This window comes from Zootoca vivipara, chromosome 8 (genome assembly GCF_963506605.1).
Source record: "Zootoca vivipara chromosome 8, rZooViv1.1, whole genome shotgun sequence".
Taxonomy (NCBI): domain Eukaryota; kingdom Metazoa; phylum Chordata; class Lepidosauria; order Squamata; family Lacertidae; genus Zootoca; species Zootoca vivipara.
Genome location: NC_083283.1, coordinates 34881222 through 34942169, shown reverse-complemented (window position 1 = coordinate 34942169; position 60948 = coordinate 34881222). Strand labels below are relative to the sequence as shown.

Genomic DNA, 60948 nt, shown 5'->3' with positions numbered 1-60948 from the left:
TTGTGCAAAGTAAGAGGCAAGCTGTGCTTGTGTTCAACAGCTATACCTTTAAACAGGCATAGACAACCTTGGCTCTCCATCTGTTTTGGAACTACAACTCCCATGATCCCTAGCTAACAGGGGCAGTGGTCAGGGATTATGGGAGTTGTAGTTCCAAAACATCTGGAGAGCCAAGGTTGCCTATGCCTGCCTTTAAACATCCAAGTTTCTCCCCCTGCCAATTTCGAAGAGAAAAACCTTTATTTTCAACTGCAGTTAAAATTTATTTGCCTAGATTTTATTTGCCAAATTAAGATTCCAAAAAGCAAAGCTGATATACACACAGGAATACATTTAAATAAGAAAAAATATACAAATTTACAAATGGAAAAAGAGAGGCAACAGAGAATTGAATATTCGTTCTTAAATCCATGCATCTTCAGCCAGTATCACTTGCCCTGAAACCAAAATGGTTTTTGACAATGCAGACAGAATGGCCTTGTTCAGACACAACACTGAACTATGATTCAGTGTTACATGCACATGCCTCAGGCTTTTGTGCTCCCTTCCCCACTCTTTCAGTGAAGAGGGTAATAGAAGATGTCAGTTCAATTATAAATCAACCACAGTGATTTATGTCCAAACACTAAACTCTGGGTAATCTCAACTATGGATTAATGAAACAATTCAACTTTGTGGTGGAACTTGGGTTGTTTTAGTATAGTACAGTGGAACCTTGGTTGTCAAACACTTTGGAAGTTGAACGTTTTGCCTTTCAAACGCCGACAACCCAGAAGTAAATGCTTCTGTTTTCTAACGCGCCTCGGAAGCTGAATAGCTTCAGAGGCGGGTTTCCACATTTTTTCAATGGATTTTGCCAACCGGCAATTGCACCTTGGCTGTTGAACATTTTGGAAGTCAAACGGTCTTCCAGAACAAATTACTTTCAACAACTGAGGTTCCACCGTACAGTGAAGACTAAACACTTTTCTATGTTTGGACATAATGCTGAACTGTTGCTAATTAAAAATGAAAGTGAAAGCTTCCTCACTGTCACACAGACAAGGGGAAGGAGCAATTGATGAGCCCAAGGCTTATTCAGGTAACATTAAACTATAGTTTAAAGCCAGAACCAGGTGGACCTACAGTGTGCTAAATTTAAAGTTAGTGCTGAGAACTGTGTACTCTGTAGCTAGAACATTCAAACTTAGCACCCTTTTTTGTTAATCAAATATTCAGGTAGAGGTATACCATATGAAACAATATACTACTAAAGCATGAATATAACTGCACACCCTCTTAAGACTAGGGAAATAGGTTTATTAAATAATTTATAACTCCTGATGTAATCCAACACATTAGATGAAAAATAAGCCTCATTCAGGCTTCCATTCAGTTCCACTCAATGGAACTTACAAGTAACTCTCTGTAAAACTGCATCATTACTTCCTCAAAATTCCTGTCTTGCCTCTGACAAGATGGATACCTATTTTGCCATGGACTTTAGAGTGTACAGTATTAAGATTTAATGGCTGATGTTTGAATTGATACATTTCCAGATGCCTGCTGAAATGGCTTTTACCAGTTACTAGAAGATTGCAAACTTGAACTTTTTATAAATTATGAAGAACCAAAGCATCCCCAATATGTGAGAGATATTTTGCTAAGCTGGTAAAAGATGAAACATTTCTCAAACTCCATTATACAATTATTGTGGCCTTAAAAATTCTCAGTGGTGCAGGAGCTGCAATCTGAAAGCAACACATGCTGCATCTAAAGTGCTCAGCTACACTGGTAGCATAATCACATGGTTTGGTCATTTAGATGCAGCCCTGAGTCAAATGCCTAAAGCACCTATGATGAGGCCAGCACCTCTGAAGGATACCTATATCAGTGAAAGCTAAAAATCGTGACCCTTTAACTGTACAATTTTCTGCATATTTAAACTTCTTAACATGAACTTAGCTTTTCTATCATAACCCAGGAGGTTAGAAGGCATCTAAAATTTTCTCTACAGCTCCAACAATGAGCAAATATTCTATTTTAAATGCTTGCTAATATTTGTACACTTCTGATCTTATACTATTACATTTTGTATACTTTAATTGACTTATTGCATATTAGTGTAGGTAAGGACCCATCGTTCCTGTTTTTTCAGTATGTTCCTGACAGAGCCTGTGTTTGTGCAGCTTGCACAGCTCTTTTCTCCCTGCTGATGGAGGTACTGGGTTCATGTTGTTGTTTTGGGGTGGGGCAATTTCCAGTGCTTCCCTTACAGAAGAAATAATCTGAAGCTCAGAAAATGGACTTGCGGACAGACTCCAAGCTGCACTGTAACGAATATGAGAAACTTATCAGTGATACAGAAATCCCATGAACCTAATATGCCACAGCTTTACACATGAAAATAGAAAGTCATCAGAAAATGCTTAGTTCTGAACTTAGTAAAGTAACTAAATTCCATATAGCATGAGCTGTCCCCTACCTAGTGCCCTTCAGATGCTTCAGACTACTACTACTTTCATCAGTCCCAGCCAGAACAACTGTGCTAACTGGGGATGATGGGAGTTGCAGTCCAAAACATTTGGTGGGCACCAGATCTGAGAAAGCTGCACAACATTCTGAATACTGTCAAATGGCAAGCAGGCCATGATGTGAGAGTTTTCAAAACACTGAAGATTGAATCACTTACGATTAAGCATGTCCGCAACAGAAGATTCTTAAAATGTTAACTAATTAGTACATCATTAAGGTTTTTTGTGTTTTGTTTGATATAAAGATGTTTAGCATTATATCATGAGTATCTAACAGGGCCAAGATAAGTAACCACACCTCCTCCCCCTCTCCAGATGTAAGGTGTGCACATACAATATTTGCTTATAGGTATGGCTGTAACAGCCAAGTATTTCTTACAGATAGTCTTTGTCTTCTGTGTTGCTTAAAAAATGCATCCAAATACAGTATTTACACATCTGATATTGCAAGTGTGTTGCAGTATGATTATAAAGTCGTGTCCCATATGAAATTCTGAAGTTTCCACAAAAGGAGGCTCATCATGGGTAAAGAGATAACATTTGGTATCAATTCTTAAAGAGTGAACAGCACAAAAGTCGTTTGCCACTTTTACTTGTACTATCATGATCATAATGACTCCAAAGTCCTGAACAAAATGCATTCACACTGTCCCCCAAAGTGGTCAATACATTTTGCAAACGTTTCAGGCAAGTTCTTTGAAAGTAACACAGCAACACTAGTTGCTTCTCACACACTGTTCTTCAGCAAATGCGTTGGTACGAGTATCAAAGCAAAACAAAGCCCATGAGTAGGACTGGCCAATAAAAAGGCCAACTAGAAAAGTTCACAAATCAACTTCACAAGTGGGCACATATGTGATCTATAACCCTTTGTTTGCAGAGGTATAAGTTTATGCAGGATCCATAGAAGTTCAAGTTAGAGTCTTCAGAGAAGAATTTAAAGCTTCATATATAAATTGGATGATATTGTTTGTAACCAAGCTTCTTCCTACAAGTTGGGCAAGAATTAGCATTTTTAAGCGAATCACGGAGGCACTGACTACAAAAGACATGACCACACTTTGTTGATACAATGAGCCGCCCACTCTGCACAATTTCAGAGTAGCCATCCATGCAAATTGGACAACTCACGGTACCTGAACGCCGTGAATTTGAAATTCCATCATCAAGCAATTCTAATTCTCTGGGCAATGTACCAGTCAGCACCACATCATTATCTCTTGCGTCATCATCGTCACTACTTAGTACACAGCTGTCAGGCAGTTGTTGCCTTAACTCTTGATTTCTTCGTCGAACATTTTCTTCAACTATCACAACAGAATCGTTGTGTGTCAGATCAACGACTACTGGTTCTGAAGATTCACAAGTAAGGTCTACGACTTCTTCACAAGCACCTTCTTCGAGGTCAATTGGCTCTGCCTGTGAAGCGGCCTGTGAAGCTGCTTCAGCAGCTGAAGCAGCAATTCTACTTTGCTTGCGTGTTTGTCTAGAATTAATTGTCCCTCCACAGCGCTTTTTGGGCAGCTCGGTCTTCCCCATCCTTTCACTGGAAATCATAGGAGTGGCTACCAGATCATTTCCAGTGCTAGAAACTGTTGCTGCAGCAGCAGCCATTTGCAAGGAGGCCACAAAGGAGGTTGATGGGGATGAAGAGGGAGAAGCAGGGGTTGAAGCAGCAGACCCTGCAGGCTTGATCTCCAGGGCACCAGCGATACACGCTAAGCCTAGGCCACTGCCCTTCTTATTCTTCTTGCGCTTGGCACAACGCTTGGCATCAGTTGGGCTCATGGTACATAGAGGCAGAAGAGGCCAAACTCCCAATTAAACTAGTATTCTAGGAACAAAAGAAATGCATGATAAATCCTGATACATGACACAGATTGCCCATATACATATTTCAAAGTGACTAGCCACAAAACACAAGACTGTACCCACCCACATTGTGGTATGTGAATGTATTTTTTAAAAAAACCAAATGCTCTGTTCCTCTAGAGTATGATTTTATCACATTGTTCAACTCTCCCTTAGTCAACTGGGCTGTGCTGCAGCTGGAATGGAGGTTGGTGGTTCTTGGTGTCTCTGCTCCAATTCCTGGCTCAAAGATCAGATTGAGAACTGAACCAAGTCAGTATGCATCCCCTTTCAATGCACAAATAAGCATCAAGTCTACCCAACGATCACCAAGGCCTCAGCATGAAGGAATTAAAATTGCCTACAATCTATTATTAGCAATAGGGCAATGGAAAATAAATAATATCTATGCAGATACTACAAATCAAACCCTTGCAAATGCCTTAAAAGCATTGAAATATTGAATCAAGAAAACATTCTGATTTTGAGAGGTATCAATCTTAGCAGCTCAACCTTGATGAGGGATAAGGAATATTCTAAAAGAGTTAAGACAAGAAGCAAGAGACTGCATTTTGAACTGGCCAAGAACTCATCCTTAGAGACAAGATTGTGTTTAGTTTATCAGAGGGCATGTTTAAAGGAAAGGTTCCCTGAAAATTCCAAACTAGGCTGTTGATATTAATAGGTCTAGACTTGCAAAAGCCCAGGCATGAGCAATGGCTACTGATCCATAACAGAAAAATGTACAAAGAGTTTAAACATAAAGCCAAAAGATGGCAATGTAGCACAGAAATTAGTTGCACAAGTTGTCGACATTTTCCAAGCTCAGAGTATGCCCAGCATAAAGGTCTACATGCTATAACCTTTTTGGAACCAACCATTTTGCCCAGCCTGGCTTTCTGCTACTCAGGGGCGCCACCTTGTAACAAAGTTGAGATTTCCAGTAACGTGGTTTGCAATCGAAACAAGGGTAAAGTGATGCATGTTGGGGTAAAACACCCTAACACTGTGTATATGCCACTGAGGTTTGAGTTGACAGTGGCTGACCAAGAACAGAGATGTTAGGGTCATAGTGGATAGCTCCACTAAGATGTTGATCCAGGTTGTGCCAGCAGTAAAAAACAGGATTTATATTTTAGGGGAAATAGGAAAGGGACTTAAAGCATAAGTCCATTTGTTGCCATGTTGGCAACAGACATCTCCATTTGGCTGGCCTCTCCGGCTTTCTTTAGCAGCTAAGCAGAAGAGCTTATTCACTGCATTTATATGCCACCTTTTTCTCCAAAGAGTACATGCTTCACCCCCTCCCCAGTTAATAAGCTTGTGAGGTAGGTTAAGAGGCTGTGACTGACTCCAAAGTCACCCAGTGCACTTCATGACTGAGTGGGGATTTTAACCCTGATCTCTAATCACTACATCTCACTGACTTGCTAGAGTACTTCTGCTCCCGGGCAGCTATAAATTAAGTAGATAAATAAATATGGGGAAAGCCAAATGTCACTTAAGAGAAGGATCTGAAATATTTTCCTTGAAGCTTGAATTTGTTCTAGATTTTTACTTGAGGTTTTAATGTGTTGTAAACAGCTTTGAGATTTTTCTGTAAAATATAAAGCAGTACATAAATGAAATTAATAATAATAGTAAACTCCCCTGGGGAAAAATGGCACCTAGACATTCTGTGGTGACCATAATCCAAGTTTATGGTGCCATTTGGTGATTAGTTTATACACCTGAGTGTTATAACACACTGGATAGAGCTCATCAGAAAGACGAGAAGTTCAACATCTGTCTATTAAATATATTAGCCACGTAACCTCCAGGAATGCAATAAAACCAGATTATCTGCAAGGAAACTTCACCCGAGGATTTTTGGTACCATTTGGTACATAACACAGTGGACATCTATTGAGTCAAGCCTGTTGTGTGCCACTTTGGGTGGGCTATACTGAAAAGGGTTACATACAATCTCATATTTAAGATGATAAATGTCTTATCTCCATAACAGCGACTAGATACAGGGGTCAGCAACCTTTTTCAGCCAGGGACTGGTCCACTGTCCCTCAGACCTTGTGGGGGGGGGGGCGGACCATACTTTGAAAAATAATAATGAACGAATTCCTATGCCCCACAAATAACCCAGAGATGCATTTTAAATAAAAGGACACATTTAATCATGTAAAAACATGTTGATTCTCGGACTGCCCGCGGGCCGGATTTAGTTTGCCTACCCATGGACTAGACCACCAGGCACTTGCTGCCACTTTCCCAGCTCCAAAGCTAGGAGAAAGGCTAGAGGCTGGTTTGGCAGCTGAACCCAGGGCAGAGGAAGCCGGGTGGTGGTGGGGGGAGCACCGCACTTCTTTGTCGGGATGAGGTACTGACAAAGAGGCTGGCAACTCCGATGTTTGGCTTGGTCAGCAACTAGCCAGAGGCCTGCTTCCAACCTTTGAGCTGGGGAGATGTGAATTGTTGGCACAAACCTTCCAGGGCCGTCTCCGTTCACAGTTCGAAGGTCGCGGGGTGGGGAGGAGGGGAGAGGCTGGGGCTCCTCAGAGCGGCGAATGTTGCCCGAGAACAGCCCTCAGGTCCGCCAAAGAACGAGATTGTGCGCACTTCCTGTTCCCTGGCTAGACCACCATGATTCCAAAAAGCCTCCCATCGCTGTCCCCTTGCGCAGAGCTCGAACCACACCCAAATACATTCGTTGCAGTTTCGATTTTGAGGAATTGCCTCCTTCCCGCCCCAGCCCCACGGAACCCTTAGCCTTCAAAGCAGCCCCACTGAAGGGAAAGGCCCTGCCGAGGAGCGGCCTTTCTGAAGACGACAGCCAGGGCCTACCAGTCACGAACATCCGGCGTATAATGGCAGTCTTCCGAGAAACGCTTCCCCGACCCTCCTCTGTACGGGACGAAACTACCTCAGAACAACCTCTAGCGGCCGCTCCTGCTACCCAGAGGCCCCAAAAGGGGAACAAATCCTGTTTTAAACCCACCACAGAAATGTACGACGCTGCAGAAATCCACACGGCAACACTTTCTCGAGCAGCCTCCCTCCGAAGACTCGCGCGCACCTTCCTCTCCGAGGCTCCCACACAGCTCTACACCCGACCGCTCAGAACGTTAAAACGTCACTTCCTCCTCCTCCACTCCACCCCTCCGCAATTCGACAAATGCCGCGCATGCGAGACGTCGCTATTTGCGCGGGCTGTTAACATACGGGATATTTAAGGAGAGCGCGCGCGAGCGCCGACGACGGCCGTTTTCCCCGCCCTCGTCTTCGGAACCACGTGATAGGAGACGGGGACGGAAAGGGAAAAGTCGGCTGCAATGTCGTCAGTGGCAGAGGGAGGAGGGAGAGCGGAAGGTCAGGGCGCCGCGGAGCGGAAGTAGGATCCGGAGCGCGTCCGCCATTGTGGGAAAGCGGAGCCCGGAGCAGGGGAGGGAAGCCGAGCTGTGTCCAGCTGGTTGCTTTCGGAGGCGCCGACCAGACTAGAAGTGCCCGGGCTGCGGAGACAGTCAGGCGGCGGCGGGGAGAGCGGCGGCGGTGGGGAATTGAGGAAGAGCGGGAGGAGGAGGCCCAAGCGGAGCGGGGTGAGGGGATTGCGGCTCCCCGTGAAGAATGTCAGCCACCAGCGTCGACCAGGTACGGTCTCGGCCCGGCCCGGCCCGGCCCGGCCTGGTCGGGAGGATGGCTCGGCCTCCCCTTCCTAACCGCGTCCCGCCCTCCTTCCTCTGGGGATAGCGGGGATCCGCGCCCGCTACATCCGAGGCCGTGCGGCTCCTCCCCTGTTCCCAGGCCCGCCCCCTCCGCAGGCCTGGAGCCGCTCGGCCTGGGGCCTCCCCGCGGAGGCCGTGAGGCAAACCCGTTGCTTCTCTTCACGAACAGGCCTTTGCCTCTCCGGGGGCGCCTTCGCTTTCCGCGCCAGCTTCGCTCTCTGTCCGCTTTCCTGTGCCGCCTTCGGTTTTCCCTCGCAAGTGGACTTGGAGGGATCCTTACGGCCACCGTTAAACCACCTTCGTAGTGCAGCCGCCTCTTGTAACGTTCTCGCGGTTCTGTTTTTTTGCGTTTCATTTATTGATGGCATGTCTTCATGCCTGTTTCCGTATCTGCTTATTTGTTTTCATGCAGCTATTCCATGTACACTTTTTTTCTTTCTTTCGCCCTTTTCTGATCTCCTTACCCCCCCCCCCAAAAAATCCTTCACCAATTCTCCCCATGATTGTTTTTCTAGTCTTGATCCTCTTAGTCTCACCCTTCTGGGTTTCTCCCCTCTCTCCCTCTGTGTACACATTATTTTTGCAGCTGATAGCAGATAATGGATGTCTCTGGTGAACGTTAACTTGGGGAAGGAATCTTGCAAACCAGAATCCATGTCTGCACAAGTTTCATTTTAAAACCTGGAGTGTCACTTGTGAAAATACTTGCTTTTAGTATTGGCTCTTCAGCTAGTACAGGTTTTTCTTCATTCTGTTCAGGATTGAGTAATTTGCGAAAGTCATTGCAGGGTCAGAGTCATAAAGTATGTGAAAATAGAGGGAAACAGGAATAGTTGGTAATGGGAGGTTTATTTGGGGGCAGGGAAATGCACTTAATGAAGTAAAAATATTTTAACATGGTATGTACTAAATAGTATAGTCCGCAATATAGCTAGCTGATGTAACAATTCTGATTTTATTCAGCATTGAAGTGTAGCATTCTTAAAGTACAGGACTAGGGCCATGCAAAAGTACAGGCAACACCCCATTTGTGTGGGGGTTGTGTTCCAGGTCATTATGCGGAAACTAATTGAAAAAGTCTACAAACACCTGTTCTACCCATTTGGTGACATTTCAATGACGCCTTTATAACGTTTCTGGGTTCAGCACATGTGCGCGATTGTGCACATATTGGTTGCGCCTAAAATGGGAGTGGCCTGTACCTCACCGGAACATGCTAATTGGTCCTTGTTGCATATTTTTTTGCATTTTACGGGCACCTTTTTATAACTGATTTGATAATAGCAATACATGCTTAGCTTTAAGAAATAAAAGAGGGCATAGTACAGTCAAGCGTTCAGCTTCTACAAAATCATCTGATTATACTTTTTATACTGCTACACATAAATATTGGATGACTGTTCCATTTTGTTTCTGAATGGTAAACTGTAGCTAGTTATCTTAATGTGTACAGTAATATTGGGAGTCTACCAGTAATCCCAATAAACAGAATTTAGAATGCATCAGGCTTGCAGCACTTGTCATAGTTCTTTCTTTTTAATAAAATGGCTTGTATTTCACCATCTTGGGATATCTTAAAATCTCCAAAATTATTTGAGCTTTGTGATAACTTTAATGTTTGATTCCTCTAATTTTTGTTTGTTTGTTTTTCTTGTTTTATGACTTACAGAGACCTAAAGGACAGGGAAATAAAGGTAAGTTGATTCTTCTGTGTTAGGTTCTCTGACATGAATAGAGAAATTCAATGATTTCTCTGTAGTAGACAGTTAAGTGTAGCAGATGCATTCAACTGACAGTTTATATAGTAGTAGTAGTAATCATGAGACTGCACCAGACAGTGAACCATTTTTTTTCATAAAGTGGATTTTCCCAACAGCTTTTTGTGTTAAATCATTCTTAATATGTTGATCCTGCAACAGTTTATTCCCACTTACGTTTAACTCAGTGGAACATCTGAGTAGTCATGTGTAGATAGAATTGTGCTGTCAGAATGCTTTATACTCAGCCAAGTGTATGGAGTCATATATGAATCATACTCTGAGTAGTACGACCTATTGAAATCAGTTAAAAATTAAATCAGAAAGCAAAACGTAAAGCCATTAAAATTCCAATAAAAGCAGATAAGCAACAGTGCACTTTATGAGCTTATAAGAAGACCATAAAACAAGAAGACAGTTAAATACTTGCCAGAACAAAAAGGTAGTGAAAAACCATCAAAAATGTTTCTGTATATGAAGGGTTAATAATTGTGCTTATGTGCATAATATTGTAGGAATGGTTCTTCATTTAGCCTAGTAGCAAGTGTGCTAAACTGATGATGAGTGGTGAGCATATGTGCATGAGAATTTTGATAAACTGTGATACATACTGGCAAATGAAACAAAAATTGAATGTAGTATTATCAGCATGTCATTTATCTCTGCATACAGGATAGCATGGTATGCTTTAATCTTTAGTGTATTCTTTATCCCAAGCTTTTGGCAGCTCTTTAAAAAATTGAGCATTTGCATATAGCCATACTGCTAAAATATATACATGGGAGAGTTAAGGACTCCATTTTGTTAGAAGTGAGAGGCAAAGATTGCTAAACATTATATGGTCATAGGCAGGTACCTAGTCATAGGTATCCATAGGATCAATCAAATTGTATTGGTATCCATAGGATCAATCTTTCTCAAATATTGAGAACTGTTCAGTTATTGAACTCCTAAAATCTTAGCTGTTGCACATGTGCACTTTACATCACATCTTCATTGGGATACTTTAGTGTACTTAATTTTCCATAGAGTAAAGACAAGCAAAGAAGTAAACTTGCCAGTGGATAGGGTTACTTGCCAACATTGTATGAATAAATTTCCAATCGCAAAAGGGAATTCCCCTTTAAATCCCCCAGATATGGTCCAAATCTGCTTTGTCAATCAATGTAAAGTTTTTTTTTGTTTCCATTATATCACGTTAATATCTACAAGAGAACCTAGACTGAATCTTGTCTCGGCAGGAAAGATCTCTAACCAGCAGTTCAGCTACTCCCCTACTCTGGTTCTCTTCTCCCCCCCCATCCTGTGCTTGAAGGCTTGTATTTTAGGTATGCATATTTACTTAGAATCAACTCCTGTTTGGTTTAGTGGTCTTTAATATTAATGACTTTTGTATGCTGATCCATAACAAAGTTCTCAGGACTTATGGTAAAGATAAAAACAACTTAAATAAAGAATAAGGCATACCATCAAAAGCATAATGAATACAAGAAAACAAAACTCACCACAACGCCAAAGTTAAAAGCATTGATTTTTTTTTAAAAGGCCCAGATAACACAAGTTATTTAAAAGGCCTGATCTTTACCCTGGGACGTAAGCAGCCTTAGTAGGCTATTCTGTAACTGGAGTGCCCCTAATTGAGATGCCTGTCCTGATTGTTACTCACCTTATTTCGTTTGTTGGGGTTTCTCAGGGCAACATGTTAGCCGCCAGCATCCAAAAAAAATCCCATGGTTTAGGCACTTATAGATGAGAAGAGCCTTGTGCTAAAGATTAAGCACTTTCAATTGTGCCTTGTCACAAGACAAGCCATACTATTTCTAAGGTATCTCCAGTAGCTGTTTTTCCCTACTTTTTTTTTAAAAAAAAACTTTTCAGAGAATGAGAATCTATAATCTTATTAAGGAACATATTGAAAGTCTGTGCAGTACAGCAGCTAGAGCATTGGACTTACATGTGAGGTTGAAATCACTGCTGATCTACGAAGCTAACTGGCATTGTGTCTCAGCCTAACTTACCTCAAAGGGTTGTGGTAATGGCAAAATATCACTAAGCTTCATACAGCAAAATAGGGTGCAAATATTTTATTTTTTATAAACTGACAAATTTATTATTCCCATTTGAGTGTGCATAGAATTGTGGTCTTAGTTGTACATACGTCACTGAATAAGACATTCATTTGCTGGTAGTGACACCTTGGGTTTAGTGGTGTATTCCCCATTCCAAAGAGGAGAGACACGAAACATAAAACTGTACTTGAAATACACTGTTGGTAACTGGATATAGCATGTATTTTCCTGTAAATCAAATGATGTAATTATTAAGATTCAACTTGCAATTCAAGAATTCAGTTAGAGAAGGACACAAATTTATTTTGCAGCAGAAATTGTTTGTACCTTAATACATACAGAACTTCACTATACTGTACTGGCTGATAACTGTTTCTGAGTTCATAATTCCTTTTAAAGCACATTTTACTATTTGAGGAGAATTGCTAGTACCGTGTTTCCCCTTTTTTAATACGTAGTCATTAAGTAAGCCATGGCAGGATTTCTAGGCATGTGCGAAACGTAAGACATACCCCGAAAATAAGACATACCTCGGAGAGGTTTGAGACCATGTGGGAGGGGGTGCATGAATTGAGCGCGTTGCCAGGCGAGCCGCGCTGGGAGCCTCCCCACTCTTCCCAGGACTTTTTTCCACTCGGGCCGAGCGCCCGGACAGGGAAACCCCCCGGCGTCGGGAGCGCTGCTGGCCCCTTCCGCGCCTCTGGAGCATTGTGGGCTGCATGGCCCAAGGCTGAGCGGCGACGGGAGGCCCGCTGGCCCTTCCGTGCCGCCAGGGCAACGGATGGAGGCGGGAGCGCTGCTGGCCCCTTCCACTCCTCTAGAGCGTCGTGGGATGCATGGCCCAAGGCTGAGCGGCAACGGGAGGCGTGCGGGCCCTTCCGTGCCGCCGGGGCAATGGGTGGCGGCGGGAGCGCTGTTTGCCCCTTCCGTGCCTCTGGAGTGTCGTGGGCTGCATGGCCCAAGGCTGAGCGGCAACGGGAGGCGTGCGGGCCCTTCCGTGCCGCCGGGGCAATGGGTGGCGGCGGGAGCGCTGCTTGCCCCTTCCGCGCCTCTGGAGCAACGGACGGCTTTTTTTTCTAGCCGCTTTTAAAAACAAGGTGCTGGACTGGAGGGACCTTTGGTTTGGTCCGCCTGAGCTCTTTCTGTTTAAGCGCGGGAGAACAGTTCTTCGGAGAGGCTCTCCCAGCTCCCGCCTTGGGCTCTGCAGCACCACCTTCCACACAGAGGAAGCGTGAGAAGCGCAGCTGCCGAGGGCCCCGCTGACCCCCGCGGAAGCCATCACGCCCCTCCCTCAAAGCCATGTTGTGCCGGAGCAGCCCAGCAGCTTAGCCGGCAACGTCTCGCCCCGCTCCCAATCCGCCTTGCCACCCACGACTGGGCCATTTCAGATTCCACCCCACTCCCGCCCTGCCTCCTCAGCCGCTGTGCGATCGAGCCCCCGCCAGCCAGCCGCCCAAGCCTGGCTCCTTGAAGGCTTCGCCTTAGCAAAATCCCTGCCTAGGCTGGAGCTGGGGGAGCCTCGCGCCATCGCTTCACACACCCGCTCACGGCGCGTCCCAAGCACCAAGCTACCCTGGCGCGGGACCTGCCCGGTTCCCGCGTGCGCAGGTTCAGGCCGCGGCTTCGGCACCGAACGGACGGTGACGGGAGCGCTGCTGGCCCCCTTCTGCCCCGCCGGAATGTTGTGGGCTGCATGGCCTTGGCACCCGGAACCGGCAGCTGCTGCAGCGCCAAGCAGCGCCCCGAGCCAGCGGCCTGTCATAAGGTACCGACTACACTTTCCTCCCTTCCTGTGTTCCGAGAGCCAGTCTCTGCAAATTCCACCCTTCCTGTCTGCCTTATAAGACCAACGAGCAACAGAAGGTACCGTAATAAAATAAAATAAAAACCTAATAAAAAATTAAGACATCCCCTGAAAATAAGACACCTTGTGTTTTTTTGAGGAAAAAAAGTTATAAGACGGTGTCTTAAAAAAGGGGAAACACGGTATGTGACTCCCTCTTTTCCAAGACAGGGTTGGTCTCCTTTCAAACATGTTATCACTTTAGTCACAGGAGAAATGGCTGTCTTTTTTCTGATGAGACATTGGAGAAGGTTTTGAGTTTTTCTGCATCTGTTTATTTAGATATTTAAATACTACATGTTATCCGGGCAACTCAATGCAGCAATATCATAAAATCCATAGCCGCTGGAATCCATATCCACCAAAAGCTATATAAAACAAACAAAAAAGCAGTGGAATTGCACCACTATTGGCACATTTCTTATGGGGGGGGCGGTATTCCAGAGTGTGGACTCTTGTCACAGAAAAGGCCCATGTCCCGGTTAATGTTATCTGCAGGCTGTGGCACAATCAGAAGGGCCTCTGCAGATGTTCTTACTGGCAGGGCATGCTTATCTAGAGAAAAGCGTTCTCTCAGATAACCTGGTTCCAAATGGTTTAAGGACTGGCAGTTTAATAACAAATCCTGAAATATGGCTTGATAGCAAATTGGCAGTCAGTGCAGTTCCTTTAACGGTGGAGTTGCATTCTCATGGCCAGTAACTTAGCAACTACATTTTGTGCTAACTGCAGCTTCCAGACCAGTTTTGAGGGTAGACCCACAGAGAGCACATTACCACACTCTATTCCAGTGCATGGGTCACTGTAGTCAGGCTGTCCTTGGCCAGGATTGGCTATAAACTGGAGTAATGACTGAAGCTGGTAAAAGGTGGTCCCTGCTGCTGTAGTCACATGGGACTCCAGTAACAACTATAGGTACAGGAGCACCCCCATACTTTGTTCCGGCTCCTTCGGATGGAATGCAGCAGACAAATACAGAACAGACGAAGTGCCTACATTCTGGATTTGGAAACCAGTCACCTACAGGATCTCCATCTTGCTACAATTCAGCTTCATTGACTGTTATCCAGCCCATTGCTGTTTCCAGGGCTGCAGAGCCCCAATTGAACAAAAGTAAAGGCCCTTCTTTCTCCCTCACCACATTCCTCTTGCTTCTGCAGTCACATTTGGAATGTATTGTACTAATGAACTAAAATGTCACATTTCCTTATTTTGCATATATTTGGGGATAAAATTAGTGTTTTCAAAACATTTAAATCTTTGCAACAGGAATTGCGGGGGTGGGGCACATCATCTGCTGTGAATGTGGATTTCCGGCTTGCTGGCTTACTGTCTTCTCTGTTCACTTCCTTCTTGAGGTATTCTATAACTTTGTCTGCTTCATGTGAAAGTGGCACTTTCAAAAACAAACAAAAAAGACAAATGCTCAGAGAATCTAGTAGCATTAAGGGAATGTTTTGGGCATGGACAAAAGTTTCACCTTTTCTAATGAACACAGAAGTAAATGAGGAAAGAATGTGGAGTTTAGTTTAGACCACGATTTACCCCAGTATAAAACAGCTGGCAGTGATCTACTTATTGTCATTGGAAGGGGGGGGAGGCCAAAGTTGTTGAGCTTTTTTTTGTTATGTAACATTGAATAGGGTTTCAAAAGTGGAAGACGGTAGACTTACTGAATGGCACTGTTTTTTCAGAGGATCTGATGAAGCTACTTCATCTTTCCTTCCCCTAGAGCAGGGGTGGCCAACTTCCAAGCGACTGCGATCTACTCACAGAGTTCAAAACTGGCAGTGATCTACCCCCTTTTGGGGGGTTCAGGTCAAAGTTGAGCTTTTTTTTTTTAGGAAGGAAAGCCCTGTTTTGGGGGTTCACGTAAAAGTTGTTGAGCTTCTTTAGGAAGGAGGAAAGCGACATTGAGCTTTTCTTTTAGGAAGGAAAGCCCTATTTTTGGTGGTTCAGGTCATTTTAGGGGTGTAGGGCAAAGGTGTTGAGATTTTTTTTAGGGGAGCCAAAGTTTTTTTTGGGGGGAGCCACTGATCTACTGGTGATCTACCACAGATGTCCAGTGATCTACCGGTAGATCACGATCTACCTGTTGGACATGCCTGCCCTAGAGTATGGGAGACAAATGAGGGAGATGCAGGAAAGAATGGACTCTTAAAAGATAGATTGATGGAAATTTGTTTGTGGCAGGAAAGGTTTTGGATGTGGAATAACTCCTGTTGCTTTTAGGTGTGACTATCTCATCCACAGGAAGCGGTGTTTTGCTGTTGTCTAGTTTGAGGTTTTTTTACTCTGCAGTTAAGTGAAATAGCTGTCTAAAGGATACTAGTTTTCAGCTGCAGTCTTCAGTTCTGCAGAACCTATGTTCTTTATACAAATATGAATAACAATGTAACTAGCCAAAGTACAAATTTTATTAGGTGCATTGGCTCCTTGAAAAATCTGTGTGAAATGCATAGGGCAGATGGTTGTTTTTCTTCTAAGCAAAATTAAAAACACCACGAAGCTCTGAACACACAGTGAATACAAATTACATTTCACAAGTTACTTTGCATATGATGTGAAGGACCTGAAGGTAAGAGGGGGTTTTTAATGCAAGGAAATCCTGAGGGTCTTTAAGTGCCCTTGTCGTCGTCGTCCCAAAAAATTATTGCACTGTTTCCCACCCTGTGTGTGTGCAGGGCATAATTTTCCCCCAGAAAAAAAACTAAGCTGCCATATTCTTACTAATATATATCTATATGTAGTTGTTTTGACCTCATGATGAGCTGCTACACAATACAGCTGGGCTTTGTGTTTCTGCAATGTGAAATTGGAAACCTAAGTTCTCATGAGTCCATCATACCGTAGTTACTGAGTTTGTTTTAAATGCTCAGAACATCTCTCGGTCTTGTTTACTGTCAAGCACAAAACCTGCTTTTATTGTGACTGCTTATGTGGCAGGCTTACTGCAGTGCACCTGTAGAGGTCCTGGGTTGTCAGCTCACATGTAAAGAAGTATTACCATTGCTCTTTGCAAATACGTTATTTGTACTTGGTATTAGGAATTGCTCTGTGGGGTGGGGTGAGAACCCTGTTGCTGACAATGTAAACAAAACCAGATTCATGTTGCATTATTGGAAAAGTAGGTCATGCCAAGCAAAGTTCTAGCTTGTGTGTGCATGTCTACCTTGAAAGCTGTGCCTGTGCTCTAATTCTGTTGCACAGAACAGTAGGAACATACAAGCAGGAAATAGGATGGGGATATATATATGAGGGGACACAGGTGGCGCTGTGGGTTAAACCACTGAGCCTAGGGCTTGCTGATCAGAAGGTCGGCAGTTCGAATCCCTGTGACGGGGTGAGCTCCCGTTGCTCGGTCCCAGCTCCTGCCAACCTAGCAGTTTGAAAGCACGTCAAAATGCAAGTAGATAAATAGGAACCGCTACAGCGGGAAGGTAAACGGCATTTCCGTGTGCTGCTCTGGTTCGCCAGAAGTGGCTTTGTCATGCTGGCCACATGACCTGGAAGCTATACGCCGGCTCCCTCAGCCAATAATGTGAGATGAGCGCGCAACCCCAGAGTCGGTCACGATTGGACCTAATGGCCAGGGGTCCCTTTACCTTTACCTTTATATATATGAGAGAATGATTAATCTGTAGAGCTAGTCTGTGTTGCTTTTTCCATTTCATTTGCATGAATTTAACTAGAACTGGCTTACTAAAAATGTTTGCATGCATTTTTGCTATTTTCAGGTAGAAAACCTTTGTATACAGTACTCAGCATAGAGCTCTATTAATAAAGGTGTCTACAAATTTCATTTTTGAAGTGAACAATTGCTGCCAATATACTATATTGTTTCTAGCTATGTTAGAAGTGATATTTCAACAGCCAAGCACTTTTTAGACGATTCCATTCTTAACTATGGAGAGTTGCCTGCTTTCTGTAGATTTCCCATCTGTTGAGGTGTTGAATTTGCACTGTCCCCTTAGGATGGCAGGAAAACTGGTTTAGTGTCCTAATATTTTATACTGGAAAATTATGCCAGCTAAGTACCTGCAGAAGATTTTATGTGAAAGTGTTTAGTTGAAGTTATTTGAACAGAGCAGTTAATCTAATATTTATGCTTGCATATGAATCCATAGAGCTTCAACAGTTTTAATACATATAACTAGACAAAAAGTGCACTCCTCTGAATTACCTTGTTTCTGTTGAGAGTACGGCTGGGTTATCAATATTGCAGTATATCACCAGCTAAACATCCCAATATATCGCAACATCTGAAATAAGGAAGGAACTCACAGAGGCAAACAGGACAATGTCCTGGCATCTGCTACTACTTAAGGGTCTAAAACTAATAAATGATATTATCAATCACTTCATGGTCACTTTCAGCAGCAGGCAAGTCAAAATGCATCCAAACAAGACACTTGGTTTTGGGATTGGCTACCAAATTGTGGTATTCAGTACAATCCAAAGTATGGTGAGGAGTCATAGTGATAACAAATAATATGGGACTATCTGCATTAGTCCCTTAAGTACTAGCAGTTGCCAGGACATTGTCCTGTTTGCCTCTGTATAGTTCCACCCTTATTTCAGAAATTGTGGTAGATTGCAATGCTTAGCTGGTGATATTGTGAGGCTTAGCTGCTGATAACATTGCAGTGTTTAGCTAGTGAGTTATCACAATATTTAGCTGGTGAGTTCTCATGATGTTGAAAACCAGATATCACCTAGTCCTTACACACATTGTGATTTGCGATATATTGCCAGCTCAAATATTATGAAACAATTATCACAATGTGTACTACAAACCAGTTTTGGAGCCCTAGTTGAGAGGCTTCATATAGTGGTAATCTAATCTTAATATGTACACTACACTCAAATGTACCCAGCAGGTACATTTTTTAACATTTTATTTTATGCCATATTTTCAAATTCACCTGTTTGATGTTCTTCTAATTCAATAGGGCTGACTAAGTTCTACAAGTTGGTCTTGGGTTAACTTCATTGATAACTTAAATAATAATATTCAGTTTGATACATCAAAGGTTTCCAGGTGATTTACAGAATATAAAAGTACAAAGCACGCCATGAAATCAGAAAGGAGCAATGCATTACCAAAAGTTATACAGCAACCCAATAAAAGAGTAACAAAAATTTCAGCAGCAAAAACACCCAACAGACAGCAAAGTCGAATGGCATCCATAGGCTGCTATTGGTTTTTTGAATTCTAAGATGCTAGTAGTGTGTTGCTGCCTGCTAAAGAAATATTCTGGTTTTGAAACATTTTTTCCCATCATGTGTTTTTAACAACTAAAAAGTTAGGCATAGGACTTCTAGAAGATGTCTAATTTCAGTTATGTTTCAGTTTCAGTGCAAAACGGTTCGATTCATCAAAAGGATGCAGTAAATGATGATGATTTTGAGCCATATCTAAGTAGCCAGACAAATCAGGTGAGTATTTACAAGAATACACCTTTTTTGTAAGCTAGTGAGTATAGTTTTTAGTTGGTTATTCCTTTGCTCAGCAGATGGCACAATTCTGGCATCTCAAGTTTTAACGTCCCAAGCAAGAGACACAACATGTTTTAGAGCTGTAAATTCCACATTTTGTATTAAACCCAAATTAAAGAATGAGAACCATACTGGATCAGGCACAAGACACATTTTGTCTAATGGCCTGTTCTCACAGTGATCACCAGATGCCTGTGGGAAGTCCATAAGCAGCACATGAACATGACATCAATTGCCCATCTATGATTACCAGCAAATGGTATTTCAGAAACTTGCTATCTCAAACAGTGAGGTAGAATGTTGCCCTCATGGCTAGTAACCTTATCCTTCATGAGTTTGTCTAAGCCAGGCATCCCCAACCCTCGATCCTCCAGATGTTTTGGACTACAATTCCCATAATCCCTGACCACTGGTCCTGTTAGCTAGGGATCATGGGAGTTGTAGGCGAAAACATCAGGAGGGCCGCAGGTTGGGGGTGCCTGGTCTAATCCTCTTTTTAAAAAATCCAGTTTGATGGACATGGTTACATATTGTGGAAATGAATTCCTTATTTTAACTACGTGCTGTGAAGAAGTACTTTCTTTTGTGTATCCTGAAACTTTAAACAGTAAAAAATAAAGTTTTTAAAATTAAAAAAACTTTAAACAGTAGGCTTCATTGGATATGAGAGAGAAGGCTACTCAGCTTTCTTCATTCAATGTATAATCTTGAACACCTCTGTTATGTCCACCAACTCTTCCTTTTTTGTCAGGTGTCTTAAGAGTTACTGTTTTCCTCCTAACTGAACTTTGTGCAAACTATAACTGAAAAGGGTTAATGCTGTAATGAAATGATTTTTCAAGACCCAGGGTGGTGGTGGGTAGGCCCTAAATGACTACATCTGTTTGCATAGGACTTTTCTGCATAGAAAAGGCTGATTTATTTAAAATATTTGAAAATTGACCTTCAATAGCATTTCCAGGATGACAAGATAAAATACACAAATCTGATGCCCTACTCTTGTAGCAGCCTACAGTGCTACATCCCATACTATTTCCTTCAGCAGTTGGAATTGGAGTGGGATGGAGAAGGAGTTAATAGTCCGGTCATTTTTCTTATGATTCAGCCTTTGGTTAGCTTTTTATTTTCTGTTCCCTTTCTGAATTCTTACATGAGTTTCAAGTCCAACAAGGATTCTTCCAGAACATGGATGTTGAGAGGCTTTGGGGCAAGGTATTTGGAAAGAAAGTGCAAGAAAGTGGTATTTCTATCATTTTGTATGTGTGTACTATGATGGGAGAAACAGTTTATATCCTTATGCCCAACCTGTACAGTTGATAGTGGTTTTGTATGCCTAAATTTGCATGGTGAGTAAGAAATGCAAAGAATATGTGGTGCTTTTTATTGGGCCAGTTCCTTTTGGTGTCAAATGGCCTTGCAGCCAGTCAGTTGCTGGGCAAGAACATACTGTACATTACTTGATCCAGCACTCAAACAACCTTTTGAAAAACAGACACTTGTAGATGAGTGAGCTGATAAAACCTTTTGGGTTTGATCCATTCTTGGATTTCAGTTTTGCTCTGTACTGGGAAGTGACTGCTGATTTCTCCTTGCCTCTGCCTTTTCCTGAAAAGCTGTTTTGGAGGCTTGGCTGATTCTCTGGAAAAGTGTGGCAGTTACAGGGGCAAAAATCACATCTCTCCCTCTACTGGAAAGCTTCTGCTGGGTACTGGTTGCTTTTGCAAATGGAAGAATCCAGCTACGCCAAGGGTGGCATAGTTTATGCAAACTTTGGAGTTTAATATTCTTTATATATACATAGAGCAGATAATTCAATTTTCTATTTTTTTTTAATTGGGAAAATAATAGTGACAAGACTCAAAATGCTGAACACAGAACATTAAAATATTGATTCAAGATTGAACAATCAGAGCAAGCTAAGTGAATTAGGAATTGGATCTGGACCAAATAAACCAGCAAATGTTTTTTACCTTGCTTGCAAATGCTAGTCATGTGTGGCACATGGCCACCCATAAGGAACCCTCACACTTATAAAAACTTCCTTGTTTGCTCATATAGAGGTGTTCTTTTATTTTGTACAACAAATAGTATAGTATAGTATAGCTAAACTATAGCCTTTCAGATGTTATTGGGCTATCATCTCTGACCATTGGTCATGCTGTCTTTGACTGGTGGGAGCTGGGAGTCCAAAATCATATTGAGGACCTCAGGTTAGCTACCCCTGGTTTCAAGTGATGGGGCTTATCAGTCCTTGAAGTTCCTTTTCACTGTGCAGGGTGACCTTATTTACAGTTTGGCAAGGAACATGATGAGTTGTTAAATATATACACTGAACCTTATCTATACACCAGAGGCAGGTTTCTCAGGGGAACGTTGGTACACATACATGTTGGGCTAATGGTCATGGTCAGTACTGAAGCTTTGATCAGCTGTTCAGCGCAGGAGAGAGGGAGGGAGGCCTAGAAATATGACAGGAATTTGCTTATAGGAATAAAAGAGATAAAATGACACCCAGATAAAAACAGGAAAAGCACTCCTGTTTGGAGATGTAAGAGAAAAATTTTAATTGCTCCAAGCACTTTTAATTGTGTCATATTAATTAAAATGATGTAGGCTGTAATTACTTTGGTTTTGTATGTGAGATTAAAGATAACGAAGGTATCTCTCTTAGATCTTTCTGCTTGATTTTTTCCCCCTGTTTAAAATTCTAACTAACTGTGTTGGAAATTTGCTTCAGATGTCCATAAATGCATAGTTATGGCAAATAATGTAGATGTAGCAATAGAATGATTCTTACACTGATATTTTTTCCTGCAGAATAATAGCTATCCACCAATGTCAGACCCATACATGCCTAGTTATTATGCTCCATCCATTGGATTTCCGTACTCACTGGGTGAAGCGGCATGGTCCACAGCAGGAGATCCTCCAATGCCATACTTGACAACTTACGGACAGATGAGCAATGGTGAACACCACTACATCCCTGATGGTGTCTTTAGTCAACCTGGGGCTTTAGGAAACACCCCTCCATTCCTTGGTCAGCATGGATTTAATTTTTTCCCTGGGAATGCAGATTTCTCAACATGGGGGACAAGTGGATCTCAGGGACAATCGACTCAAAGCTCTGCTTACAGCAGCAGCTATGGCTACCCACCTAGCTCTCTTGGTAGAGCAATAGCCGATGGACAGGCTGGATTTGGCAATGATACATTGAACAAGGTGCCTGGTATTAGCAGCATTGAGCAAGGCATGACTGGACTGAAAATTGGCGGTGATATGACAGTCGCTGTGACGAAAACAGTTGGTTCCGCTCTGAGTAGTACAGGTATGACAAGCATTGCAGCAAATAGTGTGCCTGCGGTTAGCAGTTCAGCACCTAAACCAACCTCATGGGCTGCCATTGCTAGGAAGCCTGCTAAGCCTCAGCCAAAACTTAAGCCTAAAGGTAATGTGGGAATTGGGGGCCCTGCGGTACCACCACCCCCTATAAAACACAACATGAATATTGGAACTTGGGATGACAAAGGGTCTGTGGTAAAAGCTCCCCCAACCCAACCAGTACTGCCTCCTCAGACTATAATGCAGCAGCCTCAGCCATTAATTCAGCCTCCTCCAATGGTGCAAAGCCAACTGCCTCAGCAGCAGCCTCCGCCTCCGCCGCCACAAGGACCTCAGCAACAGGCTCAGCCTCATCAGCTGCAGCAGCAGCAGCAACAGCTGCAAAATCGCTGGGTGGCTCCTCGCAATAGGGGTGTAGGCTTCAATCAGAGCAATGGAGCCGGCAATGAAAACTATGGTATAGGTGTTATACCAGTTAGCTCTTCACCTTCTGGTGTAGAAGTGCACCCAGTATTGGAGAAACTAAAGGCCATAAATAACTATAATCCCAAAGACTTTGATTGGAATCTGAAGAATGGTCGTGTGTTTATCATCAAAAGCTATTCAGAGGATGATATACACCGCTCCATTAAGTATTCTATCTGGTGTAGTACTGAGCATGGTAATAAGCGCTTGGATGCTGCCTACCGTTCACTGAATGGAAAAGGCCCACTCTATTTACTTTTCAGTGTGAATGGCAGTGGACACTTCTGCGGAGTAGCCGAGATGAAGTCTGTGGTGGACTACAATGCATATGCTGGAGTCTGGTCTCAGGATAAATGGAAGGGGAAGTTTGATGTTAAGTGGATCTTTGTTAAAGACGTTCCAAACAACCAGCTGCGGCACATTCGCTTGGAAAACAATGACAACAAACCAGTTACCAACTCGAGGGACACTCAAGAAGTACCCCTAGAAAAAGCCAAGCAAGTGCTTAAAATAATTGCTACTTTCAAGCATACCACCTCAATCTTTGATGACTTTGCACATTATGAAAAGCGTCAAGAGGAGGAGGAAGCCATGCGTAGGGTAAGAATCTAATGTTATAATAAACTGTTTTCATGCTTTTGGGAGTTTGGGTTTTTTAAAAGACAGATCAGCTTGGTTTTTTTAATATGTAAAACAAAATAATTAGAAATGGGTTTAGATGGTAAAGGCCAAGGCATGTAACATACTCAGCAACACTTCCTTGCAAGCACATTTGCAAATACAATTTTCCATTCTTCATAGCATTTTAGTTCTGCATTAAAACCTTCAGCCAAGTAACTGAAGTTCGTGGGCAGTAGATTGAGAAAATATGTATTTTAATGGTTTCAGTAGCAAATTGTACTTGTTCCTTAAATCATTTTGTTGCCTGTTTAGTTTTGTGACACTTAAAACAAAAAATATGTATATGGAAGTTGTGATGTCTACATTTTTCAGCTGTTATAATAGCTACAATTTTTTTAGATGCATAGAAAAAGCCACATAACACAGAAATTCAGAGCTTGTTTTTTTAAAGGAATTTAGACTGCTTTCCTATGCCCATTTACTTGGTGGTGAGTCCCATTGAACTCAGTAGGACTTGCTTCTCATAGAGATGCATAAGAAAGAAAAAGAAAATGTCAATAATAATAATAATAATAATAATAATAATAATAATAATAATAATTTTATTATTTATACCCCGCCCATCTGGCTGGGTTTCCCCAGCCACTATGGGCGGCTTCCAACAGAAAAATGAAATAAAATAATCTATTAAACATTAAAAGCCTCCCTAAACAGGGCTGCCTTCAGATGTCTTCTAAAAATCTGGTAGCTGTTTTTTTCTTTGACATCTGATGGGAGGGCGTTCCACAGGGCGGGCGCCACCACCGAGAGGGCCCTCTGCCTGGTTCCCTGCAACTTGGCTTCTCGCAATGAGGGAACCGCCAGAAGGCCCTCGGTACTGGACCTCAGTGTCCGGGCAGAACAATGGGGGTGGAGACACTCCTTCAGGTATACTGTACCGAGGCCATTTAGGGTTTTAAAGGTCAGCACCAACACTTTGAACAGTGCTCGGAAACGTACTGGGAGCCAATGTAGATCTTTCAAGACCATTTAAACATGAGTTTAAATGTGTTTTGACCCTTTGTAGTTGGTTTTTTGTGAAACATTTCTTATCAAATGTGCCTGGCAGGACAAATAGAAAGGGCTGTATTCAGGCAATGTGTTTCTCCTGATGGAAGGCACTTTGATGCAGTGGAACCTTCCAGGGGTCAAGGCAAAATTGTCTTTTTCCTGGCCCCTCTGCAGCCCTCCAGCCTGCTTTGCAAGATTGAAGAATCCTTTAGAACAGCTTCAGTCCTTGTGCTGAGAGAAGGCTCTGCTGGATCAAAGAGCCTTTCATACGCAAAGGGGCATCATTTGGCTATAACCCAAACAACATTTACGCAGAATTAAATTAACCCAACCCAGGGCTGATTCTTATGATGACCTAGTTATCTTAGGAGAGTATAAAGAGTTGGGAAGGGACCTGAAACTTCTCCCTTCTTATGTGGGATATTGCAGACGTTGATTGTGGATTCTTCTACATGCAATACAGGCACTTGCCATCAACCTGTGGACCCCACTTTATTCCATAGGTACTTATTGCTGTAAGCACATGCCCAATCCAAGGTACGGTATCTTCTCCCATACCAAATGTTATTTATGAAGACCTGAGTTTTTTTTGTAATTTACAATAAAAATTAAACAGACTCTTAGGGGCAGTACAAAAGGAAAAATGGATGAAGAAAGAAGATGAAAATAAACAAATTCAGGTATCACTCCTTACCTTAAATCAGAGCTTTCCAAACTTTTCATGTTGGTGACACACTTTTTAGACATGCATCATTTCACAACACAGTAATTCAGTTTTACTCTTGTTAGCTACAGACCCTGCTAGCTGCTGATAGAGTCAACTTGCTGGAAAAGGCCGTGTAAAGTGTATGACCTTGTAACCTCCTGTACTGTTCAAATGGAAGGAGGAATTATTGTAAATAAGTAGTAGATGGATTCTCCTTTAAGAACAGGAGAAATATCCTAACTCCTGAATGACTGCTTGGCATGATCTTGTGTCCCCATTCCAGGTCTCCTCTGTGCACCACAGAAAGCTTTTTATTCCATAGGAAGCTGGTGAGAAGGATTCTATGTCATTGTTTGTAGGATGGGAGCAGTTTGGAGAGAGAAAAATAGTGTTACAAGTAGTTAATTAGGGATTAACTAGGAGTTCTGAAGAAGGCTTAAAATAAACTTGCTTGTAATCAAGGAATTCAGTGGCAGAGGAGATGTTGGGCAGAATCTGTTCAGTTCATAATCAAAAGTGGCTTTGAGCATTCTGATTCAGGTGTGGCTGCATTGTAGGTAGGTATAAAAGCCAGCCATAGCTAAATTCACATTGAATGGCATTGGTTAACAAAGCAAATGGGACACTAAGTCTGGTCCTCAGCTGAAGTTGTGACAAAACCTTGAACAGAAGAAAAGGCTGAAGAATAAAAAGTCTCTTTGACCCAAGTTCTCATTTCTTTTATGCTTCTCATGGTTGCTTTTTCTTTGGTGGGATCTGCAGCGTGGAACTAAATAAACAGTTTTGTTTTAAGCCGAGGTAGTTTTGCAGTGTTTGAGGAGAAGAAAAAAGTATACCTATATATGAAGAGTCCAGCCACGCTCCATAAATAAGCAGGATTCCTTGGGTAATCTAGTAATGATGCTGCATACAAAATGGCAACTTAAGTGTTTATACTAATTGGTTCTTCTGTTTACAAATTTTCTGTAATGGTTCTTTACTTTGACTTTCATTTCACGTGATTGTGTTTACTTTGTTTTTCATGCAGCCCTTTTTACTAAGATAATTACACTTGCTATTAGAGATGCATATACAGGCTAGTTCCAGTGTTCTATTTACAAGATGGCTTTTGGAATTATTCTTGTGGTTGTAGACACCTGAAATCAGATGGGGTACATCATCAACCAAGTTGCTAAGATTATTGCCTATTGTCCTCATGTAAACAGCACATTTTACAAATAGGTTGATCTGCTGGGTTTCTATTCATTTTAAAGGGTGTAACTGGATTGTTGGAACAGTACAGAAATGCTAGTGCTACTAATTGTGTTTCTATCAAACCTGTGCCTATCTTTATATTGCACTGGCTTAGAGTGGCGCCCAGTATGTTGGGTTCCATGGACATGTTGGGAATTTTGAATGTATTATACAGTAGGTGCTGTTATAAAATGGCTGACATGGGGTTGTTCCCATTCACAAAATGGCTTGCATGCTGGGTGGAGCCAGACAAGAAGTACTCATTTCACATTAAACCAGTCGAGATACTAAAGCTTGCACATGCAACCCCAGAAAGAGATGAGCAGGCAGCCTCAACAAAAGAGAAACTATGCGTGCACAGATCCAGAGAAAGAAGGAAAACAAGTATGCATTGCCCCAGAGAGAGCAACAGAGTCCCAGAGGGTGAGGTAGGTTCAGGAACCGATAGAGGGGAGAGGATCATGCGCACAGTCTGAGAGAGGCAGAAACACAAATTTGCTTTGTTATATCTTCCTTCTTGCCCCTCAGTCACCTTTTTCTTTGTTTCTAAACATGGTGGCATGTTAAAACAAAAAACAAGACCCACCCAAAGAAGAAATTGCACATACCTGTGTCCCCCCTCCCTGCATAACAAACACACCTCCAACAGGCACACAGTGAACACACACTCCTTTCCTTACACATCCATAAATTCAATCACACACTCATACATGCAGCCACATGTACACATGTGGCAGGACACACAACATGCATTTTGAGCCCACTCCAGTACTACCGGTAGGTTCGGGGTGGCTAGAAAATTATATCTGCCTCTTCAGTCAAAGGGATTTTATTTCCAGTACTAATTTAAAAAAATAAATCTTCTGACTGCTCTTTTAAGAATAGTAGGTAGCATTCTGCCCATCCAGTGCTGGAATGGAAGGTGGGGTGGGGAGAAGGCAAAGAGCTTGTCTCCCATCTAAGTTGAGAGATCCCTCTGCTGCCCTTTCCTCTCAAAGAGGTCTTATCTCCAATCTTAACACTGTGGTACTTAGATCAAATATAAGAGGTCCCTTTAACTCTTCCATGTCATGACATGATATTAGGTTTGCCCCCAAATGACCTCATGGACCAAATAGAAAGCCTAAATGTTCCCCAACACTGCTTCAGATTAAAAATGTGCATGCTTTCCTGAACTACAAAGTATTTTCAAAATGTTAAGTAAAATGTCACTAGTGACACGTCAGCTAATATCAGCAACTTTAGGTAGTAGGAGCCTAAAATTTGCATAATTTTCTCGGGAAACCCTACTTCCAAACTGTTCATGAATTCTGTAATCATGTTTCATAAAGGGTACATGTTTTCCATCAGTAGCTATGTTATAACATCACACATTAAGGTGCTGGTTTTGACCTTTAAAGCCCTATGCGGCTTGGGACCCTCGTACCTACGGGACCGCCTCTCCTGGTATGCCCCGCGGAGGACCTTAAAGTCCACAAATAACAATATTTTTGAGATCCCAAGCCATAAGGTGACTATATTGGTCTCAACTAGGGCCAGGGCCTTTTCAGTACTGGCCCCGACTTGGTGGAACACTCTCACAGGTGACCAGGGCCCTACGGGATTTGACATCTTTCCACAGGGCCTGCAAGATGGAGCTGTTCCGCCTGGCCTTTGGGCTGGACTTAGTCTGACCACTATGTTTCCCCCCCCCCTTCTGGTTTCGATTTGGGCCATTTTAAAATGAGGCTGCATTTAAAAAAATAAATCTAAATTGTATTTTAATCCGCATTTTATTCAATTGTTTTTCTTTCTTTTACATTTTATTGTAATTTTATTGATGTCAGCTGCCCCGAGCCTGGTTCTTACTGGGGAGGGTGGGGTATAAATATATTATTATTATTATTATTATTATTATTATTATTCTACCTGGACTCCTTTGGGAGTAAAAGGATATCAGTTGAATAAATAAGGCAATAGTGTATAACTGAAACATACTGCTCAGCTTACCTTTGGACCACATCAGCAAAGCTTAGAGGGGGATCCTGTCATCTGGGCTGTCCAGGACCTCCATACACACTGCCTAGGCTTGCGCCCTGGGGAAGTCACCTTGGTGCTGCTAACACATATGGTTTGACTTATCCCATTGAGGCACATTTTGTTGTCTCTTGAGACAGACGGATGCCAACAATGTATAGCACTTTATATCAGTAATTGCTATTCAGGTCTTCGTGACTTTAGGTAAAATGTTCTAGAAGACAATGTTGGTACTAGATATTTATCATTTGTAAATTACCCCTTGCATAGCTAGTATCTACATGTTACTAAGCTACAAGGGTTCTGAAGTGTCACTGATGCCACCAAACACAGTGAAACTTAGAGATTATCAGTTTATAAGAGTTTTTTTCTGTGCCCTATAAAGCAATTTGGCATCATCTTGTATCTTTCATTTAAGTTTCTGTGATGAAGTAGAATTGTAAAGATTTGTTGTGTTTGACTTGTGTCAAAAAGTGGCATTATGCTAGTGGAAGTGTTCCTTATATTCATTGATCCACCTTACCCATTGACACCCCCTCCCAAGAGAAAATTCCTCTGGGCTTGGAGACCCTTTGGAACATTTTGGAATATAATGCAGAGGGCTGCAATTGGTGAAAACTAGATGCCTCACCTTGCAGTAGCAAGACGTGTTTCTGTGGGGATGGGAAGCCACCATTGGATGCATCCCTTAGGTTGGATTATAGAATTGCACTTTTAAGCCAGCTGATTGCTGTAATGTTTCTGTAAAGCTAATGTCATGCTTTTATGAAATATTTATAGTCGCATAGCACTTGTACCGAATAAAAGTCTTCTATGACAGAGCTATACTAAATTTCCTTTCTTCTGTTCTGCAGGAGAGGAATAGAAACAAACAATAACTATTTGCCGATGGTCCTGCTAGAATTACAACACTAATGATATGGACTCTGGAAATGCCTAATATGTCTAAGAAGAAGTTCTTAAAGCTTTGTTCCTGCTTAAGGTGACATCTTTGAACACTTTAACACAAAATTGACTCTTCTTGTAATGGTTCTCATCAGTGCATCTGCCCTTATACTCTCTCACCAAACACACTTGAGAACTGTAACTTCGTCAAGCACTTTCTGTCCTGAAGCTTTTACCAGTATCTGCTGTCTTTTGTAATTATGCATCCTAGCTAAGGCACAGGAGATGGAACGAATGCAAGGATTCATTAACTCTTTGAATTTGTTAAATACTAACAATTAACCATCATAAGTGGTTTGATGATGTGAGATTCACATTGCTTCAACTTATTTTTCTTTGATGTAGTTTTTTAATTGTCAGTTTTTAGCTATTCAACAGAATTTAAAGCAAAATCATGCCATATTTAGTCCTGGAGTAAAACTCAAGTCTAAATGTTCATGTGAAAATTATTGTAGTAAACTTTTAATATGGCAAAGCAACTTTGAGCTGCAGTTTAGCCAAATGAATTATAACATGAAATTATATTAGAATGACATTTCCCTTGTTTCAAACTGTTTGGTGTAGAGAATATTAATATATGCAGCTTGGTGGGCCGCACCAATTAATGCACATTTCCTTTTTTTTTTCTGTAACATGTATACCGAAAAAAGTGCATTTGTCTGAGGAACTGTTTGTTTGCTACCACTCAATCTCAGTTTTGAGTACATGTACCTCAGTCTAAATCAGACTTTTTATGACCTTTATAACTATACTTAAAATCTTTAATTCCTATTTCTGGGTGTTTGCAAGCCTGAAAAGATTGCTATCATGGAAGTGAAAATTTACTCCTCTAGATGATTCACTAGCTAAATAAACATAATTCTTGTTTTAGCAAGCATATACTCTGTTTCTCAAATTTTGTTTGTTCCCAGCTCTGAATATTATAGTCTGATATTCTTTCAATTCAAAATACTTTGGGAAATAAACGTTTATCCATGGTTTCAGTTTGTATGCTCATGGATGTGTTTACATGTTATCTGTTAGAGCTATATAATAAAAGCCTAGGTACCATATTCACCTGAATATTTTCTATGCTACTTTTTAAACTTTTATTTTAAAATTTCCACTTGCACACCAACATGAATGCTGCCTTGAAAGTGAAGCAACTGTATTGGTTTCATGAAACACTGAAGAGTCTTAAAGCTTTCTCTTTGGAAGATCAGTACAAAATCCAGATATGGGGAAGTTGAAAAATAGCTATTGTATGAATGCTTGATGTATCCGTCAAACCCAAATATTTACATCATGTCTGGATTCTTTCACTGGCAGTCTGTTTCTGAAGCTTACGGTATTGGGGAGATCAAAACTCTGCTTGATCCCATTATTTTTGGCTGCTCTGTTCTTATACATAAATTGGTTGAGTATATGGCTGTTTTGGCACGGTGTGACAGTCATTTTGCCATTAATTTTGGAAACATCATTGGGTGATGACCATCCAAGCCATACTCAAGAGTAGACCCCTTGAAATTAGTGGACTTCAGGTACTGAAGTCATGAATTTCAGTGGCTCTGCTCTGAGTATATAACATTGGTCATCACCCCCTTGTGTTACTTAACTAAAGGTTACTCTGTATACTTGGATGGAATTCCTTTAAATTATGTGCAACTTCCTTCCAAATAAGTAACATTTGGTTATTAAAACACCTACCAAAAATGCTTCATTGTGATTAGTATGAGGATGAAAGGCTAGCATACTTCAGAAGAAACCCATAATTGTTCATATCCTCATATTTCAAACATATAGTAGTTCATTTTTGGTGGCCAAGTGCAATGCTATCATTTGGACCTTGTGTTAACAACTTAGGTAAGTGGTTTGAAGAGTGGTTCTCTTTGTGGTAATTAACAACACCAGCCTCAAATTCCAAAGAAGAGGATTGAATGGCAGTGTCAAAATCTTTCTGAATCCTGTGGCAAAGTCCATTCACAAAGAACTACCAAATGGCTGTGTTGCAAAGTGACCATGTGTTTGAATTGCAGCATATATAAAACACACCTTTCTTGGGGCATACATTCAGTGCTGGTCATGGCTAACAAAACTTTGGTGCAATACCAAGATAATTATATTTGTTATTAACTTGTCTACATAGTACACAGAGGTTTTTTTGGCAATCATAGTTAACAGCATTTTCAATATCCTTTATACAGTTGTACATTGGAAGTCAAACATAATCCGTTCTGGAAGTCTATTCGACTTCCAAAATGTTCAAAAATCAAAGTGCGGCTTCTGATTGGCTGCAGGAGCCTTCTGATTGGCTGCAGGAAGCTCCTGCAGCCAATCAGAAGCTGCAGAAGCCCCGTCAGACGTTCGGGTTTCAAAAGAAAGTTCGCAAACCGGAACAATCACTTTGCAACGTTCAGGAGCCACACCATCCGAGTTCCAGGGCGTTTGGGATCCAAGGTATATCTTTTTATTTAGCTCAAAAGGGATAGAGCTGATCATAGAAGCAGAACATTGATCTCCATTCATGTATGTTAGATGCACACAGGGTTTACTACCGTACATTAATTTGAAGAAGGGGTTGTGTTTATGGCATATATGATGTGGGACAGATGTTTGTAAATCCTCTAGACACGCAGCAATTTGTTTATCCCACTTGAATTGCCTTGCAAGGTGTGTGAATAATACCATGGTGGTGGCTTCTCAAAAATAAAACATGAATAAAATGGATTGATGTGCGTTCAATGCTTCTGCTTCTCTATGGTTAATTTGGAGAAAATGAATGTTCTTCTGTTTTTGCACTGGAAAAGCTGATTTCCAAAACCTGAAAATTAAGCAGATGCTATTAGACCCAGGTGGCGCTGTGGTTAAACCACTGAGCCTAGGGCTTGCTGATCAGAAGGTCGGCGGTTCGAATCCCTGTGGCGGGGTGAGCTCCCGTTGCTTGGTCCAAGCTCCTGCCAACCTAGCAGTTCGAAAGCACGTCAAAAATGCAAGTAGATAAATAGGAACCGCTACAGCGGGAAGGTAAATGGCGTTTCCATGTGCTGCTCTGGTTTGCCAGAAGCGGCTTTGTCATGCTGGCCACATGACCTGGAAGCTGTACGCCGGCTCCCTCGGCCAATAATGCGAGATGAGCGCGCAACCCCAGAGTCGGTCACGACTGGACCTAATGATCAGGGGTCCCTTTACCTTTACCTTTATTAGTTGCTGAATACTTTCCCATTAGAAGGGGAAAGGATGCCCGGTCCTTGGAAGCTCTGCCACTGACCACTGAAATGCTTTTCAACTGCTTTTCTGGTTTCTGAAAATTAACGAATTACTCCCATATTTTAAGCCATATTTTGGAAGATTAGAAATATTTTAATTAAGATTCTCATCATGCCAAATTCTGTACTCAATACCAAATTGGCACTTTTTAAATTTTGCACAAGCGTAAAGAAGTGGGTGTAATTTCATCACATCACAATTTCTCCTGGAGTGAGATTTATCCCTGAATGTGAATCTTGGGATGCTTTAGATTTCTGTTCCAATTCTTTTTAAGTTGTGTGTTGAATTGCTTTGTTTTGTTGTACACTAGTTATGTAGATTTGTTAAACTTCGGTTTGTGCTGCAATGGTGCTTTCGTGTCTAATTAATTGTTTACCATCCATTTAAGGAAACCTGAAGCACAACGTTGGCTTTTTAAATTGAATTTAACTTTTAAGACTTAATTGCTGAATAAATGTATTTTGCCATTAGACTTTGGGATGCAAATGTATAGTGAAACCATCCCAATTCATGCTGCCTTGTGCTATGTAACTATAGACACACGATAGAGTTCACATTCCTACTCCATTGAGACTATTGGAAGATTCTTACTGTAATGTGAATGTTTGCAAAGCCTTGGAATTTAAAGTATAGGGGCATTGTAATTTTAATACAATCGGATGCTTACGTCTGTTTCCTGATGTGCTTATTATACTGTAATGTGCTGTAGATCTTTCTAGCAAAATGATATAATCTCCCTCCTGTTTCGTGTGGCAAGGGCAAGGAGAAAAGAGCATGAAGAGGCAACCAGGAATTTTATGTATAATTTGCTACTGCCACAAAATCATGAGGAAACTCAACTCTAAAAAAAAAAACATACTAATGTTTAGTCGAGGAAGTAGTATGGCCCCTGAGAACATTTGGATGAAACAAATATTTACCGGTACATATAGAGGGCGAGTAAAAAAAGGAATTGTACTTTCTGCAGAATCTCCTGCACCAATTGTCTGATTTTAGAAGCCAAGAAAGGAGAGGCGGCAGAGGCAAGGATATGGCCTCCACATGGGGCTTCCCTCTTCCCTTTGCAAGGCAGCAGCCAGGTATTGTGGCTATATACAATTTTGCATATACACACTGCATCTGAAACACAGCACAATATTTCCACAGCTGTCTCAACAGACATATCAAGAGTTTTCCCCCAGCCCAATCCAGAAATGCATCACTTCTCCATGTTGTTTAGAGAATAAAGAGAACTACTAAGTTTTAGATATTATTGAGGGTACATTAGAATTTTCTGGATTTTTGTTTTATCTATAAGAGATGCAAAACCTTATTAAGGGCAGTCTTGGACTCTACAGTGGTACCGCTACTTACGAATGTTTCTACTTACGAATGGAGCTCCGTCCGCCATCTTGGATGTGGTTTAGATAGGATTTTTTCTACTTACGATTTTTAGATAGGGTTGCTTCTACTTAACGAATTTTTTCTCCCAATGCATTCCCATGGGATTCGACTTGCAATTTTTTTCGACTTACAAATGTGCATTCGGAACGCATTAAATTCGTAAGTAGAGGTACCACTGTGCAATGGTTTTTAGAGATAGATACACATAGGGATGTTCCCAGAGCCATTTCTATCATCTGCCTGTTGCAAGCATCAAACACTTTACTGAAGTTTGCTTCCTTTTCCCCATCACATGTTTTTGAGAGTCTAGTCCTATTTAATGGTCTGAATAATGCACAAATCTCCACAGCTTCCATCATATGTTAGATTTCTTTTTTAAAAATGTTTTTTTTCTCATGAGTCTTCACACCCAAAAAATGTATCTTCAGCTTATTCACAGCAAAGTCTCGGAATGTGGCTTCCATAAGAGTAAAACCAGAGTCCTAATTACTGTGAGAGGAAGAATTACATCAAGAGGAATAGTCTTATCTTCAACATAAAGCCAATGAAAAGTTATTGGCTGGCATCCAAAGAACCACAAAGTGACTTGTGTGTGTACACAGCGGGCCACGCGTTCTTCCACATACACCACCACTCATGAAGGTTGGGACCTCTCTGTGGTAGTATCCAATTTTATAAGGCCTCTATAGTCAGAAATAATAAGCACATAACTGAAATGAAATCCTTTGTGTTAGCATATCAAGGATGGGGAGCCTCAGACCCGGGGGCAATGCAGCTTTCCAGGCCTCTCATATCTGGGCTTTTCCTGAGGCCCCACACCCTCCCAAACTGCACCTTCCTTTGATTCCTGCTCAAATGCTGTTCAATACTGCTTGTTTGCTAAATGGAGCACAAAGGAGTGGGAGAGTGTGAAGAAACCACAGAAGTAAAATTTGCATTTGCTCTGCCCCCTTTTGCATCTGACCAATGGTATGTGGCCCCTGAAATGATGTCCAGAAGGAAACATGGCCCCCAAACTGGGAAAAATTATCTGCTGGTGGATATGAGGATCCCTGAACTCTTGCAATAAAATTCTTGATATTTCTTTTCTCCACCTTGAGCTGCTTTGCATGCATGAAGGAACTATGTGCTGCACTGGATAATGTGCACTAGAAAATATTCTCAAAAATGATTTACAGTAGTGCTACAAGAAACAAGAATGTGTAGTCTATTTACCCAAATGAAACCATGCACTGATGTTAATCTAAATCAAGTGTTAATAGGCTCCAACTGCGACTGAACGCTGAACGCGGACAGAGTTGTTTGTGTTAGATACCACACAGCTTGTTGCTATTCCAGTGTGGAAAATACACACACACACACACACACACACACACACACACCAAATTTCCCTATAATAGTTGGGATGACTGCTCTTCCAATGAGTGGCATTTGCCAGAGTGTAATAAATACAGAGGAAATTCCAGTTGACACGGATAGAGTATTTATAGCTCAGGACATGATGGAATTTAAAAGCATGAGAATTTTAAGGAACATTACTCATGGAGTAAATATAGTTCCAGTGATAGACACTGCATAAAAGGAAGGCAAGAAGTAACTTTGTCAAAAAAAAGAAAAGAAGGAACTTTGTCGTTTTGTCATCTCTCTGGAATAGAACAGAAATTACTAATCACTTTAGCCTTACTATGTTGTGGTGGGTTTCAAAGCACATGTGAAAGCTACGTAAGCGCTATCGGATTTAGTAATGACACTTGTGGATTCCCAATGGAATTTATGTAGGACAGCTGTTATAACATAGCTTTAAAACTCTTCTATGGGAACTTATCAGGGATTCCTCTGTGGGAAGACAGGTAACAAAGCCAGGTCTGTGACAGAGTTGCAAGCATTGTGCTGATCGTTTACTCAGCGATATCTCTAAATCTGCCACAATACATTGAATCTCCAGAACAGCAAATCCTTGCTGATCTAATTGACTGTGGGTTTCTTACATAGTTTCATGTGAGCATAAAGACTGTTCACAAGAACAGTACAGTAAATCAAAAAAATCTTAGTGCTTGGATGTCACTCACAACTTCTGAACACGGCTACCTACCTGTAACTAGAACTTCTGAATGTTTAAGATTTGGTCTGTCCCATAGCATATATTTGAATACCTGACTGATGTTAGATCAACGCTGATATGTTTGTTCTCTTAGTATGTATTAAAACATCAAATGAATAATCAAATGAACAGGTCACTGCAGCAAGCTAACCTAAAAGTAGGTTGCTGGTACCCATGCTGTGTTGCCTGGTATTGAACGCCAGGATAGATTTATGCAAGAGAATAGAAAGGAGAATTAGGGATATGGCAGAAGATTGGTGGACAAAGTTGTGGAATAGAATTCCCTTATTCTGTTAGAGCCCTATGTTGTGAGTTCTTCCAATTTAGATTCTATTGAGCATCTAACTCATGGGTAGGCAAACCAAGAGGCCCGAGGGCCAGATCCGGCCCAATCGCCTTTAAATCCGGCCCGCAGACGGTCCGGAAATCAGTGTGTTTTTACGTGAGTAGAATGTGTGCTTTTATTTAAAATGCATTTCTGGGTTATTTGTGGGGCATAGGAATTCGTTCCCCCCCCCAAAAAAAATAGTCCGGCCCCCAACAAGGTCTGAGGGACAGTGGACCGGCCCCCTGCTGAAAACGTTTGCTGACCCCTGATCTAACTTGTGTAGAAGGGGAATGGTTCAAGTTGGGGAAAGTGCAACTTCAAAGATAGGTGTAGATGTATTCCTATGCTGTAGGAGTGCTCATTGGCTCAGAGCTTTATGAATGAAGTGGTTAAGGAAATGGAAATTATGATAAACTAATATGTATTGGAGCCTGCAGTGTTCCCCTGGACACTACTTTGCTTGCACAGTCTGCCTCCACCTATTACCCCCAATTTCCTTCTCACACCACAGCCCCTGCCCCATATCCTAGGCCTTTCTGGTGGGTCTCAGGAGAGACTTTCAGCAGTGAGCAAGGAATTACAATAGGAAGGAATTGTGAATTATTTTTATGCAAGCATAGTTGCACCATTGCTATGTTGAATGCAGCCAAAGGCCCCCAGTGTGGAGCTATATTTTAACCTTATAATGTGCTAAAAGGCAGTTATACGGGTGAAAGGAAAGTCAATGCCACTGGGATGGAGGCTTAACCTGTTCCTCATTTATTTTTCTAGCTTCATTTTGGACTGTGTCTTGCAGCATATTTGGATGATTAGAACTTGCTCTTGCAGATAAAGATGATCTAGTTTCCCTCTCTTATCTAAATCCTGCCAACATCTTGGTGAATCACTGAGAACTTAGTGATGATCATTATTCCACGGTCGAGTTTATAAAACATACGCTGTCATTTTGCTAAGAAATGAGAAGTGAAAGGTATGCCAGGATTCCTCATCATAGTGGAAAAGGCCTATCTAATGTATGATAGTTTCCCAGCCTAACTTTTGAACATTTTCTGTATGCGCTAAACCATGAATGGGAAATCAGTGGCAATCTCTAAGTTGCTGGACTGCAGCTTCCATCATCCCCGGTCATTGGCCATGCTCTCTTGGGGCTAATGGGAAATGGAATTGAGCAAGAACGGGAGGGCCAGAGGTTTTCCATCCCTGGACAACACAGATCCTTGGTAGACCAGATCGTTATCCAGTGAGATGCATCAAGTTGTTCCTTGAGATCTGACCCCCATACAAACCTAAGTGAATCCTGGGATGAAAACTGCATTTATAAAAGTAGGGAGCATGTGATCCATAACATTTCACCCTGGGTGCCCTGCATAGCAAGGCACTCAAAGTTGTATCTGTTGTATCTGTTGTATCTCCAGTTCCTTTGTTACTTCCACAATCTGTCAAACTCTTAACCAAAACAAAAAATAACTAAATTCCTTCCAGTAGCACCTTAGAGACCAACTAAGTTTGTCATAGGTATGAGCTTTCGTGTGCATGCACACTTCTTCAGATACACTCTTAACCAGTTCAAGCCAGTTAAAATGGTTCAGAGTGATATGGTTCTTCTCCCCCACAAACAAACCAAACCAAACACCAATAGAAATTAAGGGCATTCATGTTCTGAAAGGGTGAAAATAGCTTTTAAAAAAACTTTAGTTCACCGGCAGATGGCAGTAGAGCAGGATTTTCAAGCTATTTCAGAGCAAGCCACATTTTGTTTTGTCTAGATAAGGTGTTTCGACACACAAGCATTTTTTCAGCTATAATAGCAGCTGTAGAAAATGGAAGAAAAGCAGTAAAATTAAAGATACCCACTCCATTTTTAAAGGCATCATCGACTCTTCTCATATTCCACAATGAGTTAATATGACAATAGGAGACAACATACTTAAGTTGTGTCAAAGTAGAATCCTATGACTCCTTCAGTTCAATGGGTCTTACTTCCGAGTAAGCATATAGGATTTCACCGTTAAGTCACAAAGTACTGATTTCATTTATATTCCGCCTTTTCTCCAAGGAGTTCACGGGGGCACATCTGGTCCCCACCCTCTTTATTCTTACAACAGCCTTGCAAGGTAGTTTAGGACTGTCTCAAGGAGTCCAAATGGATTTCTACTTTTTAAATAAAGGCAGTATTTTTAATAGTGATATTTCAAAGGAGGAAAAAGCCCACCCCACAACTCATGTTCCTTTTTACACAGAATTCTGCAGTCTGTCAGTTTGGACGATTTCCCATGGTGTTCTTGAAGACAATGAGCACAGGCTACACGTATAACAAAACTATTTTTTTCTCTTTGGTCATTGGAGGAGATTAATATCAAGCTACCTAGCGGCAAAAATGTTAAGGGTGCTTCTAAAGTTTTACGTAGTCTCATCCTCATTGAAATGCCATCCCATATTTTTGCACCCTCTTCCCCCAATTTAATCCAAGCATATATTTTCTACATTTGTAAGTCGGTGTTGTTTTACTGGATTTCCCCCAGAAACAACAAATCCAGATTAAATGGGAAAATAGAACAGAACAGCATTTGGATGAGAGGATGTTGTGTGGAAGCTGTGCAAAACCTGCATGCCCACAATAAACGGCCACCTGGAAGGACCCTAAGTGTTTAATATTTTACTATTTATTTGAGGAATGTATACCACCACTTCATAAAAATATATCAGAAGTATATAAGTATAAGACAATAAAACAGACTGTAGCGGAAGCCAGTTGTGTAAGAGTCATACCAGGCTTCCCATCCTCCATCCAGGCAAACAAGGCATCGTCCTGCCAGAGATGGAAAGAAGATAAAAGTCCCTACCAGAGAAGAATGACAGATAAAGTTGATGGATTATGTCCAAATGGCTAAAATAACTGGAAGAATTAGAAACTAGAAACCGGGAAGACCAAAATACGAATAAGGAATGGGGAAAATTTATAACTTATCTTAAAGACCATTGAAAACAGTTAAAAATCGTTAGTAGGATGTCCACAAACTTGACATGAGTCAGCAGTGTGATGCAGCAGCTAAAAAAGCCAATGCAGTTCTGGGCTGCATCAATAGGAGTATAGCATCTAGATCAAGGGAAGTAATAGTACCACTGTATTCTTCTCTGGTCAGACCTCACCTGGAGTACTGTGTCCAGTTCTGGGCACCGCAGTTCAAGAAGGATACTGACAAGCTGGAACGTGTCCAGAAGAGGGCAACCAAAATGGTCAAAGGCCTGGAAACGATGCCTTATGAGGAACGGCTTAGGGAGCTGGGTATGTTTAGCCTGGAGAAGAGAAGGTAAAGGGGTGATATGATAGCCATGTTCAAATATATAAAAGGATGTCATATAGAGGAGGGAGAAAGGTTGTTTTCTGCTGCTCCAGAGAAGCGGACACGGAGCAATGGATTCAAACTACAAGAAAGAAGATTCCACCTAAACATTAGGAAGAACTTCCTGACAGTAAGAGCTGTTCGGCAGTGGAATTTGCTACCAAGGAGTGTGGTGGAGTCTCCTTCTTTGGAGGTCTTTAAGCAGAGGCTTGACAGCCATCTGTCAGGAATGCTTTGATGGTGTTTCGTGCTTGGCAGGGGGTTGGACTGGATGGCCCTTGTGGTCTCTTCTCTTCCAACTCTATGATTCTATGATTGGAATATAGCTTGTAGTGACACAATTTTGGACACAAGAGACCTCCCAGTACGTTTCCGAGCACAATTCAAAGTGTTGGTGCTGACCTTTAAAGCCCTAAACGACCTCGGTCCAGTATACCTGAAGGAGCGTCTCCACCCCCATTGTTTAGCCCGGACACTGAGATCCAGCGCTGAGGACCTTCTGGCGGTTCCCTCACTGCGAGAAGCAAAGCTACAGGGAACCAGGCAGAGGGCCTTTTTGTTAGTGGTGCCCGCCCTGTGGAACGCCCTCCCATCGGAGGTCAAGGAGATAAACAACTACCTGACATTTAGAAAACACCTAAAGGAAGCCCTGTTTAGGGAAGTTTTTAATCTGTGATATTTTAATGTATTTTGGTATTTGTTGGAAGCCGCCCAGAGTGGCGGGGGAAACCCAGCCAGATGGGCAGGGTATAAATGAATAAATAAATAAAGTAACAACAACAACAACAACAACAACAATGGAGAGGTGAAAGATTTGGATTATCATAAAAGATGCAGGAGGAAATGGGACCCACAAAGGGGAGGAAGGGAAGTCCAGGAGATTCCTTGGAATCTCATTTTTATGTTGTATGTTGGATATTTGACTGTAAAATTTTAATCTGAAAAACCTGGTTAATACATTTTATAAAACAAACAAACAAACACAAGGCATTGTCATAGTCCAAGAATGCAGTCCATCAAAAGTACTTGAGGAGGGTGTGGAGCAGGACCAGTGAGACATGCAGTCTGCAGAGGGGGGATGGAGAGTCTTCCTGGTGAGCTCAATTTGACCCCTGGACCTGAGGTTCCCCATCTCGGTCTTGGTGGAAATCATTCTGTCCACTAGTGTACCATGACCATCAGATCAGGAATTACTCCAATATGCTGGTCCCTGCTCTGTATGACAAAGCCTTGGCCCAGGTTGTTTTTCAGACAGGCATCCTGCTCTTACTCTACTTTGGTCTCCATTTTGAAGTATTGTACTAGAACAACAAGTGGGACCCTCTCACAGAGAAGACACAAGAAACCCAGGAAGCACACCTAGTCGCCTTAACAAAGACCTATACTATTATAGCAATGTCACCTATGCTTGCCAAGGAGATACAAACTGCAGATTTATGCAAGTATTTAATAGCAGCTTGCCAAGAATGTCAGCACCCTTTTCAAAAGGAATCTTCTTTTGTGTCTTTTGATATTTAAAGAGCTGTAATTACAATGGCAAAGCTTTGAATTCTTCTCTCCCCCCCCACCCCCCTTTCCCTTTCCCCCTTATACACATTAATTTATGGGGTCCAATCCAACATTACAGACAAGCTAATGAAAGAACCACACGTTCCTTTTATATTTTGTTTCTTTTATAGTTTCATTTGTGTGGATAAATGCAAAAGAGTTAATGCTATAAATAAGTATAATGGTGTATCTCTCTCCTCAATTGCTAGTTGTTGATGCTGAAGTCCTGCATAATAGGGGGGGGGGGGGAATTGAACTGAATTTAAAATCTTCATCTCTGCTCTATTTTTCTCTTATTTCAAAAGATTCATCTACTCTGTTTAAGCGTTACTCCCGGTTCTTTCCTTTATACTAGTGGCTCATGATACTATTTCCTTCTTTTTGTTTGTGTATTTTTAGCAGTGTAATAAAAACCGAACTTGCAAGACAGAGTAACCACCTTTCCCCCTTTTACGTGTATCCAAAAGTAGGTTAGTGTATCCAAAATTACATTACTGTGTTTCTTAAAACTGGTCAGGGCTGGCAAAAGAGGATCAGTCATATTTCAGGGAAGGAGGAAATTCCTGCTCTGAGATCCTCACTTCAGAGAGTGCGGTCCTTGCAGGAGGCGCTACAGCCAATTGAATTCCACACTGTGAACTGCTGTTCTGTGAGGTGAAGACCTTGGGTGCCAAACTACACACAACTGGACCTCCTAACAAAATTCAACTCTTTTAAAATAACTGCAAATGGACACAGATTTGCCAGGTTGCACTGTTAACACTTTCCCCTCTTTGTCATTATCCAACTTTAAATCATCCCCTCAGAAAATTGCTATTAACTCTGGTGGGTAGAAACATCACCTTTTAATGCGCCCTTTTCCCAAGAAAGGTTTAAAGACACACTTAATAGCAGGCATAGGCAAACTCCGGCCCTCCAGATGTTTAGGACTACAATTCCCATCATCCCTAGCTAACAGGACCAGTGGTCAGGGATGACGGGAATTGTAGTCCCATAACATCTGGAGGGCCGGAGTTTGCCTGTGCTGCTCAATAGGGTTGCTGCAGGAAGCCAGTTATGTTTCTCTCACACATATGCACCATGGCTGCTTGAAACAAGTTTAACACTTGGTTGTAGGGGCATTTCCAAACAACCTCTTTTCTGAGCGTTCATTCTGATTTGTTTTCAAGGAAGGTTAGATGACATTGAGTCAAAACAAATATTATTCCATACTTCCCAGGGCATTTCTCGTTCACTTTCCTTCTTGCAAGAAGTCTGATCTTTTGGAAAAGTGAGTTTGTTGGGCAAAACCTCCCAATCAGCTATAACTGCACAACCAGAATTTGCTGACATGTGATTTTGCATCCCTCCTGAAAATAGCAAATACAGTATTGTCTAGAACTGACCTAGGTTGTAGAAGTTCTACTTGTGGGAATTCTGCACCGCATGGAGTCTGACTTTTAATTCATTTTAACTGCATTGCATACACAAAATCAATAGGAATCAGGGAGTTGAACGCTCGTTTAACGAAATGCGAAGAGCCGTCTGTGAATCTACTCCTATACACAGAGACAGAAAGGAAGATCTTGCTTAGCTTGTATATGGGGGTGGGGTTTAAAGTAATGCTCTTTAGTGTGCACAATCCAAAAAAGGCATCATTAAACGGTTTGATCAGGATCAGGATCAGAACAAGGAAAAATGCAAGTTCTTTCCTTCCTACTGCTTTGTTTCCGTGTTGTTTTCAGAATACATTGATAAATGCATCTGTGTTTTAGGATGCTGTGTTGGCTGGGGCCAATGGGTGTGGTTTTTTTAGTACAGAACATCTGGAGGGCAGCAGGTTGGCAAAAGCTGATGCCAACAGACAAACACTAGACTAGAGCTAGAAGCCTCAACAAACAAGTTCTTTCCTGCTTCCCTCTTCTCTTTTTCTTTCTTGAGACCCAGGCAAGTCTTTCTCAGGGTGCTCCAGCTCCTCCCAACCCAACCCCTGATAGTTTATTTTGTTTGCTTGTTAAATTTCTAGTCTTTCCTACATTGACTGATGGTCCCAGAGCAGGTTGCATCATAGCAAACTAAAGCGTAAAGCCATATCATCAAATTCATAGAAAGAACAGGAGCAACTTATCAGATGATAAAGAAGAGGACTGTGATAAACAGTAGGAAGAACTTCCTGATGGTCCATGCTGCTTGGCAGGGGAAGAGGCTTGTCTCAATAGGTGGTGGCCTCTTCTTCATCAGAGGTCTTTAAGCAGAGGCTGGATGGCTACCTCTTAGGGATGCTGCAGCAGCTAATTCTCTGCACCATCAGGGCGTTGGACTGCATGACTTTTGAGGTGCCTGACTATGGTTCTGTGAGAAATGACATGAATCTTTGCAGTTTAACATGAATGTGATTCCTGCAGATATTTCCTAATAAGCATATATACTGTTGAATCTTTTAACTCCACCATTGGTAGGTGATTAATTAGCTCCTCAGTGTACGAGGAAAAAAATAGAGAAGTAACAAAAGTGATATTGCTTTTTGGGAAGCTAGTGTGATCCCCTCCTCGCCCCTCCCACCTTTGTCATCTGTTTTATGCAGATGCCATCCATTGTCTTTGACAGTCAATTCACTTGTGAAACGAAACAGTTCTCCGTCTAGACATTGCTGTATTATTTGTAGTCACCTAGGTGAGAATCAGGCCATTTTCATTAATGTTAATTAGTATTTAATAGGTCTCATTTTATAGTCTAAGGGTTTTGGCTATTAAAAGATTAGAAAGAAGTACCTTTTGTTCTGCACTTCAGAAGCTCAATTTTTTAATATGCAAGAACTGAAGGGTAGACTTGAAGCAAAAGGTTAGCTCCTTCTTTGAAGTAAACAACAAATGATACAATGCAGAGAAACTGTTCCGCATGATGGATCTTGCATTCCCACATGGAAAGCCTGTTCCACCCCACCCACCTGTCTACCATTTTGCACAGGAATCTTGCACAAAGAGAAGTTCACTAAATCCAGAGAATATGGCTTGCAAGTGTCAGCTCTTTTCACAGTTAATTGTTCTCCTACATAAATTTCACATTGCACTGTGAATTGTGTGTGTATCACTGTTCAGAGAAGCACAGGCTTGTTTATTATCTTGGACTCACGGCCTTGTGGCGCACAGTCTCTATGAACAAGGTGATCCCGAAAGCACTATTCATATTGTTGTTTCATGCTTTTTTGCAATTCCTTTCAGCCTAGCTGGGTGATGGATGTGATCGGCACTTGCAGCTTTTCTAAGGTGGTGAAGTTCATTGATACCACAGGACTTGAAAGCAGAAAGAGAAAACCAGCAGGTCTGGATTTCAGGAGAACTGATCAGTTACTCTGGCGCAGGAATCTGGGACTGCCTTCATGCCTGTGTCTGCCTCCTTATAACACCTGCTTAAGGTGCTGCTGTTCTTGGCATCCATCTGTCTCGAGAGACAATGGAGTGAGCCTCAGGGGATGAAGTCAAAGTGTTCCATTAGCAGCACTAAAGTAATCTCCTCTGGGGCACAGGCCTGGGCAGTATGTATGGAGGTCCTGGGCTGCCCAGATGACAAGACTCCTCTCTCAGCCTCGCTGATGTGGTCCAAAGGAAAGCAGAGCAATATATTTGGCACCAGCTTGGCTGCAGGAGTTGACAGAGAGAGGCGTACAAGGTGCCGTACAACCATCTTAGGTACTCCACTTTGGATTTGTATAGGGTTTACTCCTTAGCCTTTTCTTCTCCTGAAGATATCCCACAAGGCAGTGGAGGTTAAGAACCAGAGTTTTACCTATCCTTTCCAGGTGGATGAGCCCCACCTGCCCCTCACTACAGCATGTGCAGAAACCACCTTCTTGACTGTTGGACTCAGTATTGGTCTTGTCTGCTCAATCCTCCAGAGCCTATCTTCACATGCAGGGGAAGTCCCTAACTCACTGAGGGTTTGAGACCCATCAGCTACCCTCACCTGATTTAGCCAGCCAGTCAAAGCCCCCCCCCCCAGAGTGTGGCTGCTGTCACTACCCCTCCCCTAATATCCCATACACTCCACTTAAGGTGCACATTGGAAATACGTAGGTTGTTGCAAATATAATATAAGGGTGCAAACTTTTGTCAGAGTTAGGCTTGCTAAAAGGGCTTTGGGATTGAACAGCAGTCCTCCTGTGCTAGCTACTTTGCTGGCACATCAGTTATACTAGCAGAACTCTTATGATATGCTGATGGGATTCTCTATTGTCAGAGCTGTTCTGATGGCAAAGACAGCAGAGCAACTGAAATAGCGTGGGGAGGCACGAGTGGGGGCATTGGGAACAGAGCATATCCATCATTAATTAAGTCCATCTCACATATTAACAATTTATGTTAGGATTTGGCAGGTTACTCATTGGGTGGAATGTTGGATCCCTGTCCTTGGAGACCTCAGGCAGAATGAATATGTACAAATAAATTATCAGCAGAGGTGGGTCTCCGTTTGTGACTGCTATAGCTACTGCTTCCTCAGAGTACACCATCCTATCGCCACCTCTTCCCCTTCTGCTAAGAGATGGGTAGGCAAACTAAGGCCCGGGGGCCAGATCCGGCCCAATTGCTTTCTAAATCCGGCCTGCAAACGGTCCAGGAATCAGCATGTTTTTACACGAGTAGAGTGTGTTCTTTTATTTAAAATACATCTCTGGGTTATTTGTGGGGCATAGGAACTCGTCCACCCCCCCCAATATAGTCCAGCCCCCCACAAGGTCTGAGGGACAGTGGACCGGCCCCGTGCTGAAAATGTTTGCTGACCCCTGTGCTAAGAGAAAGAAGAACGGAGCAGGAAAACCTAGGGCAGATAGAACAAAGTTCTTACACCACTTTTCTATAGAGGTGTCCCATAGTAGCAGAACCCAATCAATATGTTTCATCGATAGGTTTCCTCTTCTTCTCTTGCTTCCCCTTCCCCCTCCCCTCCCTCTCCTTACCTCTTTTAAGTGAACTATAAGTAATTTTCAGCCTTTCCTCATAAGACATTTCTCCTTTTTGAATATTTATACTTTGCCAACATGGCAGCTTTTATAATCTCTCCCCTGAATCCTTTCCAACTTAGCAATATCCTTCTTGAACTGTGGTCCCCATCCAAAGTGCTCCACATCTGGCCTCAACAGTGCTGAGTTAAAGATTTCTGAGTCCAGAAAATGCTGTTGCAAATGGCCTATTGAGTTACTATCCGGGTCTATGGCTTTGTCATAAATCTATTAAAAACTGCAACCAATCCATCTAATTTATATTCTAAATAGGTCACTTGGGTTTCTTAACTGGGTCTTGCTCCTCTTTTCCTATAATAGAGATGTGTCGATTCCTGATGTAGTAGGTATGTCACTCCTATGTAATTTAAGTCTCTCACTTGAATTTCTGGATTCTGCTATTAATAACTCCTGGTCCTCCCATTTACTGAAGATACATGCATATATCTGCTGTGCTCGCAGGCTCAGGGACTTTGCAGTGCTCATTGCTTTGTCTTTGTGTGATGCACTCCATACATTTAAAATCACATTTAACACACATTTAAAGCAAACATGTGTGTCTCCCTCCCCCACCTTGGGAAATGTAGTTTACCCTTAACTGAGCCATAATTCTTAGCAAAACTAGGAGTCTTCAAGGGAAACATGGACTTTAAACTCGCTTAAAATGAATAGTGGAGTCTCCCTTTGCTCTCCATAAGCCTTTCGCCACAATACAGGACATTCAAGATAAAACTGTTTACAATGTATACATGCACACACACATATATTCATAGGCTGACTTTTGGGACAAAGTTCTGTTCCTCTATGAAAGAATCCAGGTGGCATGGGATGAAGGGCATGTTTGGTCAACACTTTTGTCTTAGAAATAATCCGGGAACTCTCCTTGACCCAAGCAACTTCAATGAGTTCTTTTGACAGTTTCCAAAGGCTGTTGAATGCTTGTACACAGACTACTGGCTTAGAATACTGAAGGCTTGTTTTTCCCCTAAGAAACAGGTAGAACTCTTCTCTCTAAATTAATCCTAATCATATTAGCATCAGCGACACATGCTGGTCTGCTGGTGTACCAGTCTGGGCAGATTAGAGTTTAGAGATCTGACTTTAACTACTAGGGTTGGCATGCTATAAGCTGTTACTTTACAGATAGTTTCTTTTGATTGTGTTTTTAATGCATCATATATTTGGTGTTAGCCATGCTGAGCCCGGTCCTGGCCAGGGCAGGCGGGGTATAAATAAAATTATGATTATGATTATGATTATTATACCTTTGTACCTCGGAGACTCCTATCCCCTGCTTGCTCGGCAACAGGACTCAGATGAGGCTATGACAGATGGTCAATTTTTACAGGTGGGCAGGGTCACCCACCTGGCTATCACCTGACAGCTAAGTCAAACTGTGTGGGCAAAAGTTTTTGGCACACAGAGGCAGGTGAGTGTGACTTAGCTGAAATGGCCTTGTGGGCCAAAGTGGGAGGCCTGGCAGGTCTAGCTAAGCTTGCACTTCAGAGGTCCCCCACCACTGCTTTGAAGTAACTCTTGGACTCAGTGCCAGATTTACGTATAAGCTAAACAAGCTATAGCTTAGGGCCCCACTCTCTTGGGGGTCCCAAAAAAATGTAAAGGAAAAAATATCTGGATGAACATTTCCAAAATATAAGATAAAAAACAAATAAACTAAAACCTACATACAGCAACAGTGTTTTGTGTTGTATAGGCTCCTATAATGTAAGTAATGGGCCCTGCCTGCTACCATAGCCTGCTCCCTAAAATATCACTGGTTTGCTCATTTCTATATATAGGGTGCCTACATTCTGCATGAGCAAATGGCTTTAGATACCTATTAGGTCCATAAATTACCATATAGTATATATTCAACAGAAAAAAAAACCAATTTGTTGTTGACGAAGGACATATAAAGGGCCCCATTACCTTCAGTAGCTTAGGGCATCATCAACCCTAAATTCGGCCCTGCTTGGACTTGTTGAGATGAGTCTATTTCTTACCTCCCAGGCTCCCAGATGTCAAAAGGATTTGGTGATGGAAGAGTGACTGTAAATGATGCAAACTCCAGATTGATACTGTGTGCTGGTGTGAGTTGTGTGCTCCACAGACATTTTGGGAAGCCTTGTTTCTTGCAAAGCCTCTGGATCTAGAGAAATATGAAAATACAGGGAAAAAGAGAACTATAAGGTACGGAAAAGGTCAGAAACATGAGGCTTTCTGGGGGTCCTGATCTGACTCAGGGACGCTATTTACATCACATTTTGACTTGGGAGTGGGAGGAAAGATTCCTGAATCACCCCAGTTTTTTGTTTGATCAATGCACACCTCATATATAACATACCAGTAGTATCTCTCCTCTAACCTGTCAACTTTTTTTAGTGGCCATGCGAATCTTTCTGAGATAGTTGACTACTTCATCAAGTGAAACTACTTTCTTCAAGTATGCAGCTAGACTTCATTCCTGCATATTAGATGGTATCTTGATTAAGTTAGCTTTTATGTCTCTCTCTTGACAGTGTTTTCTGTGAGTAAAATAAAGGGCTCTGTAAACCAGCATCATTTTTGGTCAGTCAGGACATGCAGCTTTCTCTTCCCCTTGATGTTTGACGAGCATCTCGGCTGCTTAATCGAGAGCAATCAGAATGCCAGCCAAAATCTAAATCAGATTGTCAATGCAATTACTTAAAAGTGGTGACTTCTATCCATACAAGGGACAAAAAAGTGTATTTTTATTGTCATTTATGACTTGGATGCAAGTAATTACCACTCCAGAGTAATTTAATACTCTTGCATTAATTCTGACATGTTTTAGAGCGGTGTTCAGGGATATTTGAGGATGTCTGTTTTCTATGAAATACCATCCTGCCAGATGATTTTAAACAGCAATCTAAGGTTTATTACACACGCGTGATATAATAAAGATGGATCAAAATGTTTATGTGGAATAAGATGTGAATGTGTAATAAAATGCCTGCATTTTAGTGTGCATTTTACTTTGTTCTAATTTGGTGATGTATTTGATTTAATTTTTGCTTGCTTAGCATATTTGCTTTTCCTGGTGCCATCTAAGGACATATCTGCAGAGAAATCCCAAGAGTATTTGTTTTGTGCTAGAACTGCAGGAAGCAGACAAAGAAGGGGCCTGATAATCCTCATGCTGAAAATATGGACCTTGCTGTATAAACTCAACAGCCTGCACCAGCTCTTCTCTACAAACTGTCGGCCAGAGTGAGGCAAAGTGAAAATGCATTCATACAAGTTGATAAAACTTTGTGGACAGTGGGTTCATGGGAGGGAAGCTGGGGTCATGCCCACAGGCCCTGGCCTTTGCACAGTGCATGAACAAGAAATGATGAATGTGCCAGGGTAGGCAATGTAGTGCCGGGCAGATTTTGTTGGACTGAAACTCCAATCTTTGGCATCTACGTCTAGCAGCAAATGGTGGTGTGGGGTCCCTCTGCGTGCTCTGTTTTCTGCAAAAGAAATACAAGGTTCACATCCTGCACACAGAGCCATTGCATGTACGGAAAGCTGTATTAATATGGAGGTTGGGAGCATGATCCCCTTCCCTTTATTCATTATCCACGGAATCTGGCTTACAAAACAGAATGGGAGTGTTATATGCCCTGCCCTTTTCCCTGACAGGGATTCAAGGCAGCCTATGGATAAAACATAACTGCTAAAAACAGGGGGGGGGGGGAAGCATTAACAAACAATTAAACATTGATAGAATATATGCTACTAAAACTATACAAATAGTTACAATAAAAATAGCATGGCACCAGACCTTTCATTAAAAGCAGCCAGTTCCCAAAAGCCTGGTGGTGGATGGACAACAAGGAGGGAGTCAGTTTAACTCCTCCTCAATATTCCTTGAACCGCCACCCCTTTTATCAGTTGATAGAAAAGAGTATTTCCTGGTACCAATGAAATTGGAAACTATGATTTTTTTTTTAAAAAAAATGTGGGATTGATTTGGATGACCTTAAGGTCCTTTCCAGGCATCACTGGAATTACAGATGTGAGTCCTGCCAAACTGGTGAAGTTAGTAGAACTGCCAGAGATGATCTTAGGCCAGGGCATTTCTAGATTGTCACTGTTATAGGGTGGAATTCAATCACATACCAGCAAATCCAGGTTGCACAATTGTAGCCAGCTGAGACACCTTGTGCAACAAACCCACTTTCCCAAAAGATCAGAGCACTTGAGATAAGGAAAGTGTGGAAGAACACTTGTTGTGATGCAATGTCATCTAACCTCCCCACAAACAAATATAAATAGCCAATGTTGTCTAGTCTTCCTGCACAGAAATCAATCAGTTGATGAATGCTCAAGGATCAGCTTTTCTGCAGCACCTTCTTTGAGAGCGGCCAAGTGCTTTATTGAGTTGTCAAGTTGTTTTGCTGCACAGGTGCCTTTGGGTGATTCATCTGTACTCTTGACGATGGCTACATACACACAACACATTTAAATAGTCTCTCCAAAGAGTCCTGTTAAGGGTGCTGGGAATGGTAGGGGTACTGGGAACTATGAGGGGTAAACTATATCTCCCAGGATTCTTTGAGGAAAGCAAGGTGCTTTAATTGGATAGTTTGTATACAGCAGGGATAGGCAAACTCGGCCCTCCAGATATTTTGGCCTACAACTCCCATTATCCCTAGATAACAGAACCAGTGGTCAGGGATGATGGGAATTGTAGTCCCAAAACATCTGGAGGGCCGAGTTTGCCTATGCCTGCTATACAGCTTTAGACACAGTATGGGCTTGGTTGTGTAGGTTGATGTTTTGAGTTACATCTCACATCAATCCTACTCTGAAGGGGTCTTCAGGCTGGGACTGATTTGAGATGTAGTTCAACACATCTGGATGGTACCAGGCTGTGGAAGGCTGATCTACTGTAGATTGTTGGTAGTTGGCTGTGCCTTATGGTGGGATATTGAAGATTGAATACAGAGCATTTCTGCTTCATCTTTTAATATGTGCAACATCTCCACAATTTCTCCCAAGGGTTCTGATTTTCCAATATTCCAATTGAGCCCCTTACAAATTTGTTTACCCAACCATTTCTAAATAGCCACGCGTTCGGGCTTCGTAATTCCTCTTGCAGGCAGTCCCATTAAAATCATATGGGAATATTAATTGCGCAGGCGAAGCATGAGGCAATTTGGAGTCATTTAGGGAAGCGCATTAGCTGGAAGATGAATGGGCAGCGAAGGACCAGCAAGACTCCTTTAAACGGCTGCTGTTGAACTGGGACACACCGTAAACAGAGACTTTGCAGGGAGCCTGAGACTGGAGTGCGGCTGCAGAGCAAAGTTTCAGAGGAAAATGCTGCATTGCAGCTCTCCGTCTGCTTTGTAGCAGATCTCTGCTGGCATCGACTACACAGAGGAGTGGCTTCTCACAAGCAAGCTGTTGTCAGCTTCGTTATGCCGCTCTGCTTCCTGTGCTATCATCACCCTTAAAATGTGTGTGTGTGTGTGTGTGTGTGTAGAAATCACTTTTGGAAATGAAAGCAAAGAAGTCAGGTGCCTCATGTGCTGAGTTCCTTTGGTGCTACTGTATAGATCTGAGATCTCCCCAATGGGTAACATTTCGTCTTTATACAGATGCAACACCTTTTGACATCTATGTCACTTAATTTGAAGAGCTGCCTATCCTTGGCATTAAAACCCTCAGCTGAGGCTTTATAGAAGTCTGGACAGGTAGCAGGGTGGGGTGGAGCAGGGAATATTTGGGGCTAGTTTGGCCAAAGGGCAGGACCCCCATCAGTGTGGCCACTAAAAGATGTGAAGAAGAATGCCTGGAAGAAAATCCAGGCTTTCCCAACACAAAACCTGGACCACCCTTTGGGATTTGGGACCTGAGGCAGTGGAGTGCTCTGGTTCAGTGTGCCAGTGTTCCAGCCAGCCATGTCTCCCCACCCGCTCCCCCCCAGGGTAACAGAAGCTGCTTAGCTAATGGGGCGAGGAGCTGCAATGCTAGCTTTCTACCAGGGGTGTCTCTGTTGCTTAGCAGGTGGCAGGGAGGTTGGTACAACACTGCTAGGGGCAGTATGCTTCTGAATAGCAATTGCTGGAGGTTCCAAGTGGAGAGAGTGCTAGTGTGCTCAGGACATGCTTGCAGGATTCCCATGGGCATCTGCTGGCTGTTGTGAGAACAGGATGCTGGACTAGATGAGCCTTTGGTGTGATCCAGCAGGGCCCTTCTTACAGAAACTAGACTCATATTGGGGTTGTGTATTATGTGCTTTCTATTTTGCTCATCTCTCACTTGGAATGGTGGCAGGTGATGTGCAGAATCCATAACAGTCCTTGCCACTCTTTTATGAATCAGATTATATTAGGATTCAGCAACCTTGGGCTTCGGGAAACATTTGGAAATCTGAGAAAAATATCCATGTCCCTGAAAATAATTGGGTGCTCCCCACAAACCAAAACCGGAAAACACTTGCATGCACCTGAAAACAAACAAAACATGGACAAAAAAAGAAAGAGCAGCAATACCCCAAGCCAAACATCTCATTGTTTTCAAAAATGGGAGAGGCTGTGAAGCCTTGCCAGTTGCCAGTTGCCTGAGGGTGCTATGGTGCCTATGTTGTGGGGTGCCCAGTTGTTGTAAAGAGAGGAACAATGTTTAGACCAAACTTCTTTTCTCACGCATACTAATATTTTCTATATATTTGCACACACTTTGCAGCTGTATGCTGAATCAGGCTTCCAGTGTCAAAATGGAAAGGGCTTTATCGCTGAGGGTCAGAAAGGATGACAGTTGCTCTTGGCTGATTAGGAGCCCTTAAGAGGCCCATGTGAGTTTGACTTCTCATTTGAAGCCTAATGCTGAATCCATTCAAAAGACTCCAGCGAGTCTGTTGTGAATATCAGGCATTCCTGGGAGATGTCTGCAGCTCCGTTAACAAGGTTGAAGTTACATGGCCTCAGGCTATATCATCAGTTGGGCTGGTGGTGCTGGAGATGGGCCGAATCTAACCGTTGAAAACACTTTTCTCCCCTGCTTCTAAACTTCCCTTTAGAAGTGTGTCATTGTCATGACAATATTTACAGAACTGTTGAGAAACACATCCAAAATATCCCAAGCCCCTTTCAGAGGTGCTATACAGCTTTAATTGTCATTTTAATTAAGCAAATTATCTGCTAGGCTTGACAGATAACAATTTCAGTGTTGATTTCTTAACATAGCAAAGGTAAGAAACGGTTTGCTATTCCCAGGATAGAAGGACTGCAGAAAAACTTGCTCCAGTTCTGAAAATATTGGCAAGTTGAACACTCCAACTCCACCCCCTTCTAAAGTCAGTGATATCTCACTTGAGTTATAGTGCAATATCAGGATCCTCTTTAGGCCTGTGTAGGACATCCAGTTGTCTAGGGATTTGAGTAGTTAAAGAAATATAGCATGCTACCTTTGGAACAAGGGCTGTAGTTCAGTGGTGTAACATCTGCTTTTCATTCAGAGGGTCCCAGATCATGCAATCCCTATCCTCTCCCGGAAGGACTGGGAATGTCTCCTGTCTGAAACCCTCACCGCCAGTCAGCGTAGGCCAGGGGTGGAGATTCATCAGCCCACATACTTAATTAGGCCCACCAGGCCACCAGTCAAAGCATTGTCTTGTGGAGTTCTATGCAAAGTGCTGTCTGGTAGAGTGCTTTGCTAAGCACTCTGCAAGACCCCTGAAGAGGGAAAAAGGTTGTCTGATGCCACTGTGATGTCAGGTGATTGACAGGTGGACAGCTCCACATACCTTTCAAACTTGGCCCATGAGGGGTAGGAGAGATTTAGTTCCCTGCCTTTGGTGTAGATAGTACTGAGCTACATGGACCATTGGTCTAAGGCAGCTTCCAATGTTATACCAGGTCAGTTCTTGCCAATCAAATGCAGGATTGTCTGCTTCAAGTGTGGATAATCTTTGGCCCTTCAGATGAACTGCAACTCTCACCATCCTTGGCCATTGGCCATGCTTGCTGGGGCTGATGGCAGTTGTAGTTCAGCAACATCTGGCGGGCTAAAAGGTAAAGGTAAAGGGACCCCTGACCATTAGGTCCAGTCGTGACCGACTCTGGGGTTGCGCGCTCATCTCGCATTATTGGCCGAGGGAGCCGGCGTATAGCTTCCAGGTCATGTGGCCAGCATGACAAAGCCGCTTCTGGCAAACCAGAGCAGCACATGGAAACGCCGTTTACCTTCCCGCTGTAGCGGTTCCAATTTATCTACTTGCATTTTTGACGTGCTTTTGAACTGCTAGGTTGGCAGGAGCTGGGACCAAGCAACGGGAGCTCACCCCGTCACAGGGATTCGAACCATCGACCTTCTGATCAGCAAGCCCTAGGCTCAGTGGTTTAACCACAGCGCCACCCTAAACCTAGTCCACTTCAGTTGACTATGACTCATCTGGGATTCAGGCAAGAGCCTCTTTCAGTCCTACCAGGGATTCCAAATCGGACCTTCTTGCATGCAACACATGCAATCTGCCACATCTGAGCTGTGTGGACCCTCCCTTTCACCATTTGTGTGCCCATGGAAAAGAGAAGTCTTGCTCTCTAGAGCTTGCAGCACATCATCATTGCCAGGGCAGGAACCCAAAAGTGTGGCGTTTGGTTAGATTGGTCCCCCAACCTCCACAACCAATTTGGTATCACTTAGCAAGCAGCCAAAGAAGGGGGGGGGGAGACAATTTGACAGAACTATTTTCCATTCCATCAGAAAGGATTCATGGCTTAGAGATTTAAATAATAAAAGTTAATTACAAAACCAGGTGATTAACTTAAATGGGAAGGTTTAACAATTCTTATCAGTTTAGCTTAGAAATCTCTTGATATTGTAAATGCTCTGCAACAAGAAGTCTTAACTGTTGAATATGCCTGGATGAATAGAAAATTCCAACTTTGTTTTCGTTTTCTCTGTGGAACTCCCTTATGTTATCCCTGTGAAATCAACCCAACCTCTGCTAGCCTTCATTCAGATTTGCATTATTTAAAAAGAGGAGGTTCAGAGAGAAGGTATCAGATACAGTTATGTAATGTTTCCTCTCCCCTTTCCCTCATGCTTCCCTTGCTTTTTGGCTTGAGGTGCTCTCGTTGCCTTCTTGCCCTCTTATTTTTAAAACAGAAGTACATAAGGATAAAGCATCTCCCAATGCTTTTGAGAGATGTTATCCTTTCCAAGGAGTAGGGAACCTCAGGCCCAGGAACTGAATTTGACCCTCTAGGCCTCTATGTGTGGTTCCCAGGCAACGCCCCTCACTAGCCTCCCGAGTGTTTGTGCTGGGCTGGAATGTGTCCTTGAACTGCGATAATGCCTCCTGCTTTCCAGGATGGAGAGGAGATGTCCATTTGAGGGTGTGTTTAGAAACCTCTGGCCTTTGTGTGGACGATTGTTCAAAGTAAACTTCATACCTTGTACTGCCCACTTTGGCATCTACTCTCACTTGCCACTGGCATATGGCCCATGGAAGGCTATCCATGAGGAAACATGGCCATCAGACTGAAAAAGGCTATTGTGGCGATCAGCCTAAAGTTAGCCAGGTTATTAAGGGTTAATCCCAATCACACTGTTAGAACCCAAGGGGGAGGGCTCTAGGAGAGTGTAAAAACCCCACCCCTGGGGTCAGTGGGGTAGTTCAAGTTGGTTAGTTGAAGAGGGTTGGTCGGTTAGTGGGAGCTTGTGAGGTAGTTGGTTGGTTATCTGTGGAGAGAGCTGGTTTTAAATATTGAGGTGGAGAATAGATGGTGGAATATAGTCAGACAGGATACAGAGTTGTGAGTTTATTTACAAATATTTATTTAATTGACTTTAGCGGTAATAGGCCGGTAATTTATATTTAGAGGTAATAGGCCGGAATAGGAAACAGCTGTCAGTTGGAACATTCTAAGATTTATTCTGTAACCAATACGCTTATGTACACACAATAACAATAACAACGTTTTATTTTTACCTTATCCTGGTCTGAAGTGTTTTGAGTGTCAGGAGATATTTATTTTGGCGTTGGCACATCATCAATAGACCATAAAACGTCCGGGGGTGATGTGCAGGTCAGGGTGACTGCGACAGCTATCCACTTCTGAACCATGCACTCAACTGTTGCTGCCTTCTACCTTGCCCCCATGATGATTTGCCTAAGCAGAAGAAATTCTTACTGTGAAGAGGAAAGGGAAAGGTTTTTTGGGAACGCTATATGGATCACTAATTGGGAGCTGCAGCTTGCTAAGGGTGCAGGGAGTTCACGGAGGGGGTAAGCTACAGTTCCCAGGATTCCATGGGGGAAAGCCACGTGCTTTAAATGTATGGTGCAGAGTGACTCAACACTGCTCGTGATTCCAGGGTGTCTCTGCTGACTTGGGCCTTGTATCAGCTGAAGGAATTTATTGGGTAAAAATATGCCTCTTAATAGTTCTTCATCAAATGAATACAAATCATCACACAACATGCCTGCTAATGCTGTGAATGCTTCACCATATAATGCCTTATACTTGCATTTCCATTAAGGCAGCTAACTTGATGGTCACTATGGAATTATTGGAAATCCATAGCCCTATTGCACTTTTACAGTCTGGCTTAAGAGCATTCACTAATAACCACGCTGCTCAGCATATCAAGATCTACATCAGCAGAAACGGGCCTTTCTAGTGTTGACAAATTAGTAATATGAACAGATGACTTAATTAAAGCCATTGGAATGCAAAGCTCAGTGCTGAACAAGTAATTGGAAAAGTTGTATGGGAGGGTGGATGAAGCATTCAGCTGGGTCAGTTCAGTTGAATACATCCCGGCAGTCAAAACAAGGAGGACATTAGCATTCTGAGGGCTTCTCATCCCGTGAAGACTTATACGTAATGTAAGGGCAACCCTCCAACGTTCTCATTTGTGGTCCCAAAATAGCCATTCTCTAATTTCAATTCTGGCCTTTCCTTCAAACATTGACTGAAACCATGTGGAGGCTTCTCACAACCAAATCCACGTTGTCTGAGGCACCAGCTTCATTCATTCAGTTCTCAGATGGAACATCAGACAGTGAAAGCCTTAGAAAAATGTGATTTGTGGCTAGTGGTGTTTGCGTACCAACTTTTGCTCCTTTCCTTATCTGTTGAATGCAAAGGGTGTGTTCAACAGAACTTGAAAGTCCAGTTTAGTGTGGACATGTCAACTTTTGGCTAGTAAAAGATACCCCCTGCAGATTAAAAAAATATATGCTCAATGGATGTTTTATATGAAATGGCTTTTGGGTGTAGTTAGGGGATGGTTTTATTTCCCACCAGCCCTACCCAAGATCCCTTTGAATGGAACCTACAAGAGATAGCGCTTCCCAAATAAATGGAGCTATACTTCATGTGGGACTCTCCTGTGGAAAGGACACGCTAAAGGCTTTGGGATCCATGATCTCAAAAGGGGAACAAGTTCAAACCAAGCCCCAAATGAGGATCAGAAAAGCTCTTTTCGTAGTCTCTTGGCAATTCTTCTTAATTGGTTGAGTGCTTGCTGTCTTTTTGATAACATAAAGTACAGTCATACCTCATGTTGCATCCACTGCTGGTTGCGTGGAAGTGTTTACTTCCGGGTTTTGCCACGCGCGCATGCGCAGAAGCGTTCTGCATGCTTCGCGCATGCGCAGAAGCGCTCTATCGCGCTTTCATGCATGCGCAGAAGCACCGCTCGGGTTGCGGACTATTCGGGGTGCAAACGGCACCCTGGAACGGATCGGGTCCGCAACCCGAGGTACCACTGTATGTCATTTGCATTGTATTTTCTAGGGCGCTGGCAGGTTCTTGAGCTCGTTAATCCAGGACAACCATTCCCAACCTGGTGCTCTTCAGATGTTTTGGACTACAATTCCCATCAGTTCCAGATCTCATGGTCATGCTGGCTGGGGCTATAAAATTGGGAAGATGATGGTGAATCAGCTTTGTAAAAGTGGCAGGACTAAAAGACGCGGGATGTGGGATATGGTTCTGATATCCCCAGTGTCAATTCCAATTTCAAACTACATCCAATCTGATACTTCTTCATACTGCTGTGAAAAGGTATGTGATGAGAAAGGGCCTGATTTGTTTCAGAAGCATGCTTGTGACTTTAGCAATCATGGATTATGGAAGTATTAAGAACCTAAGATGGACCAACCAAAGACCCTTCTAGTCCACCATCCCATTCTTATAGTGGGCAATCATTGTCAAAGGAATGGAAAAAGTTACATATACAGGTATATAGGGGGAGAAGAGTTAATTTAAAACAACATCCAGAATCACCTTGTCTTCTCGTCATCCATTTCTGTCTGCAGTTGCAGGCATCTTAGTCCCACAACATAACTGGTGGTGCAAGGTGGAGAGGGACTTCTACCTCAAAGGATGGAGCTACCTCAAGAGGGTTCAGGAGAGCCCTCATGATGTGGGTATAGGGATGCTCATATACCGATGTGCACCTACATCCACATCAGTTAAACACAAAGGGGGGGGGAGATCTCTTAGGCATATAGATCACCTTTGCTGTCCTTGGATACCTGTACTTTATGTACACTTTATCTTAAAACACCTGGCCCACCTATTATTTATAAACATTTCAGCTCCTTAAGAAAACCAGAACTTAGTGAAATATTTTATGAAGCAGGGTGTTTTTTAAAAAACAAAATAAAAAAGGATTCACTCTACTGTCCCCGTAATGGGAAAAAGCTGAGGCAGAAGAAGATGAAAGAATTTATGGAACTGGCAGAGTTAACCAGGAGACTCCGAGATCAGAGAGAAGAAGCGGTGGAAGAAGACTGGAAAAAATTAAAGCGTATTTAAGAAATAAACATATTATTGGAAAGAATTAATAGAAGTTTCGGAGGAACAGGGAGGTTGTAGAAATAAATAAAATGTTTAGATAAATATTGATATTGAGAGGTAGTTATAAATAAATAGTAAGTGTGAGATGTTGTGTTATGTCATAAGATAAGATAAGATTAGGAAAAGAAAAGTTATATGGTGAATAAGGTATAAGAATAAGATTTAGAAATTACTAAAGAGGATTTACAATGTAATGCAGTTGGAAGGGACATGAGGAAGTCACTGTTATTAGAATAGATAAAAGTTGAAGTTTTGGAATTTTTGTTTTTGTTTTCCTATGTTTTTTGTATTTTGTATTTTTTGTATTTTTTGTATTCTGTATTTTTGTAGTTGGTATTCTTAGTATGTTCCTGCTTTTTATTTTTGTTTGCTATAAAATAATAAATATATTTATATTTAAAAATAATAATGGGAAAAAGCTGAAACTAAGACCCTGTACAGTACATATTTGAACACTCATTTCTTAGGCAATAAAGTATAAAACTCGGAATCTGACTGCATTATCCAGAGTCAGCCACAAGAGGGGGCCTGAAGAACACATTCAATTTGGGAATTTTGTCCTGAAGCCTCTGTGTCTATGCTTTTATATACAACTCAATAGAGCCATACATTACAGCTCTGGTAACATGTATCCTTCACAAGAAGATGCATACTGTGGAAATATTATTCAAGCCTTCGTATTTTATGTCCAGCCTGCTGGGTTGGGTAAAAAAAATAGGGGAATGAAGAGGGGAGGGATGTGTGCTAAACCCATCAAGATATTATGTGCTACAGGAACCTGAAATAACGCTGTAAAGATACTGTATTACATCTCCCAAATTGAAATACATCACACAGTCCCATATGTGGTAAATATTTAGTGGTAATTTTCTTTTCTGCAGGCCTTCATTGCAGTCCTGCAGGCTTTGAATAATATAAATCACCCAAGTTTTGTGTGATATTTCACTGTGCGCCTATGGTTTTGGAAATATGGTCTCTGACAGCCTTCTTTGCCACGGACTTCCTGAAATAATAAATATTTATTTTGTTTCATCCATTGCAGCTCATTCCTGTCATCACAAAACATTTGATCAGATCAGGTCATGTGTAGCCCCTCTTATAAGCACGTCCGTGCGAAGCACTTCATCAATATCCCAGTTAATATATATTGTCCTCCACCCAGAGTATTATATTACACAACCCTTCTGATAATGCGTTAAGCAACAAACTTGTAATTTATAATGATATCTCCTCGCATTTCCATGACCTTGACTTCCTTCTTTGCTTAAGAGATCTGAATACTGGCATAGCCACAGTTTAAGGACTCTGTCCGGAACTATAATCTGATGGCATATATGTTTGGAGAGGAGATACTGTCACAAACTTGTATAAACTGATGACTGAATTTTCATTTTATTTGAACAGTTGTAATGCAATAGCCGTAATAAATTATGCTGCTTGATGAAGAACTGCAAATGTGGTTCCTGGCCCAGCGCAGTAGCTGGGTCTGAGTCTGGTCTTGAAGGATGCAGCTGATCGTAAGATTTGCAGAGTCATACTGGAACAAGGAAAAGAGTTGAAAACT

At 42.1% G+C, this 60948-nt stretch overlaps 2 protein-coding genes across 3 annotated transcripts; one reads left to right on the top strand and one right to left on the bottom strand.

The window, feature by feature from the left end:
* Window positions 1-255: 255 nt before the first annotated feature.
* On the bottom strand, window positions 256-7512 carry RNF4 (ring finger protein 4). The gene is made up of 2 exons (XM_035126249.2): window positions 7357-7512; window positions 256-4347 (listed from the first exon to the last, which is right to left on the bottom strand). Exon 2 carries the CDS (start codon window positions 4299-4301, stop codon window positions 3459-3461), a length of 843 nt encoding a protein of 280 aa, XP_034982140.1. The 5' UTR covers window positions 4302-4347; window positions 7357-7512; the 3' UTR covers window positions 256-3458.
* A 196-nt stretch (window positions 7513-7708) lies between these two features.
* YTHDF3 (YTH N6-methyladenosine RNA binding protein F3) lies at window positions 7709-30606 on the top strand. 2 transcript variants are annotated; one of them, XM_035126245.2, is made up of 6 exons: window positions 7709-8006; window positions 9750-9774; window positions 11079-11165; window positions 19103-19188; window positions 22066-23655; window positions 29536-30606. In XM_035126245.2, the coding sequence occupies exons 1-6, from the start codon at window positions 7983-7985 to the stop codon at window positions 29557-29559; spliced, it is 1836 nt and encodes a 611-aa protein (XP_034982136.1). In that variant the 5' UTR covers window positions 7709-7982; the 3' UTR covers window positions 29560-30606. The 2 variants fall into 2 exon arrangements, with proteins under 2 accessions (XP_034982136.1, XP_034982137.1); XM_035126246.2 differs by lacking the exon at window positions 11079-11165.
* The last annotated feature ends 30342 nt before the right edge of the window (window positions 30607-60948 follow it).

Excerpts from the sequence above, each read along its gene's own strand:
- RNF4 (XM_035126249.2), bottom strand. The coding sequence starts at position 4,301 with ATGAGCCCAACTGATGCCAAGCGTTGTGCCAAGCGCAAGAAGAATAAG.
- YTHDF3 (XM_035126245.2), top strand. The coding sequence starts at position 7,983 with ATGTCAGCCACCAGCGTCGACCAG. Across the intron at positions 11,166-19,102 it reads CTTGAAGGCTTGTATTTTAG|TTTCAGTGCAAAACGGTTCG; the intron begins GTATGCATATTT and ends GTTATGTTTCAG. Across the intron at positions 23,656-29,535 it reads AGGAGGAAGCCATGCGTAGG|GAGAGGAATAGAAACAAACA; the intron begins GTAAGAATCTAA and ends TCTGTTCTGCAG.